This window comes from Osmia lignaria, unplaced genomic scaffold (genome assembly GCF_051020975.1).
Source record: "Osmia lignaria lignaria isolate PbOS001 unplaced genomic scaffold, iyOsmLign1 scaffold0002, whole genome shotgun sequence".
NCBI lineage: Eukaryota > Metazoa > Arthropoda > Insecta > Hymenoptera > Megachilidae > Osmia > Osmia lignaria.
The window spans coordinates 8,162,851-8,234,939 of record NW_027478159.1 but is presented as its reverse complement, the minus strand read 5'-3'; positions in this window follow the sequence as shown (position 1 = coordinate 8,234,939).

Below are 72,089 nucleotides of genomic sequence, written 5' to 3'. Positions count from 1 at the left end.
TCTCGATATATCTCGAAAACTACGCTTCTGATCAAAAAATATCAGAGAACCTAAATTGTAGGAAACATAATTCTCTACAAAAAAGGTCTCTTAACATTTTGCCATAGCTCGCTTCGTTTCCGAGATATTTGCAGATTTATCTCAAGGGAAGGGTCCTGACGGACATATTTCGAGATATTTCTTCTTCTTGTTGTTCTTCTTCTGCACAGCTAAACTGGAAGTGGCATTTCCAGCTCGCAATCGTGCAGAGTTATCTCAAAGAAAGGGGCCACGGTGTTTCTGTATCTCTATTATGTTGGTGCGGCTTCGGAACTTTTAAATATCTTGATATATCTCGAGAACTACGCCTCTGATCGAAAAATATCAGAGAACCTAAATTGTAGGAAACATAATTCTCTACAAAAAAGGTCTCTTAACATTTTGCCATAGCTCGCTTCGTTTCCGAGATATTTGCAGATTTATCTCAAGGGAAGGGTCCTGACGGACATATTTCGAGATATTTCTTCTTCTTGTTGTTCTTCTTCTGCACAGCTAAACTGGAAGTGGCATTTCCAGCTCGCAATCGTGCAGAGTTATCTCAAAGAAAGGGGCCACGGTGTTTCTGTATCTCTATTATGTTGGTGCGGCTTCGGAACTTTTAAATATCTTGATATATCTCGAGAACTACGCCTCTGATCGAAAAATATCATAGAACATAAAAAGTAGGAAACCTAATTTTCTACAAAAAAGGTCTCTTAACATTTTGCCGTAGCTCGCTTCGTTTCCGAGATATATGCAGATTTAGCTCAAGGGAAGGGGCCTGACGGACATATTCCGAGATATTTCTTCTTCTTGTTGTTCCTCTTCTGCACAGCTAAGCTGGAAGTGGCATTTGCAGGTCGCAATAGTGCAGAGTTATCTCAAAGAAAGGGGCCACGGTGTTTCTGTATCTCTATTATGTTGGTGCGGCTTCGGAACTGTTAAATATCTCGATATATCTCGAAAACTACGCTTCTGATCAAAAAATATCAGAGAACCTAAATTGTAGGAAACATAATTCTCTACAAAAAAGGTCTCTTAACATATTGCCATAGCTCGCTTCGTTTCCGAGATATTTGCAGATTTATCTCAAGGGAAGGGTCCTGACGGACATATTTCGAGATATTTCTTCTTCTTGTTGTTCTTCTTCTGCACAGCTAAACTGGAAGTGGCATTTCCAGCTCGCAATCGTGCAGAGTTATCTCAAAGAGAGGGGCCACGGTGTTTCTGTATCTCTATTATGTTGGTGCGGCTTCGGAACTTTTAAATATCTTGATATATCTCGAGAACTACGCCTCTGATCGAAAAATATCATAGAACATAAAAAGTAGGAAACTTAATTCTCTACAAAAAAGGTCTCTTAACATTTTGCCATAGCTCGCTTCGTTTCCGAGATATTTGCAGATTTATCTCAAGGGAAGGGGCCTGACGGACATATTTCGAGATATTTCTTCTTCTTGTTGTTCTTCTTCTGCACAGCTAAGCTGGAAGTGGCATTTGCAGCGCGCAATAGTGCAGAGTTATCTCAAAGAAAGGGGCCACGTTGTTTCTGTATCTCTATTATGTTGGTGCGGCTTCGGAACTTTTAAATATCTTGATATATCTCGAGAACTACGCATCTGATCAAAAAATATCATAGAACATAAAAAGTAGGAAACTTAATTCTCTACAAAAAAGGTCTCTTAACATTTTGCCATAGCTCGCTTCGTTTCCGAGATATTTGCAGATTTATCTCAAGGGAAGGGGCCTGACGGACATATTTCGAGATATTTCTTCTTCTTGTTGTTCTTCTTCTCCACAGCTAAGCTGGAAGTGGCATTTGCAGCGCGCAATAGTGCAGAGTTATCTCAAAGAAAGGGGCCACGGTGTTTCTGTATCTCTATTATGTTGGTGCGGCTTCGGAACTTTTAAATATCTTGATATATCTCGAGAACTACGCATCTGATCAAAAAATATCGTAGAACATAAAAAGTAGGAAACTTAATTCTCTACAAATAAGGTCTCTTAACATTTTGCCATAGCTCGCTTGGTTTCCGAGATATTTGCAGATTTATCTCAAGGGAAGGGGCCTGAGGGACATATTTCGAGATGTTTCTTCTTCTTGTTGTTCTTCTTCTGCACAGCTAAGCTGGAAGTGGCATTTGCAGCTCGCAATAGTGCAGAGTTACCTCAAAGAAAGGGGCCACGGTGTTTCTGTATCTCTATTATGTTGGTGCCGCTTCGGAACTTTTAAATATCTGGATATATCTCGAGAACTACGCATCTGATCAAAAAATATCATAGAACATAAAAAGTAGGAAACTTAATTCTCTACAAAAAAGGTCTCTTAACATTTTGCCATAGCTCGCTTCGTTTCCGAGATATTTGCAGATTTATCTCAAGGGAAGGGGCCTGACGGACATATTTCGAGATATTTCTTCTTCTTGTTGTTCTTCTTCTGCACAGCTAAGCTGGAAGTGGCATTTGCAGCTCGCAGTAGTGCAGAGTTATCTCAAAGAAAGGGGCCACGGTGTTTCTGTATCTCTATTATGTTGGTGCGGCTTCGGAACTTTTAAATATCTTGATATATCTCGAGAACTACGCATCTGATCAAAAAATATCGTAGAACACAAAAAGTAGGAAACTTAATTCTCTACAAATAAGGTCACTTAACATTTTGCCATAGCTCGCTTGGTTTCCGAGATATTTGCAGATTTATCTCAAGGGAAGGGGCCTGACGGACATATTTCGAAATATTTCTTATTCTTGTTGTTCTTCTTCTGCACAGCTAAGCTGGAAGTGGCATTTGCAGGTCGCAATAGTGCAGAGTTATCTCAAAGAAAGGGGCCACGGTGTTTCTGTATCTCTATTATGTTGGTGCGGCTTCGGAACTTTTAAATATCTCGATATATCTCGAAAACTACGCTTCTGATCAAAAAATATCAGAGAACCTAAATTGTAGGAAACATAATTCTCTACAAAAAAGGTCTCTTAACATTTTGCCATAGCTCGCTTCGTTTCCGAGATATTTGCAGATTTATCTCAAGGGAAGGGTCCTGACGGACATATTTCGAGATATTTCTTCTTCTTGTTGTTCTTCTTCTGCACAGCTAAACTGGAAGTGGCATTTCCAGCTCGCAATCGTGCAGAGTTATCTCAAAGAAAGGGGCCACGGTGTTTCTGTATCTCTATTATGTTGGTGCGGCTTCGGAACTTTTAAATATCTTGATATATCTCGAGAACTACGCCTCTGATCGAAAAATATCAGAGAACCTAAATTGTAGGAAACATAATTCTCTACAAAAAAGGTCTCTTAACATTTTGCCATAGCTCGCTTCGTTTCCGAGATATTTGCAGATTTATCTCAAGGGAAGGGTCCTGACGGACATATTTCGAGATATTTCTTCTTCTTGTTGTTCTTCTTCTGCACAGCTAAACTGGAAGTGGCATTTCCAGCTCGCAATCGTGCAGAGTTATCTCAAAGAAAGGGGCCACGGTGTTTCTGTATCTCTATTATGTTGGTGCGGCTTCGGAACTTTTAAATATCTTGATATATCTCGAGAACTACGCCTCTGATCGAAAAATATCATAGAACATAAAAAGTAGGAAACCTAATTTTCTACAAAAAAGGTCTCTTAACATTTTGCCGTAGCTCGCTTCGTTTCCGAGATATATGCAGATTTAGCTCAAGGGAAGGGGCCTGACGGACATATTCCGAGATATTTCTTCTTCTTGTTGTTCCTCTTCTGCACAGCTAAGCTGGAAGTGGCATTTGCAGGTCGCAATAGTGCAGAGTTATCTCAAAGAAAGGGGCCACGGTGTTTCTGTATCTCTATTATGTTGGTGCGGCTTCGGAACTGTTAAATATCTCGATATATCTCGAAAACTACGCTTCTGATCAAAAAATATCAGAGAACCTAAATTGTAGGAAACATAATTCTCTACAAAAAAGGTCTCTTAACATATTGCCATAGCTCGCTTCGTTTCCGAGATATTTGCAGATTTATCTCAAGGGAAGGGTCCTGACGGACATATTTCGAGATATTTCTTCTTCTTGTTGTTCTTCTTCTGCACAGCTAAACTGGAAGTGGCATTTCCAGCTCGCAATCGTGCAGAGTTATCTCAAAGAGAGGGGCCACGGTGTTTCTGTATCTCTATTATGTTGGTGCGGCTTCGGAACTTTTAAATATCTTGATATATCTCGAGAACTACGCCTCTGATCGAAAAATATCATAGAACATAAAAAGTAGGAAACTTAATTCTCTACAAAAAAGGTCTCTTAACATTTTGCCATAGCTCGCTTCGTTTCCGAGATATTTGCAGATTTATCTCAAGGGAAGGGGCCTGACGGACATATTTCGAGATATTTCTTCTTCTTGTTGTTCTTCTTCTGCACAGCTAAGCTGGAAGTGGCATTTGCAGCGCGCAATAGTGCAGAGTTATCTCAAAGAAAGGGGCCACGTTGTTTCTGTATCTCTATTATGTTGGTGCGGCTTCGGAACTTTTAAATATCTTGATATATCTCGAGAACTACGCATCTGATCAAAAAATATCATAGAACATAAAAAGTAGGAAACTTAATTCTCTACAAAAAAGGTCTCTTAACATTTTGCCATAGCTCGCTTCGTTTCCGAGATATTTGCAGATTTATCTCAAGGGAAGGGGCCTGACGGACATATTTCGAGATATTTCTTCTTCTTGTTGTTCTTCTTCTCCACAGCTAAGCTGGAAGTGGCATTTGCAGCGCGCAATAGTGCAGAGTTATCTCAAAGAAAGGGGCCACGGTGTTTCTGTATCTCTATTATGTTGGTGCGGCTTCGGAACTTTTAAATATCTTGATATATCTCGAAAACTACGCTTCTGATCAAAAAATATCAGAGAACGTAAATTGTAGGAAACATAATTCTCTACAAAAAAGGTCTCTTAACATTTTGCCATAGCTCGCTTCGTTTCCGAGATATTTGCAGATTTATCTCAAGGGAAGGGGCCTGACGGACATATTTCGAGATATTTCTTCTTCTTGTTGTTCTTCTTCTGCACAGCTAAGCTGGAAGTGGCATTTGCAGCTCGCAATAGTGCAGAGTTATCTCAAAGAAAGGGGCCACGGTGTTTCTGTATCTCTATTATGTTGGTGCGGCTTCGGAACTTTTAAATATCTTGATATATCTCGAGAACTACGCATCTGATCAAAAAATATCGTAGAACATAAAAAGTAGGAAACTTAATTTTCTACAAATAAGGTCTCTTAACATTTTGCCATAGCTCGCTTGGTTTCCGAGATATTTGCAGATTTATCTCAAGGGAAGGGGCCTGAGGGACATATTTCGAGATGTTTCTTCTTCTTGTTGTTCTTCTTCTGCACAGCTAAGCTGGAAGTGGCATTTGCAGCTCGCAATAGTGCAGAGTTACCTCAAAGAAAGGGGCCACGGTGTTTCTGTATCTCTATTATGTTGGTGCGGCTTCGGAACTTTTAAATATCTTGATATATCTCGAGAACTACGCATCTGATCAAAAAATATCGTAGAACACAAAAAGTAGGAAACTTAATTCTCTACAAATAAGGTCTCTTAACATTTTGCCATAGCTCGCTTGGTTTCCGAGATATTTGCAGATTTATCTCAAGGGAAGGGGCCTGACGGACATATTTCCAGATATTTCTTCTTCTTGTTGTTCTTCTTCTGCACAGCTAAGCTGGAAGTGGCATTTGCGGCTCGCACTAGTGCAGAGTTAGCTCAAAGGAAGGGGCCACGGTGTTTCTATATCTCTATTATGTTGGTGCGGCTTCGGAACTTTTAAATATCTTGATATATCTCGAGAACTACGCATCTGATCAAAAAATATCATAGAACATAAAAAGTAGGAAACCTAATTCTCTACAAAAAAGGTCTCTTAACATTTTGCCATAGCTCGCTTCGTTTCCGAGATATTTGCAGATTTATCTCAAGGGAAGGGGCCTGACGGACATATTTCGAGATATTTCTTCTTCTTGTTGTTCTTCTTCTGCACAGCTAAGCTGGAAGTGGCATTTGCGGCTCGCACTAGTGCAGAGTTATCTCAAAGAAAGGGGCCACGGTGTTTCTGTATCTCTATTATGTTGGTGCGGCTTCGGAACTTTTAAATATCTTGATATATCTCGAGAACTACGCCTCTGATCGAAAAATATCATAGAACATAAAAAGTAGGAAACCTAATTTTCTACAAAAAACGTCTCTTAACATTTTGCCGTAGCTCGCTTCGTTTCCGAGATATATGCAGATTTAGCTCAAGGGAAGGGGCCTGACGGACATATTCCGAGATATTTCTTCTTCTTGTTGTTCCTCTTCTGCACAGCTAAGCTGGAAGTGGCATTTGCAGGTCGCAATAGTGCAGAGTTATCTCAAAGAAAGGGGCCACGGTGTTTCTGTATCTCTATTATGTTGGTGCGGCTTCGGAACTTTTAAATATCTCGATATATCTCGAAAACTACGCTTCTGATCAAAAAATATCAGAGAACCTAAATTGTAGGAAACATAATTCTCTACAAAAAAGGTCTCTTAACATTTTGCCATAGCTCGCTTCGTTTCCGAGATATTTGCAGATTTATCTCAAGGGAAGGGTCCTGACGGACATATTTCGAGATATTTCTTCTTCTTGTTGTTCTTCTTCTGCACAGCTAAACTGGAAGTGGCATTTCCAGCTCGCAATCGTGCAGAGTTATCTCAAAGAGAGGGGCCACGGTGTTTCTGTATCTCTATTATGTTGGTGCGGCTTCGGAACTTTTAAATATCTTGATATATCTCGAGAACTACGCCTCTGATCGAAAAATATCATAGAACATAAAAAGTAGGAAACTTAATTCTCTACAAAAAAAGGTCTCTTAACATTTTGCCATAGCTCGCTTCGTTTCCGAGATATTTGCAGATTTATCTCAAGGGAAGGGGCCTGACGGACATATTTCGAGATATTTCTTCTTCTTGTTGTTCTTCTTCTGCACAGCTAAGCTGGAAGCGGCATTTGCAGCGCGCAATAGTGCAGAGTTATCTCAAAGAAAGGGGCCACGTTGTTTCTGTATCTCTATTATGTTGGTGCGGCTTCGGAACTTTTAAATATCTTGATATATCTCGAGAACTACGCATCTGATCAAAAAATATCATAGAACATAAAAAGTAGGAAACTTAATTCTCTACAAAAAAGGTCTCTTAACATTTTGCCATAGCTCGCTTCGTTTCCGAGATATTTGCAGATTTATCTCAAGGGAAGGGGCCTGACGGACATATTTCGAGATATTTCTTCTTCTTGTTGTTCTTCTTCTGCACAGCTAAGCTGGAAGTGGCATTTGCAGCGCGCAATAGTGCAGAGTTATCTCAAAGAAAGGGGCCACGGTGTTTCTGTATCTCTATTATGTTGGTGCGGCTTCGGAACTTTTAAATATCTTGATATATCTCGAAAACTACGCTTCTGATCAAAAAATATCAGAGAACGTAAATTGTAGGAAACATAATTCTCTACAAAAAAGGTCTCTTAACATTTTGCCATAGCTCGCTTCGTTTCCGAGATATTTGCAGATTTATCTCAAGGGAAGGGGCCTGACGGACATATTTCGAGATATTTCTTCTTCTTGTTGTTCTTCTTCTGCACAGCTAAGCTGGAAGTGGCATTTGCAGCTCGCAATAGTGCAGAGTTATCTCAAAGAAAGGGGCCACGGTGTTTCTGTATCTCTATTATGTTGGTGCGGCTTCGGAACTTTTAAATATCTTGATATATCTCGAGAACTACGCATCTGATCAAAAAATATCGTAGAACATAAAAAGTAGGAAACTTAATTCTCTACAAATAAGGTCTCTTAACATTTTGCCATAGCTCGCTTGGTTTCCGAGATATTTGCAGATTTATCTCAAGGGAAGGGGCCTGAGGGACATATTTCGAGATGTTTCTTCTTCTTGTTGTTCTTCTTCTGCACAGCTAAGCTGGAAGTGGCATTTGCAGCTCGCAATAGTGCAGAGTTACCTCAAAGAAAGGGGCCACGGTGTTTCTGTATCTCTATTATGTTGGTGCCGCTTCGGAACTTTTAAATATCTGGATATATCTCGAGAACTACGCATCTGATCAAAAAATATCATAGAACATAAAAAGTAGGAAACTTAATTCTCTACAAAAAAGGTCTCTTAACATTTTGCCATAGCTCGCTTCGTTTCCGAGATATTTGCAGATTTATCTCAAGGGAAGGGGCCTGACGGACATATTTCGAGATATTTCTTCTTCTTGTTGTTCTTCTTCTGCACAGCTAAGCTGGAAGTGGCATTTGCAGCTCGCAGTAGTGCAGAGTTATCTCAAAGAAAGGGGCCACGGTGTTTCTGTATCTCTATTATGTTGGTGCGGCTTCGGAACTTTTAAATATCTTGATATATCTCGAGAACTACGCATCTGATCAAAAAATATCGTAGAACATAAAAAGTAGGAAACTTAATTCTCTACAAATAAGGTCTCTTAACATTTTGCCATAGCTCGCTTGGTTTCCGAGATATTTGCAGATTTATCTCAAGGGAAGGGGCCTGAGGGACATATTTCGAGATGTTTCTTCTTCTTGTTGTTCTTCTTCTGCACAGCTAAGCTGGAAGTGGCATTTGCAGCTCGCAATAGTGCAGAGTTACCTCAAAGAAAGGGGCCACGGTGTTTCTGTATCTCTATTATGTTGGTGCCGCTTCGGAACTTTTAAATATCTGGATATATCTCGAGAACTACGCATCTGATCAAAAAATATCATAGAACATAAAAAGTAGGAAACTTAATTCTCTACAAAAAAGGTCTCTTAACATTTTGCCATAGCTCGCTTCGTTTCCGAGATATTTGCAGATTTATCTCAAGGGAAGGGGCCTGACGGACATATTTCGAGATATTTCTTCTTCTTGTTGTTCTTCTTCTGCACAGCTAAGCTGGAAGTGGCATTTGCAGCTCGCAGTAGTGCAGAGTTATCTCAAAGAAAGGGGCCACGGTGTTTCTGTATCTCTATTATGTTGGTGCGGCTTCGGAACTTTTAAATATCTTGATATATCTCGAGAACTACGCATCTGATCAAAAAATATCGTAGAACACAAAAAGTAGGAAACTTAATTCTCTACAAATAAGGTCTCTTAACATTTTGCCATAGCTCGCTTGGTTTCCGAGATATTTGCAGATTTATCTCAAGGGAAGGGGCCTGACGGACATATTTCCAGATATTTCTTCTTCTTGTTGTTCTTCTTCTGCACAGCTAAGCTGGAAGTGGCATTTGCAGCTCGCAATAGTGCAGAGTTATCTCAAAGAAAGGGGCCACGGTGTTTCTGTATCTCTATTATGTTGGTGCGGCTTCGGAACTTTTAAATATCTTGATATATCTCGAGAACAACGCATCTGATCAAAAAATATCATAGAACATAAAAAGTAGGAAACCTCATTTTCTACAAAAAAGGTCGCTTAACATTTTGCCGTAGCTCGCTTCGTTTCCGAGATATTTGCAGATTTATCTCAAGGGAAGGGGCCTGACGGACATATTTCGAAATATTTCTTATTCTTGTTGTTCTTCTTCTGCACAGCTAAGCTGGAAATGTCATTTGCAGGTCGCAATAGTGCAGAGTTATCTCAAAGAAAGGGGCCACGGTGTTTCTGTATCTCTATTATGTTGGTGCGGCTTCGGAACTTTTAAATATCTCGATATATCTCGAAAACTACGCTTCTGATCAAAAAATATCAGAGAACCTAAATTGTAGGAAACATAATTCTCTACAAAAAAGGTCTCTTAACATTTTGCCATAGCTCGCTTCGTTTCCGAGATATTTGCAGATTTATCTCAAGGGAAGGGTCCTGACGGACATATTTCGAGATATTTCTTCTTCTTGTTGTTCTTCTTCTGCACAGCTAAACTGGAAGTGGCATTTCCAGCTCGCAATCGTGCAGAGTTATCTCAAAGAGAGGGGCCACGGTGTTTCTGTATCTCTATTATGTTGGTGCGGCTTCGGAACTTTTAAATATCTTGATATATCTCGAGAACTACGCATCTGATCAAAAAATATCATAGAACATAAAAAGTAGGAAACCTAATTTTCTACAAAAAAGGTCTCTTAACATTTTGCCGTAGCTAGCTTCATTTCCGAGATATTTGCAGATTTATCTCGAGGGAACGGGCCTGACGGACATATTTCGAAATATTTCTTATTCTTGTTGTTCTTCTTCTGCACAGCTAAGCTGGAAGTGGCATTTGCAGCTCGCAATAGTGCAGAGTTATCTCAAAGAAAGGGGCCACGGTGTTTCTGTACCTCTATTATGTTGGTGCAGCTTCGGAGCTTTTAAATATCTTGATATATCTCGAGAACTACGCATCTGATCAAAAAATATCATAGAACATAAAAAGTAGGAAACTTAATTCTCCACAAATAAGGTCTCTTAACATTTTGCCATAGCTCGCTTGGTTTCCGAGATATTTGCAGATTTATCTCAAGGGAAGGGGCCTGAGGGACATATTTCGAGATGTTTCTTCTTCTTGTTGTTCTTCTTCTGCACAGCTAAGCTGGAAGTGGCATTTGCAGCTCGCAATAGTGCAGAGTTACCTCAAAGAAAGGGGCCACGGTGTTTCTGTATCTCTATTATGTTGGTGCCGCTTCGGAACTTTTAAATATCTGGATATATCTCGAGAACTACGCATCTGATCAAAAAATATCATAGAACATAAAAAGTAGGAAACTTAATTCTCTACAAAAAAGGTCTCTTAACATTTTGCCATAGCTCGCTTCGTTTCCGAGATATTTGCAGATTTACCTCAAGGGAAGGGGCCTGACGGACATATTTCGAGATATTTCTTCTTCTTGTTGTTCTTCTTCTGCACAGCTAAGCTGGAAGTGGCATTTGCAGCTCGCAGTAGTGCAGAGTTATCTCAAGGAAAGGGGCCACGGTGTTTCTGTATCTCTATTATGTTGGTGCGGCTTCGGAACTTTTAAATATCTTGATATATCTCGAGAACTACGCATCTGATCAAAAAATATCGTAGAACACAAAAAGTAGGAAACTTAATTCTCTACAAATAAGGTCTCTTAACATTTTGCCATAGCTCGCTTGGTTTCCGAGATATTTGCAGATTTATCTCAAGGGAAGGGGCCTGACGGACATATTTCCAGATATTTCTTCTTCTTGTTGTTCTTCATCTGCACAGCTAAGCTGGAAGTGGCATTTGCAGCTCGCAATAGTGCAGAGTTATCTCAAAGAAAGGGGCCACGGTGTTTCTGTATCTCTATTATGTTGGTGCGGCTTCGGAACTTTTAAATATCTTGATATATCTCGAGAACAACGCATCTGATCAAAAAATATCATAGAACATAAAAAGTAGGAAACCTCATTTTCTACAAAAAAGGTCGCTTAACATTTTGCCGTAGCTCGCTTCGTTTCCGAGATATTTGCAGATTTATCTCAAGGGAAGGGGCCTGACGGACATATTTCGAAATATTTCTTATTCTTGTTGTTCTTCTTCTGCACAGCTAAGCTGGAAATGTCATTTGCAGGTCGCAATAGTGCAGAGTTATCTCAAAGAAAGGGGCCACGGTGTTTCTGTATCTCTATTATGTTGGTGCGGCTTCGGAACTTTTAAATATCTCGATATATCTCGAAAACTACGCTTCTGATCAAAAAATATCAGAGAACCTAAATTGTAGGAAACATAATTCTCTACAAAAAAGGTCTCTTAACATTTTGCCATAGCTCGCTTCGTTTCCGAGATATTTGCAGATTTATCTCAAGGGAAGGGTCCTGACGGACATATTTCGAGATATTTCTTCTTCTTGTTGTTCTTCTTCTGCACAGCTAAACTGGAAGTGGCATTTCCAGCTCGCAATCGTGCAGAGTTATCTCAAAGAGAGGGGCCACGGTGTTTCTGTATCTCTATTATGTTGGTGCGGCTTCGGAACTTTTAAATATCTTGATATATCTCGAGAACTACGCATCTGATCAAAAAATATCGTAGAACATAAAAAGTAGGAAACTTAATTCTCTACAAATAAGGTCTCTTAACATTTTGCCATAGCTCGCTTGGTTTCCGAGATATTTGCAGATTTATCTCAAGGGAAGGGGCCTGAGGGACATATTTCGAGATGTTTCTTCTTCTTGTTGTTCTTCTTCTGCACAGCTAAGCTGGAAGTGGCATTTGCAGCTCGCAATAGTGCAGAGTTACCTCAAAGAAAGGGGCCACGGTGTTTCTGTATCTCTATTATGTTGGTGCCGCTTCGGAACTTTTAAATATCTGGATATATCTCGAGAACTACGCATCTGATCAAAAAATATCATAGAACATAAAAAGTAGGAAACCTCATTTTCTACAAAAAAGGTCGCTTAACATTTTGCCGTAGCTCGCTTCGTTTCCGAGATATTTGCAGATTTATCTCAAGGGAAGGGGCCTGACGGACATATTTCGAAATATTTCTTATTCTTGTTGTTCTTCTTCTGCACAGCTAAGCTGGAAATGTCATTTGCAGGTCGCAATAGTGCAGAGTTATCTCAAAGAAAGGGGCCACGGTGTTTCTGTATCTCTATTATGTTGGTGCGGCTTCGGAACTTTTAAATATCTCGATATATCTCGAAAACTACGCTTCTGATCAAAAAATATCAGAGAACCTAAATTGTAGGAAACATAATTCTCTACAAAAAAGGTCTCTTAACATTTTGCCATAGCTCGCTTCGTTTCCGAGATATTTAGAGATTTATCTCAAGGGAAGGGTCCTGACGGACATATTTCGAGATATTTCTTCTTCTTGTTGTTCTTCTTCTGCACAGCTAAACTGGAAGTGGCATTTCCAGCTCGCAATCGTGCAGAGTTATCTCAAAGAGAGGGGCCACGGTGTTTCTGTATCTCTATTATGTTGGTGCGGCTTCGGAACTTTTAAATATCTTGATATATCTCGAGAACTACGCATCTGATCAAAAAATATCATAGAACATAAAAAGTAGGAAACCTAATTTTCTACAAAAAAGGTCTCTTAACATTTTGCCGTAGCTAGCTTCATTTCCGAGATATTTGCAGATTTATCTCAAGGGAACGGGCCTGACGGACATATTTCGAAATATTTCTTATTCTTGTTGTTCTTCTTCTGCACAGCTAAGCTGGAAGTGGCATTTGCAGCTCGCAATAGTGCAGAGTTATCTCAAAGAAAGGGGCCACGGTGTTTCTGTACCTCTATTATGTTGGTGCAGCTTCGGAGCTTTTAAATATCTTGATATATCTCGAGAACTACGCATCTGATCAAAAAATATCATAGAACATAAAAAGTAGGAAACTTAATTCTCTACAAAAAAGGTCTCTTAACATTTTGCCATAGCTCGCATCGTTTCCGAGATATTTGCAGATTTATCTCAAGGGAAGGGGCCTGACGGACATATTTCGAGATATTTCTTCTTCTTGTTGTTCTTCTTCTGCACAGCTAAGCTGGAAGTGGCATTTGCAGCGCGCAATAGTGCAGAGTTATCTCAAAGAAAGGGGCCACGTTGTTTCTGTATCTCTATTATGTTGGTGCGGCTTCGGAACTTTTAAATATCTTGATATATCTCGAGAACTACGCATCTGATCAAAAAATATCATAGAACATAAAAAGTAGGAAACTTAATTCTCTACAAAAAAGGTCTCTTAACATTTTCCCATAGCTGGCATCGTTTCCGAGATATTTGCAGATTTAGCTCAAGGGAAGGGGCCTGACGGACATATTCCGAGATATTTCTTCTTCTTGTTGTTCCTCTTCTGCACAGCTAAGCTGGAAGTGGCATTTGCAGGTCGCAATAGTGCAGAGTTATCTCAAAGAAAGGGGCCACGGTGTTTCTGTATCTCTATTATGTTGGTGCGGCTTCGGAACTTTTAAATATCTCGATATATCTCGAAAACTACGCTTCTGATCAAAAAATATCAGAGAACCTAAATTGTAGGAAACATAATTCTCTACAAAAAAGGTCTCTTAACATTTTGCCATCGCTCGCTTCGTTTCCGAGATATTTGCAGATTTATCTCAAGGGAAGGGGCCTGACGGACATATTTCGAGATATTTCTTCTTCTTGTTGTTCTTCTTCTGCACAGCTAAGCTGGAAGTGGCATTTGCGGCTCGCACTAGTGCAGAGTTATCTCAAAGAAAGGGGCCACGGTGTTTCTGTATCTCTATTATGTTGGTGCGGCTTCGGAACTTTTAAATATCTTGATATATCTCTAGAACTACGCATCTGATCAAAAAATATCATAGAAGATAAAAAGTAGGAAACTTAATTCTCTACAAAAAAGGTCTCTTAACATTTTCCCATAGCTGGCATCGTTTCCGAGATATTTGCAGATTTATCTCAAGGGAAGGGGCCTGATGGACATATTCCGAGATATTTCTTCTTCTTGTTGTTCCTCTTCTGCACAGCTAAGCTGGAAGTGGCATTTGCAGCTCGCAATAGTGCAGAGTTATCTCAAAGAAAGGGGCCACGGTGTTTCTGTATCTCTATTATGTTGGTGCGGCTTCGGAACTTTTAAATATCTTGATATATCTCGAGAACTACGCATCTGATCAAAAAATATCATAGAACATAAAAAGCAGGAAACTTAATTCTCTACAAAAAACGTCTCTTAACATTTTGCCATAGCTCGCTTCGTTTCCGAGATATTTGCAGATTTATCTCAAGGGAAGGGGCCTGACGGACATATTTCGAGATATTTCTTCTTCTTGTTGTTCTTCTTCTGCACAGCTAAGCTGGAAGTGGCATTTGCAGCGCGCAATAGTGCAGAGTTATCTCAAAGAAAGGGGCCACGGTGTTTCTGTATCTCTATTATGTTGGTGCGGCTTCGGAACTTTTAAATATCTTGATATATCTCGAGAACTACGCATCTGATCAAAAAATATCATAGAACATGAAAAGTAGGAAACTTAATTCTCTACAAAAAAGGTCTCTTAACATTTTGCCATAGCACTCTTCGTTTCCGAGATATTTGCAGATTTATCTCAAGGGAAGGGGCCTGACGGACATATTTCGAGATATCTCTTCTTCTTGTTGTTCTTCTTCTGCACAGCTAAGCTGGAAGTGGCATTTGCAGCTCGCAATAGTGCAGAGTTATCTCAAAGAAAGGGGCCACGGTGTTTCTGTATCTCTATTATGTTGGTGCGGCTTCGGAACTTTTAAATATCTTGATATATCTCGAGAACTACGCATCTGATCAAAAAATATCATAGAACATAAAAAGTAGGAAACTTAATTCTCTACAAAAAAGGTCTCTTAACATTTTGCCATAGCTCGCTTCGTTTCCGAGATATTTGCAGATTTATCTCAAGGGAAGGGGCCTAACGGACATATTTCGAGATATTTCTTCTTCTTGTTGTTCTTCTTCTGCACAGCTAAACTGGAAGTGGCATTTCCAGCTCGCAATAGTGCAGAGTCATCTCAAAGAAAGGGGCCACGGTGTTTCTGTATCTCTATTATGTTGGTGCGGCTTCGGAACTTTTAAATATCACGATATATCTCGAAAACTACGCTTCTGATCAAAAAATATCATAGAACATAAATTGTAGGAAACATAATTCTCGACAAAAAAGGTCTCTTAACATTTTGCCATAGCTCGCTTCGTTTCCGAGATATTTGCAGATATATCTCAAGGGAAGGGGCCTGACGGACATATTTCAAGATATTTCTTCTTCTTGTTGTTCTTCTTCTGCACAGCTAAGCTGGAAGTGGCATTTACAGCTCGGAATAGTGCAGAGTTATCTCAAAGAAAGGGGCCACGGTGTTTCTGTATCTCTATTATGTTGGTGCGGCTTCGGAACTTTTAAATATCTTGATATATCTCGAGAACTACGCATCTGATCAAAAAACGTCATAGAACGTAAAAACTAGGAAACTTAATTCTCTACAAAAAAGGTCTCTTAACATTTTGCAATAGCTCTCTTCGTTTCCGAGATATTTCCAGATTTATCTCAAGGGAAGGGGCCTGACGGACATATTTCGAGATATTTCTTCTTCTTGTTGTTCTTCTTCTGCACAGCTAAGCTGGAAGTGGCATTTACAGCTCGCAATAGTGCAGAGTTATCTCAAAGAAAGGGGCCACGGTGTTTCTGTATCTCTATTATGGTGGTGCGGCTTCGGAACTTTTAAATATCTTGATATATCTCGAGAACTACGCATCTGATCAAAAAATATCATAGAACATGAAAAGTAGGAAACTTAATTCTCTACAAAAAAGGTCTCTTAACATTTTGCCATAACTCTCTTCGTTTCCGAGATATTTGCAGATTTATCTCAAGGGAAGGGGCCTAACGGACATATTTCGAGATATTTCTTCTTCTTGTTGTTCTTCTTCTGCACAGCTAAACTGGAAGTGGTATTTCCAGCTCGCAATAGTGCAGAGTTATCTCAAAGAAAGGGGCCACGGTGTTTCTGTATCTCTATTATGTTGGTGCGGCTTCGGAACTTTTAAATATCTTGATATATCTCGAGAACTACGCATCTGATCAAAAAATATCATAGTAAATAAAAAGTAGGAAACTTAATTCTCTACAAAAAAGGTCTCTTAACATTTTGCCATAGCTCGCTTCGTTTCCGAGATATTTGCAGATTTATCTCAAGGGAAGGGGCCTAACGGACATATTTCGAGATATTTCTTCTTCTTGTTGTTCTTCTTCTGCACAGCTAAACTGGAAGTGGCATTTCCAGCTCGCAATAGTGCAGAGTCATCTCAAAGAAAGGGGCCACGGTGTTTCTGTATCTCTATTATGTTGGTGCGGCTTCGGAACTTTTAAATATCTTGATATATCTCGAGAACTACGCGTCTGATCAAAAAATATCATAGAACATAAAAAGTAGGAAACATAATTCTGTACAAAAAAGGTCTCTTAACATTTTGCCATAGCTCGCTTCGTTTCCGAGATATTTGCAGATTTATCTCAAGGGAAGGGGCCTGACGGACATATTTCGAGATATTTCTTCTTCTTGTTGTTCTTCTTCTGCACAGCTAAGCTGGAAGTGGCATTTACAGCTAGCAATAGTGCAGAGTTATCTCAAAGAAAGGGGCCGCGGTGTTTCTGTATCTCTATTATGTTGGTGCGGCTTCGGAACCTTTAAATATCTTGATATATCTCGAGAACTACGCATCTGATCAAAAAATATCATAGAACATAAAAAGTAGGAAACTTAATTCTCTACAAAAAAGGTCTCTTAACATTTTGCCATAGCTCGCTTCGTTTCCGAGATATTTGCAGATTTATCTCAAGGGAAGGGGCCTGACGGACATATTTCGAGATATTTCTTCTTCTTGTTGTTCTTCTTCTGCACAGCTAAGCTGGAAGCGGCATTTGCAGCGCGCAATAGTGCAGAGTTATCTCAAAGAAAGGGGCCACGTTGTTTCTGTATCTCTATTATGTTGGTGCGGCTTCGGAACTTTTAAATATCTTGATATATCTCGAGAACTACGCATCTGATCAAAAAATATCATAGAACATAAAAAGTAGGAAACTTAATTCTCTACAAAAAAGGTCTCTTAACATTTTGCCATAGCTCGCTTCGTTTCCGAGATATTTGCAGATTTATCTCAAGGGAAGGGGCCTGACGGACATATTTCGAGATATTTCTTCTTCTTGTTGTTCTTCTTCTGCACAGCTAAGCTGGAAGTGGCATTTGCAGCGCGCAATAGTGCAGAGTTATCTCAAAGAAAGGGGCCACGGTGTTTCTGTATCTCTATTATGTTGGTGCGGCTTCGGAACTTTTAAATATCTTGATATATCTCGAAAACTACGCTTCTGATCAAAAAATATCAGAGAACGTAAATTGTAGGAAACATAATTCTCTACAAAAAAGGTCTCTTAACATTTTGCCATAGCTCGCTTCGTTTCCGAGATATTTGCAGATTTATCTCAAGGGAAGGGGCCTGACGGACATATTTCGAGATATTTCTTCTTCTTGTTGTTCTTCTTCTGCACAGCTAAGCTGGAAGTGGCATTTGCAGCTCGCAATAGTGCAGAGTTATCTCAAAGAAAGGGGCCACGGTGTTTCTGTATCTCTATTATGTTGGTGCGGCTTCGGAACTTTTAAATATCTTGATATATCTCGAGAACTACGCATCTGATCAAAAAATATCGTAGAACATAAAAAGTAGGAAACTTAATTCTCTACAAATAAGGTCTCTTAACATTTTGCCATGGCTCGCTTGGTTTCCGAGATATTTGCAGATTTATCTCAAGGGAAGGGGCCTGAGGGACATATTTCGAGATGTTTCTTCTTCTTGTTGTTCTTCTTCTGCACAGCTAAGCTGGAAGTGGCATTTGCAGCTCGCAATAGTGCAGAGTTACCTCAAAGAAAGGGGCCACGGTGTTTCTGTATCTCTATTATGTTGGTGCCGCTTCGGAACTTTTAAATATCTGGATATATCTCGAGAACTACGGATCTGATCAAAAAATATCATAGAACATAAAAAGTAGGAAACTTAATTCTCTACAAAAAAGGTCTCTTAACATTTTGCCATAGCTCGCTTCGTTTCCGAGATATTTGCAGATTTATCTCAAGGGAAGGGTCCTGACGGACATATTTCGAGATATTTCTTCTTCTTGTTGTTCTTCTTCTGCACAGCTAAACTGGAAGTGGCATTTCCAGCTCGCAATCGTGCAGAGTTATCTCAAAGAGAGGGGCCACGGTGTTTCTGTATCTCTATTATGTTGGTGCGGCTTCGGAACTTTTAAATATCTTGATATATCTCGAGAACTACGCATCTGATCAAAAAATATCATAGAACATAAAAAGTAGGAAACCTAATTTTCTACAAAAAAGGTCTCTTAACATTTTGCCGTAGCTAGCTTCATTTCCGAGATATTTGCAGATTTATCTCAAGGGAACGGGCCTGACGGACATATTTCGAAATATTTCTTATTCTTGTTGTTCTTCTTCTGCACAGCTAAGCTGGAAGTGGCATTTGCAGCTCGCAATAGTGCAGAGTTATCTCAAAGAAAGGGGCCACGGTGTTTCTGTATCTCTATTATGTTGGTGCGGCTTCGGAACTTTTAAATATCTTGATATATCTCGAGAACTACGCATCTGATCAAAAAATATCATAGAACATAAAAAGCAGGAAACTTAATTCTCTACAAAAAACGTCTCTTAACATTTTGCCATAGCTCGCTTCGTTTCCGAGATATTTGCAGATTTATCTCAAGGGAAGGGGCCTGACGGACATATTTCGAGATATTTCTTCTTCTTGTTGTTCTTCTTCTGCACAGCTAAGCTGGAAGTGGCATTTGCAGCGCGCAATAGTGCAGAGTTATCTCAAAGAAAGGGGCCACGGTGTTTCTGTATCTCTATTATGTTGGTGCGGCTTCGGAACTTTTAAATATCTTGATATATCTCGAGAACTACGCATCTGATCAAAAAATATCATAGAACATGAAAAGTAGGAAACTTAATTCTCTACAAAAAAGGTCTCTTAACATTTTGCCATAGCACTCTTCGTTTCCGAGATATTTGCAGATTTATCTCAAGGGAAGGGGCCTGACGGACATATTTCGAGATATCTCTTCTTCTTGTTGTTCTTCTTCTGCACAGCTAAGCTGGAAGTGGCATTTGCAGCTCGCAATAGTGCAGAGTTATCTCAAAGAAAGGGGCCACGGTGTTTCTGTATCTCTATTATGTTGGTGCGGCTTCGGAACTTTTAAATATCTTGATATATCTCGAGAACTACGCATCTGATCAAAAAATATCATAGAACATAAAAAGTAGGAAACTTAATTCTCTACAAAAAAGGTCTCTTAACATTTTGCCATAGCTCGCTTCGTTTCCGAGATATTTGCAGATTTATCTCAAGGGAAGGGGCCTAACGGACATATTTCGAGATATTTCTTCTTCTTGTTGTTCTTCTTCTGCACAGCTAAACTGGAAGTGGCATTTCCAGCTCGCAATAGTGCAGAGTCATCTCAAAGAAAGGGGCCACGGTGTTTCTGTATCTCTATTATGTTGGTGCGGCTTCGGAACTTTTAAATATCACGATATATCTCGAAAACTACGCTTCTGATCAAAAAATATCATAGAACATAAATTGTAGGAAACATAATTCTCGACAAAAAAGGTCTCTTAACATTTTGCCATAGCTCGCTTCGTTTCCGAGATATTTGCAGATATATCTCAAGGGAAGGGGCCTGACGGACATATTTCAAGATATTTCTTCTTCTTGTTGTTCTTCTTCTGCACAGCTAAGCTGGAAGTGGCATTTACAGCTCGGAATAGTGCAGAGTTATCTCAAAGAAAGGGGCCACGGTGTTTCTGTATCTCTATTATGTTGGTGCGGCTTCGGAACTTTTAAATATCTTGATATATCTCGAGAACTACGCATCTGATCAAAAAACGTCATAGAACGTAAAAACTAGGAAACTTAATTCTCTACAAAAAAGGTCTCTTAACATTTTGCAATAGCTCTCTTCGTTTCCGAGATATTTCCAGATTTATCTCAAGGGAAGGGGCCTGACGGACATATTTCGAGATATTTCTTCTTCTTGTTGTTCTTCTTCTGCACAGCTAAGCTGGAAGTGGCATTTACAGCTCGCAATAGTGCAGAGTTATCTCAAAGAAAGGGGCCACGGTGTTTCTGTATCTCTATTATGGTGGTGCGGCTTCGGAACTTTTAAATATCTTGATATATCTCGAGAACTACGCATCTGATCAAAAAATATCATAGAACATGAAAAGTAGGAAACTTAATTCTCTACAAAAAAGGTCTCTTAACATTTTGCCATAACTCTCTTCGTTTCCGAGATATTTGCAGATTTATCTCAAGGGAAGGGGCCTAACGGACATATTTCGAGATATTTCTTCTTCTTGTTGTTCTTCTTCTGCACAGCTAAACTGGAAGTGGTATTTCCAGCTCGCAATAGTGCAGAGTTATCTCAAAGAAAGGGGCCACGGTGTTTCTGTATCTCTATTATGTTGGTGCGGCTTCGGAACTTTTAAATATCTTGATATATCTCGAGAACTACGCATCTGATCAAAAAATATCATAGTAAATAAAAAGTAGGAAACTTAATTCTCTACAAAAAAGGTCTCTTAACATTTTGCCATAGCTCGCTTCGTTTCCGAGATATTTGCAGATTTATCTCAAGGGAAGGGGCCTAACGGACATATTTCGAGATATTTCTTCTTCTTGTTGTTCTTCTTCTGCACAGCTAAACTGGAAGTGGCATTTCCAGCTCGCAATAGTGCAGAGTCATCTCAAAGAAAGGGGCCACGGTGTTTCTGTATCTCTATTATGTTGGTGCGGCTTCGGAACTTTTAAATATCTTGATATATCTCGAGAACTACGCGTCTGATCAAAAAATATCATAGAACATAAAAAGTAGGAAACATAATTCTGTACAAAAAAGGTCTCTTAACATTTTGCCATAGCTCGCTTCGTTTCCGAGATATTTGCAGATTTATCTCAAGGGAAGGGGCCTGACGGACATATTTCGAGATATTTCTTCTTCTTGTTGTTCTTCTTCTGCACAGCTAAGCTGGAAGTGGCATTTACAGCTAGCAATAGTGCAGAGTTATCTCAAAGAAAGGGGCCGCGGTGTTTCTGTATCTCTATTATGTTGGTGCGGCTTCGGAACCTTTAAATATCTTGATATATCTCGAGAACTACGCATCTGATCAAAAAATATCATAGAACATAAAAAGTAGGAAACTTAATTCTCTACAAAAAAGGTCTCTTAACATTTTGCCATAGCTCGCTTCGTTTCCGAGATATTTGCAGATTTATCTCAAGGGAAGGGGCCTGACGGACATATTTCGAGATATTTCTTCTTCTTGTTGTTCTTCTTCTGCACAGCTAAGCTGGAAGCGGCATTTGCAGCGCGCAATAGTGCAGAGTTATCTCAAAGAAAGGGGCCACGTTGTTTCTGTATCTCTATTATGTTGGTGCGGCTTCGGAACTTTTAAATATCTTGATATATCTCGAGAACTACGCATCTGATCAAAAAATATCATAGAACATAAAAAGTAGGAAACTTAATTCTCTACAAAAAAGGTCTCTTAACATTTTGCCATAGCTCGCTTCGTTTCCGAGATATTTGCAGATTTATCTCAAGGGAAGGGGCCTGACGGACATATTTCGAGATATTTCTTCTTCTTGTTGTTCTTCTTCTGCACAGCTAAGCTGGAAGTGGCATTTGCAGCGCGCAATAGTGCAGAGTTATCTCAAAGAAAGGGGCCACGGTGTTTCTGTATCTCTATTATGTTGGTGCGGCTTCGGAACTTTTAAATATCTTGATATATCTCGAAAACTACGCTTCTGATCAAAAAATATCAGAGAACGTAAATTGTAGGAAACATAATTCTCTACAAAAAAGGTCTCTTAACATTTTGCCATAGCTCGCTTCGTTTCCGAGATATTTGCAGATTTATCTCAAGGGAAGGGGCCTGACGGACATATTTCGAGATATTTCTTCTTCTTGTTGTTCTTCTTCTGCACAGCTAAGCTGGAAGTGGCATTTGCAGCTCGCAATAGTGCAGAGTTATCTCAAAGAAAGGGGCCACGGTGTTTCTGTATCTCTATTATGTTGGTGCGGCTTCGGAACTTTTAAATATCTTGATATATCTCGAGAACTACGCATCTGATCAAAAAATATCGTAGAACATAAAAAGTAGGAAACTTAATTCTCTACAAATAAGGTCTCTTAACATTTTGCCATGGCTCGCTTGGTTTCCGAGATATTTGCAGATTTATCTCAAGGGAAGGGGCCTGAGGGACATATTTCGAGATGTTTCTTCTTCTTGTTGTTCTTCTTCTGCACAGCTAAGCTGGAAGTGGCATTTGCAGCTCGCAATAGTGCAGAGTTACCTCAAAGAAAGGGGCCACGGTGTTTCTGTATCTCTATTATGTTGGTGCCGCTTCGGAACTTTTAAATATCTGGATATATCTCGAGAACTACGCATCTGATCAAAAAATATCATAGAACATAAAAAGTAGGAAACTTAATTCTCTACAAAAAAGGTCTCTTAACATTTTGCCATAGCTCGCTTCGTTTCCGAGATATTTGCAGATTTATCTCAAGGGAAGGGTCCTGACGGACATATTTCGAGATATTTCTTCTTCTTGTTGTTCTTCTTCTGCACAGCTAAACTGGAAGTGGCATTTCCAGCTCGCAATCGTGCAGAGTTATCTCAAAGAGAGGGGCCACGGTGTTTCTGTATCTCTATTATGTTGGTGCGGCTTCGGAACTTTTAAATATCTTGATATATCTCGAGAACTACGCATCTGATCAAAAAATATCATAGAACATAAAAAGTAGGAAACCTAATTTTCTACAAAAAAGGTCTCTTAACATTTTGCCGTAGCTAGCTTCATTTCCGAGATATTTGCAGATTTATCTCAAGGGAACGGGCCTGACGGACATATTTCGAAATATTTCTTATTCTTGTTGTTCTTCTTCTGCACAGCTAAGCTGGAAGTGGCATTTGCAGCTCGCAATAGTGCAGAGTTATCTCAAAGAAAGGGGCCACGGTGTTTCTGTACCTCTATTATGTTGGTGCAGCTTCGGAGCTTTTAAATATCTTGATATATCTCGAGAACTACGCATCTGATCAAAAAATATCATAGAACATAAAAAGTAGGAAACTTAATTCTCCACAAAAAAGGTCTATTAACATTTTGCCATAGCTCGCTTGGTTTCCGAGATATTTGCAGATTTATCTCAAGGGAAGGGGCCTGAGGGACATATTTCGAGATGTTTCTTCTTCTTGTTGTTCTTCTTCTGCACAGCTAAGCTGGAAGTGGCATTTGCAGCTCGCAATAGTGCAGAGTTACCTCAAAGAAAGGGGCCACGGTGTTTCTGTATCTCTATTATGTTGGTGCCGCTTCGGAACTTTTAAATATCTGGATATATCTCGAGAACTACGCATCTGATCAAAAAATATCATAGAACATAAAAAGTAGGAAACTTAATTCTCTACAAAAAAGGTCTCTTAACATTTTGCCATAGCTCGCTTCGTTTCCGAGATATTTGCAGATTTACCTCAAGGGAAGGGGCCTGACGGACATATTTCGAGATATTTCTTCTTCTTGTTGTTCTTCTTCTGCACAGCTAAGCTGGAAGTGGCATTTGCAGCTCGCAGTAGTGCAGAGTTATCTCAAAGAAAGGGGCCACGGTGTTTCTGTATCTCTATTATGTTGGTGCGGCTTCGGAACTTTTAAATATCTTGATATATCTCGAGAACTACGCATCTGATCAAAAAATATCGTAGAACACAAAAAGTAGGAAACTTAATTCTCTACAAATAAGGTCTCTTAACATTTTGCCATAGCTCGCTTGGTTTCCGAGATATTTGCAGATTTATCTCAAGGGAAGGGGCCTGACGGACATATTTCCAGATATTTCTTCTTCTTGTTGTTCTTCTTCTGCACAGCTAAGCTGGAAGTGGCATTTGCAGCTCGCAATAGTGCAGAGTTATCTCAAAGAAAGGGGCCACGGTGTTTCTGTATCTCTATTATGTTGGTGCGGCTTCGGAACTTTTAAATATCTTGATATATCTCGAGAACAACGCATCTGATCAAAAAATATCATAGAACATAAAAAGTAGGAAACCTCATTTTCTACAAAAAAGGTCGCTTAACATTTTGCCGTAGCTCGCTTCGTTTCCGAGATATTTGCAGATTTATCTCAAGGGAAGGGGCCTGACGGACATATTTCGAAATATTTCTTATTCTTGTTGTTCTTCTTCTGCACAGCTAAGCTGGAAATGTCATTTGCAGGTCGCAATAGTGCAGAGTTATCTCAAAGAAAGGGGCCACGGTGTTTCTGTATCTCTATTATGTTGGTGCGGCTTCGGAACTTTTAAATATCTCGATATATCTCGAAAACTACGCTTCTGATCAAAAAATATCAGAGAACCTAAATTGTAGGAAACATAATTCTCTACAAAAAAGGTCTCTTAACATTTTGCCATAGCTCGCTTCGTTTCCGAGATATTTGCAGATTTATCTCAAGGGAAGGGTCCTGACGGACATATTTCGAGATATTTCTTCTTCTTGTTGTTCTTCTTCTGCACAGCTAAACTGGAAGTGGCATTTCCAGCTCGCAATCGTGCAGAGTTATCTCAAAGAGAGGGGCCACGGTGTTTCTGTATCTCTATTATGTTGGTGCGGCTTCGGAACTTTTAAATATCTTGATATATCTCGAGAACTACGCATCTGATCAAAAAATATCATAGAACATAAAAAGTAGGAAACCTAATTTTCTACAAAAAAGGTCTCTTAACATTTTGCCGTAGCTCGCTTCATTTCCGAGATATTTGCAGATTTATCTCAAGGGAACGGGCCTGACGGACATATTTCGAAATATTTCTTATTCTTGTTGTTCTTCTTCTGCACAGCTAAGCTGGAAGTGGCATTTGCAGCTCGCAATAGTGCAGAGTTATCTCAAAGAAAGGGGCCACGGTGTTTCTGTACCTCTATTATGTTGGTGCAGCTTCGGAGCTTTTAAATATCTTGATATATCTCGAGAACTACGCATCTGATCAAAAAATATCATAGAACATAAAAAGTAAGAAACTTAATTCTCCACAAATAAGGTCTCTTAACATTTTGCCATAGCTCGCTTGGTTTCCGAGATATTTGCAGATTTATCTCAAGGGAAGGGGCCTGAGGGACATATTTCGAGATGTTTCTTCTTCTTGTTGTTCTTCTTCTGCACAGCTAAACTGGAAGTGGCATTTCCAGCTCGCAATCGTGCAGAGTTATCTCAAAGAGAGGGGCCACGGTGTTTCTGTATCTCTATTATGTTGGTGCGGCTTCGGAACTTTTAAATATCTTGATATATCTCGAAAACTACGCTTCTGATCAAAAAATATCAGAGAACGTAAATTGTAGGAAACATAATTCTCTACAAAAAAGGTCTCTTAACATTTTGCCATAGCTCGCTTCGTTTCCGAGATATTTGCAGATTTATCTCAAGGGAAGGGGCCTGACGGACATATTTCGAGATATTTCTTCTTCTTGTTGTTCTTCTTCTGCACAGCTAAGCTGGAAGTGGCATTTGCAGCTCGCAGTAGTGCAGAGTTATCTCAAAGAAAGGGGCCACGGTGTTTCTGTACCTCTATTATGTTGGTGCAGCTTCGGAGCTTTTAAATATCTTGATATATCTCGAGAACTACGCATCTGATCAAAAAATATCATAGAACATAAAAAGTAGGAAACTTAATTCTCTACAAAAAAGGTCTCTTAACATTTTGCCATAGCTCGCATCGTTTCCGAGATATTTGCAGATTTATCTCAAGGGAAGGGGCCTGACGGACATATTTCGAGATATTTCTTCTTCTTGTTGTTCTTCTTCTGCACAGCTAAGCTGGAAGTGGCATTTGCAGCGCGCAATAGTGCAGAGTTATCTCAAAGAAAGGGGCCACGTTGTTTCTGTATCTCTATTATGTTGGTGCGGCTTCGGAACTTTTAAATATCTTGATATATCTCGAGAACTACGCATCTGATCAAAAAATATCATAGAACATAAAAAGTAGGAAACTTAATTCTCTACAAAAAAGGTCTCTTAACATTTTCCCATAGCTGGCATCGTTTCCGAGATATTTGCAGATTTAGCTCAAGGGAAGGGGCCTGACGGACATATTCCGAGATATTTCTTCTTCTTGTTGTTCCTCTTCTGCACAGCTAAGCTGGAAGTGGCATTTGCAGGTCGCAATAGTGCAGAGTTATCTCAAAGAAAGGGGCCACGGTGTTTCTGTATCTCTATTATGTTGGTGCGGCTTCGGAACTTTTAAATATCTCGATATATCTCGAAAACTACGCTTCTGATCAAAAAATATCAGAGAACCTAAATTGTAGGAAACATAATTCTCTACAGAAAAGGTCTCTTAACATTTTGCCATAGCTCGCTTCGTTTCCGAGATATTTGCAGATTTATCTCAAGGGAAGGGGCCTGACGGACATATTTCGAGATATTTCTTCTTCTTGTTGTTCTTCTTCTGCACAGCTAAGCTGGAAGTGGCATTTGCGGCTCGCACTAGTGCAGAGTTATCTCAAAGAAAGGGGCCACGGTGTTTCTGTATCTCTATTATGTTGGTGCGGCTTCGGAACTTTTAAATATCTTGATATATCTCTAGAACTACGCATCTGATCAAAAAATATCATAGAAGATAAAAAGTAGGAAACTTAATTCTCTACAAAAAAGGTCTCTTAACATTTTCCCATAGCTGGCATCGTTTCCGAGATATTTGCAGATTTATCTCAAGGGAAGGGGCCTGATGGACATATTCCGAGATATTTCTTCTTCTTGTTGTTCCTCTTCTGCACAGCTAAGCTGGAAGTGGCATTTGCAGCTCGCAATAGTGCAGAGTTATCTCAAAGAAAGGGGCCACGGTGTTTCTGTATCTCTATTATGTTGGTGCGGCTTCGGAACTTTTAAATATCTTGATATATCTCGAGAACTACGCATCTGATCAAAAAATATCATAGAACATAAAAAGCAGGAAACTTAATTCTCTACAAAAAACGTCTCTTAACATTTTGCCATAGCTCGCTTCGTTTCCGAGATATTTGCAGATTTATCTCAAGGGAAGGGGCCTGACGGACATATTTCGAGATATTTCTTCTTCTTGTTGTTCTTCTTCTGCACAGCTAAGCTGGAAGTGGCATTTGCAGCGCGCAATAGTGCAGAGTTATCTCAAAGAAAGGGGCCACGGTGTTTCTGTATCTCTATTATGTTGGTGCGGCTTCGGAACTTTTAAATATCTTGATATATCTCGAGAACTACGCATCTGATCAAAAAATATCATAGAACATGAAAAGTAGGAAACTTAATTCTCTACAAAAAAGGTCTCTTAACATTTTGCCATAGCACTCTTCGTTTCCGAGATATTTGCAGATTTATCTCAAGGGAAGGGGCCTGACGGACATATTTCGAGATATCTCTTCTTCTTGTTGTTCTTCTTCTGCACAGCTAAGCTGGAAGTGGCATTTGCAGCTCGCAATAGTGCAGAGTTATCTCAAAGAAAGGGGCCACGGTGTTTCTGTATCTCTATTATGTTGGTGCGGCTTCGGAACTTTTAAATATCTTGATATATCTCGAGAACTACGCATCTGATCAAAAAATATCGTAGAACATAAAAAGTAGGAAACTTAATTCTCTACAAAAAAGGTCTCTTAACATTTTGCCATAGCTCGCTTCGTTTCCGAGATATTTGCAGATTTATCTCAAGGGAAGGGGCCTAACGGACATATTTCGAGATATTTCTTCTTCTTGTTGTTCTTCTTCTGCACAGCTAAACTGGAAGTGGCATTTCCAGCTCGCAATAGTGCAGAGTCATCTCAAAGAAAGGGGCCACGGTGTTTCTGTATCTCTATTATGTTGGTGCGGCTTCGGAACTTTTAAATATCACGATATATCTCGAAAACTACGCTTCTGATCAAAAAATATCATAGAACATAAATTGTAGGAAACATAATTCTCGACAAAAAAGGTCTCTTAACATTTTGCCATAGCTCGCTTCGTTTCCGAGATATTTGCAGATATATCTCAAGGGAAGGGGCCTGACGGACATATTTCAAGATATTTCTTCTTCTTGTTGTTCTTCTTCTGCACAGCTAAGCTGGAAGTGGCATTTACAGCTCGGAATAGTGCAGAGTTATCTCAAAGAAAGGGGCCACGGTGTTTCTGTATCTCTATTATGTTGGTGCGGCTTCGGAACTTTTAAATATCTTGATATATCTCGAGAACTACGCATCTGATCAAAAAACGTCATAGAACGTAAAAACTAGGAAACTTAATTCTCTACAAAAAAGGTCTCTTAACATTTTGCAATAGCTCTCTTCGTTTCCGAGATATTTCCAGATTTATCTCAAGGGAAGGGGCCTGACGGACATATTTCGAGATATTTCTTCTTCTTGTTGTTCTTCTTCTGCACAGCTAAGCTGGAAGTGGCATTTACAGCTCGCAATAGTGCAGAGTTATCTCAAAGAAAGGGGCCACGGTGTTTCTGTATCTCTATTATGGTGGTGCGGCTTCGGAACTTTTAAATATCTTGATATATCTCGAGAACTACGCATCTGATCAAAAAATATCATAGAACATGAAAAGTAGGAAACTTAATTCTCTACAAAAAAGGTCTCTTAACATTTTGCCATAACTCTCTTCGTTTCCGAGATATTTGCAGATTTATCTCAAGGGAAGGGGCCTAACGGACATATTTCGAGATATTTCTTCTTCTTGTTGTTCTTCTTCTGCACAGCTAAACTGGAAGTGGTATTTCCAGCTCGCAATAGTGCAGAGTTATCTCAAAGAAAGGGGCCACGGTGTTTCTGTATCTCTATTATGTTGGTGCGGCTTCGGAACTTTTAAATATCTTGATATATCTCGAGAACTACGCATCTGATCAAAAAATATCATAGTACATAAAAAGTAGGAAACTTAATTCTCTACAAAAAAGGTCTCTTAACATTTTGCCATAGCTCGCTTCGTTTCCGAGATATTTGCAGATTTATCTCAAGGGAAGGGGCCTAACGGACATATTTCGAGATATTTCTTCTTCTTGTTGTTCTTCTTCTGCACAGCTAAACTGGAAGTGGCATTTCCAGCTCGCAATAGTGCAGAGTCATCTCAAAGAAAGGGGCCACGGTGTTTCTGTATCTCTATTATGTTGGTGCGGCTTCGGAACTTTTAAATATCTTGATATATCTCGAGAACTACGCGTCTGATCAAAAAATATCATAGAACATAAAAAGTAGGAAACATAATTCTGTACAAAAAAGGTCTCTTAACATTTTGCCATAGCTCGCTTCGTTTCCGAGATATTTGCAGATTTATCTCAAGGGAAGGGGCCTGACGGACATATTTCGAGATATTTCTTCTTCTTGTTGTTCTTCTTCTGCACAGCTAAGCTGGAAGTGGCATTTACAGCTAGCAATAGTGCAGAGTTATCTCAAAGAAAGGGGCCGCGGTGTTTCTGTATCTCTATTATGTTGGTGCGGCTTCGGAACCTTTAAATATCTTGATATATCTCGAGAACTACGCATCTGATCAAAAAATATCATAGAACATAAAAAGTAGGAAACTTAATTCTCTACAAAAAAGGTCTCTTAACATTTTGCCATAGCTCGCTTCGTTTCCGAGATATTTGCAGATTTATCTCAAGGGAAGGGGCCTGACGGACATATTTCGAGATATTTCTTCTTCTTGTTGTTCTTCTTCTGCACAGCTAAACTGGAAGTGGCATTTCCAGCTCGCAATAGTGCAGAGTCATCTCAAAGAAAGGGGCCACGGTGTTTCTGTATCTCTATTATGTTGTTGCGGCTTCGGAACTTTTAAATATCTCGATATATCTCGAAAACTACGCTTCTGATCAAAAAATATCATAGAACATAAATTGTAGGAAACATAATTCCCGACAAAAAAGGTCTCTTAACATTTTGCCATAGCTCGCTTCGTTTCCGAGATATTTGCAGATATATCTCAAGGGAAGGGGCCTGACGGACATATTTCGAGATATTTCTTCTTCTTGTTGTTCTTCTTCTGCACAGCTAAGCTGGAAGTGGCATTTACAGCTCGCAATAGTGCAGAGTTATCTCAAAGAAAGGGACCACGGTGTTTCTGTATCTCTATTATGTTGGTGCGGCTTCGGAACTTTTAAATATCTTGATATATCTCGAGAACTACGCATCTGATCAAAAAATGTCATAGAACGTAAAAAGTAGGAAACTTAATTCTCTACAAAAAAGGTCTCTTAACATTTTGCCATAGCTCGCTTCGTTTCCGAGATATTTGCAGATTTATCTCAAGGGAAGGGGCCTGACGGACATATTTCGAGATACTTCTTCTTCTTGTTGTTCTTCTTCTGCACAGCTAAGCTAGAAGTGGCATTTGCAGCTCGCAATAGTGCAGAGTTATCTCAAAGAAAGGGGCCACGGTGTTTCTGTATCTCTATTATGTTGGTGCGGCTTCGGAACTTTTAAATATCTTAATATATCTCGAGAACTACGCATCTGATCAAAAAATATCATACAACATAAAATGTAGGAAACTTAATTCTCTACAAAAAAGGTCTCTTAACATTTTGCCATAGCTCGCTTCGTTTCCGAGATATTTGCAGATTTATCTCAAGGGAAGGGGCCTGACGGACATATTTCGAGATATTTCTTCTTCTCGTTGTTCTTCTTCTGCACAGCTAAGCTGTAAGTGGCATTTGCGGCTCGCACTAGTGCAGAGTTATCTCAAAGAAAGGGGCCACGGTGTTTCTGTATCTCTATTATCTTGGTGCGGCTTCGGAACCTTTAAATATCTCGATATATCTCGAAAACTACGCTTCTGATCAAAAAATATCATAGAACATAAATTGTAGGAAACATAATTCTCTACAAAAAAGGTCTCTTAACATTTTGCCATAGCTCGCTTCGTTTCCGAGATATTTGCAGATATATCTCAAGGGCAGGGGCCTGACGGACATATTTCGAGATATTTCTTCTTCTTGTTGTTCTTCTTCTGCACAGCTAAGCTGGAAGTGGCATTTACAGCTCGCAATAGTGCAGAGTTATCTCAAAGAAAGGGGCCACGGTGTTTCTGTATCTCTATTATGTTGGTGCGGCTTCGGAACTTTTAAATATCTTGATATATCTCGAGAACTACGCATCTGATCAAAAAATATCATAGAACATAGAAAGTAGGAAACTTAATTCTCTACAAAAAAGGTCTCTTAACATTTTGCCATAGCTCGCTTCGTTTCCGAGATATTTGCAGATTTATCTCAAGGGAAGGGGCCTGACGGACATATTTCGAGATATTTCTTCTTCTTGTTGTTCTTCTTCTGCACAGCTAAGCTGGAAGTGGCATTTGCAGCTCGCAATAGTGCAGAGTTATCTCAAAGAGAGGGGCCACGGTGTTTCTGTATCTCTAATATGTTGGTGCGGCTTCGGAACTTTTAAGTATCTTGATCTATCTCGAGAACTACGCATCTGATTAAAAAATATCATAGAAGATAAAAAGTAGGAAACTTAATTCTCTACAAAAAACGTCTCTTAACATTTTGCCATAGCTCGCTTCGTTTCCGAGATATTTGCAGATTCAGCTCAAAGGAACTGGCCTGACGGACATATTTCGAGATATTTCTTCTTCTTGTTGTTCTTCTTCTGCACAGCTAAGCTGGAAGTGGCATTTGCAGCTCGCACTAGTGCAGAGTTATCTCAAAGAAAGGGGCCACGGTGTTTCTGTATCTCGATTATGTTGGTGCGGCTTCGGAACTTTTAAATATCTCGATATATCTCGAAAACTACGCTTCTGATCAAAAAATATCATAGAACATAAAAAGTAGGAAACTTAATTCTCTACAAAAAAGGTCTCTCAACATTTTGCCATAGCTCGCTTCGTTTCCGAGATATTTGCAGATTTATCTCAAGGGAAGGGGCCTAACGGACATATTTCGAGATATTTCTTCTTCTTGTTGTTCTTCTTCTGCACAGCTAAACTGGAAGTGGCATTTCCAGCTCGCAATAGTGCAGAGTTATCTCAAAGAAAGGGGCCACGGTGTTTCTGTATCTCTATTATGTTGGTGCGGCTTCGGAACTTTTAAATATCTCGATATATCTCGAAAACTACGCATCTGATCAAAAAATATCATCGAACATAAAAAGTAGGAAACTTAATTCTCTACATAAAAGGTGTCTTAACATTTTGCCATAGTTCGCTTCGTTTCCGAGATATTTGCAGATTCATCTCAAGGGAAGGGGTCTGACGGACATATTTCGAGATATTTCTTCTTCTTGTTGTTCTTCTTCTGCACAGCTAAGCTCGAAGTGGCATTTGCAGCTCGCAATAGTGCAGAGTTACCTCAAAGAAAGAGGCCACGGTGTTTCTGTACCTCTATTATGTTGGTGCAGCTTCGGAACTTTTAAATATCTTGATATATCTCGAGAACTACGCATCTGATCAAAAAATATCATAGAACATAAATTGTAGGAAACATAATTCTCTACAAAAAACGTCTCTTAACATTTTGCCATAGCTCGCTTCGTTTCCGAGATATTTGCAGATTCAGCTCAAAGGAACTGGCCTGACGGACATATTTCGAGATATTTCTTCTTCTTGTTGTTCTTCTTCTGCACAGCTAAGCTGGAAGTGGCATTTGCAGCTCGCACTAGTGCAGAGTTATCTCAAAGAAAGGGGCCACGGTGTTTCTGTATCTCTATTATGTTGGTGCGGCTTCGGAACTTTTAAATATCTCGATATATCTCGAAAACTACGCTTCTGATCAAAAAATATCATAGAACATAAAAAGTAGGAAACTTAATTCTCTACAAAAAAGGTCTCTCAACATTTTGCCATAGCTCGCTTCGTTTCCGAGATATTTGCAGATTTATCTCAAGGGAAGGGGCCTAACGGACATATTTCGAGATATTTCTTCTTCTTGTTGTTCTTCTTCTGCACAGCTAAACTGGAAGTGGCATTTCCAGCTCGCAATAGTGCAGAGTTATCCCAAAGAAAGGGGCCACGGTGTTTCTGTATCTCTATTATGTTGGTGCGGCTTCGGAACTTTTAAATATCTTGATATATCTCGAGAACTACGCATCTGATCAAAAAATATCATAGAACATAAAAAGTAGGAAACTTAATTCTCTACAAAAAAGGTCTCTTAACATTTTGCCATAGCTCGCTTCGTTTCCGAGATATTTGCAGATTTATCTCAAGGGAAGGGGCCTGACGGACATATTTCGAGATATTTCTTCTTCTTGTTGTTCTTCTTGTGCACAGCTAAGCTGGAAGTGGCATTTGCGGCTCGCACTAGTGCAGAGTTATCTCAAAGAAAGGGGCCACGGTGTTTCTGTATCCCTATTATGTTGGTGCGGCTTCGGAACTTTTAAATATCTCGATATATCTCGAAAACTACGCTTCTGATCAAAAAATATCATACAACATAAATTGTAGGAAACATAATTCTCTACAAAAAAGGTCTCTTATCGTTTTGCCATAGCTCGCTTCGTTTCCGAGATATTTGCAGATTCATCTCAAGGGAAGGGGCCTGACGGACATATTTCGAGATATTTCTTCTTCTTGTTGTTCTTCTTCTGCACAGCTAAGCTGGAAGTGGCATTTGCAGCGCGCAATAGTGCAGAGTTATCTCAAAGAAAGGGGCCACGGTGTTTCTGTATCTCTATTATGTTGGTGCGGCTTCGGAACTTTTAAATATCTTGATATATCTCGAGAACTACGCATCTGATCAAAAAATATCATACTACATAAAAAGTAGGAAACTTAATTCTCTACAAAAAAGGTCTCTTTACATTTTCCCATAGCTCGCTTCGTTTCCGAGATATTTGCAGATTTATCTCAAGGGAAGGGGCCTGACGGACATATTTCGAGATATTTCTTCTTCTTGTTGTTCTTCTTCTGCACAGCTAAGCTGGAAGTGGCATTTGCAGCGCGCAATAGTGCAGAGTTATCTCAAAGAAAGGGGCCACGGTGTTTCTGTATCTCTATTATGTTGGTGCGGCTTCGGAACTTTTAAATATCTTGATATATCTCGAGAACTACGCATCTGATCAAAAAATATCATACTACATAAAAAGTAGGAAACTTAATTCTCTACAAAAAAGGTCTCTTTACATTTTCCCATAGCTCGCTTCGTTTCCGAGATATTTGCAGATTTATCTCAAGGGAAGGGGCCTGACGGACATATTTCGAGATATTTCTTCTTCTTGTTGTTCTTCTTCTGCACAGCTAAGCTGGAAGTGGCATTTGCAGCGCGCAATAGTGCAGAGTTATCTCAAAGAAAGGGGCCGCGGTGTTTCTGTATCTCTATTATGTTGGTGCGGCTTCGGAACCTTTAAATATCTTGATATATCTCGAGAACTACGCATCTGATCAAAAAATATCATAGAACATAAAAAGTAGGAAACTTAATTCTCTACAAAAAAGGTCTCTTAACATTTTGCCATAGCTCGCTTCGTTTCCGAGATATTTGCAGATTTATCTCAAGGGAAGGGGCCTGACGGACATATTTCGAGATATTTCTTCTTCTTGTTGTTCTTCTTCTGCACAGCTAAACTGGAAGTGGCATTTCCAGCTCGCAATAGTGCAGAGTCATCTCAAAGAAAGGGGCCACGGTGTTTCTGTATCTCTATTATGTTGTTGCGGCTTCGGAACTTTTAAATATCTCGATATATCTCGAAAACTACGCTTCTGATCAAAAAATATCATAGAACATAAATTGTAGGAAACATAATTCCCGACAAAAAAGGTCTCTTAACATTTTGCCATAGCTCGCTTCGTTTCCGAGATATTTGCAGATATATCTCAAGGGAAGGGGCCTGACGGACATATTTCGAGATATTTCTTCTTCTTGTTGTTCTTCTTCTGCACAGCTAAGCTGGAAGTGGCATTTACAGCTCGCAATAGTGCAGAGTTATCTCAAAGAAAGGGACCACGGTGTTTCTGTATCTCTATTATGTTGGTGCGGCTTCGGAACTTTTAAATATCTTGATATATCTCGAGAACTACGCATCTGATCAAAAAATGTCATAGAACGTAAAAAGTAGGAAACTTAATTCTCTACAAAAAAGGTCTCTTAACATTTTGCCATAGCTCGCTTCGTTTCCGAGATATTTGCAGATTTATCTCAAGGGAAGGGGCCTGACGGACATATTTCGAGATACTTCTTCTTCTTGTTGTTCTTCTTCTGCACAGCTAAGCTAGAAGTGGCATTTGCAGCTCGCAATAGTGCAGAGTTATCTCAAAGAAAGGGGCCACGGTGTTTCTGTATCTCTATTATGTTGGTGCGGCTTCGGAACTTTTAAATATCTTAATATATCTCGAGAACTACGCATCTGATCAAAAAATATCATACAACATAAAATGTAGGAAACTTAATTCTCTACAAAAAAGGTCTCTTAACATTTTGCCATAGCTCGCTTCGTTTCCGAGATATTTGCAGATTTATCTCAAGGGAAGGGGCCTGACGGACATATTTCGAGATATTTCTTCTTCTCGTTGTTCTTCTTCTGCACAGCTAAGCTGTAAGTGGCATTTGCGGCTCGCACTAGTGCAGAGTTATCTCAAAGAAAGGGGCCACGGTGTTTCTGTATCTCTATTATCTTGGTGCGGCTTCGGAACCTTTAAATATCTCGATATATCTCGAAAACTACGCTTCTGATCAAAAAATATCATAGAACATAAATTGTAGGAAACATAATTCTCTACAAAAAAGGTCTCTTAACATTTTGCCATAGCTCGCTTCGTTTCCGAGATATTTGCAGATATATCTCAAGGGCAGGGGCCTGACGGACATATTTCGAGATATTTCTTCTTCTTGTTGTTCTTCTTCTGCACAGCTAAGCTGGAAGTGGCATTTACAGCTCGCAATAGTGCAGAGTTATCTCAAAGAAAGGGGCCACGGTGTTTCTGTATCTCTATTATGTTGGTGCGGCTTCGGAACTTTTAAATATCTTGATATATCTCGAGAACTACGCATCTGATCAAAAAATATCATAGAACATAGAAAGTAGGAAACTTAATTCTCTACAAAAAAGGTCTCTTAACATTTTGCCATAGCTCGCTTCGTTTCCGAGATATTTGCAGATTTATCTCAAGGGAAGGGGCCTGACGGACATATTTCGAGATATTTCTTCTTCTTGTTGTTCTTCTTCTGCACAGCTAAGCTGGAAGTGGCATTTGCAGCTCGCAATAGTGCAGAGTTATCTCAAAGAGAGGGGCCACGGTGTTTCTGTATCTCTAATATGTTGGTGCGGCTTCGGAACTTTTAAGTATCTTGATCTATCTCGAGAACTACGCATCTGATTAAAAAATATCATAGAAGATAAAAAGTAGGAAACTTAATTCTCTACAAAAAACGTCTCTTAACATTTTGCCATAGCTCGCTTCGTTTCCGAGATATTTGCAGATTCAGCTCAAAGGAACTGGCCTGACGGACATATTTCGAGATATTTCTTCTTCTTGTTGTTCTTCTTCTGCACAGCTAAGCTGGAAGTGGCATTTGCAGCTCGCACTAGTGCAGAGTTATCTCAAAGAAAGGGGCCACGGTGTTTCTGTATCTCGATTATGTTGGTGCGGCTTCGGAACTTTTAAATATCTCGATATATCTCGAAAACTACGCTTCTGATCAAAAAATATCATAGAACATAAAAAGTAGGAAACTTAATTCTCTACAAAAAAGGTCTCTCAACATTTTGCCATAGCTCGCTTCGTTTCCGAGATATTTGCAGATTTATCTCAAGGGAAGGGGCCTAACGGACATATTTCGAGATATTTCTTCTTCTTGTTGTTCTTCTTCTGCACAGCTAAACTGGAAGTGGCATTTCCAGCTCGCAATAGTGCAGAGTTATCTCAAAGAAAGGGGCCACGGTGTTTCTGTATCTCTATTATGTTGGTGCGGCTTCGGAACTTTTAAATATCTCGATATATCTCGAAAACTACGCATCTGATCAAAAAATATCATCGAACATAAAAAGTAGGAAACTTAATTCTCTACATAAAAGGTGTCTTAACATTTTGCCATAGTTCGCTTCGTTTCCGAGATATTTGCAGATTCATCTCAAGGGAAGGGGTCTGACGGACATATTTCGAGATATTTCTTCTTCTTGTTGTTCTTCTTCTGCACAGCTAAGCTCGAAGTGGCATTTGCAGCTCGCAATAGTGCAGAGTTACCTCAAAGAAAGAGGCCACGGTGTTTCTGTACCTCTATTATGTTGGTGCAGCTTCGGAACTTTTAAATATCTTGATATATCTCGAGAACTACGCATCTGATCAAAAAATATCATAGAACATAAATTGTAGGAAACATAATTCTCTACAAAAAACGTCTCTTAACATTTTGCCATAGCTCGCTTCGTTTCCGAGATATTTGCAGATTCAGCTCAAAGGAACTGGCCTGACGGACATATTTCGAGATATTTCTTCTTCTTGTTGTTCTTCTTCTGCACAGCTAAGCTGGAAGTGGCATTTGCAGCTCGCACTAGTGCAGAGTTATCTCAAAGAAAGGGGCCACGGTGTTTCTGTATCTCTATTATGTTGGTGCGGCTTCGGAACTTTTAAATATCTCGATATATCTCGAAAACTACGCTTCTGATCAAAAAATATCATAGAACATAAAAAGTAGGAAACTTAATTCTCTACAAAAAAGGTCTCTCAACATTTTGCCATAGCTCGCTTCGTTTCCGAGATATTTGCAGATTTATCTCAAGGGAAGGGGCCTAACGGACATATTTCGAGATATTTCTTCTTCTTGTTGTTCTTCTTCTGCACAGCTAAACTGGAAGTGGCATTTCCAGCTCGCAATAGTGCAGAGTTATCCCAAAGAAAGGGGCCACGGTGTTTCTGTATCTCTATTATGTTGGTGCGGCTTCGGAACTTTTAAATATCTTGATATATCTCGAGAACTACGCATCTGATCAAAAAATATCATAGAACATAAAAAGTAGGAAACTTAATTCTCTACAAAAAAGGTCTCTTAACATTTTGCCATAGCTCGCTTCGTTTCCGAGATATTTGCAGATTTATCTCAAGGGAAGGGGCCTGACGGACATATTTCGAGATATTTCTTCTTCTTGTTGTTCTTCTTGTGCACAGCTAAGCTGGAAGTGGCATTTGCGGCTCGCACTAGTGCAGAGTTATCTCAAAGAAAGGGGCCACGGTGTTTCTGTATCCCTATTATGTTGGTGCGGCTTCGGAACTTTTAAATATCTCGATATATCTCGAAAACTACGCTTCTGATCAAAAAATATCATACAACATAAATTGTAGGAAACATAATTCTCTACAAAAAAGGTCTCTTATCGTTTTGCCATAGCTCGCTTCGTTTCCGAGATATTTGCAGATTCATCTCAAGGGAAGGGGCCTGACGGACATATTTCGAGATATTTCTTCTTCTTGTTGTTCTTCTTCTGCACAGCTAAGCTGGAAGTGGCATTTGCAGCGCGCAATAGTGCAGAGTTATCTCAAAGAAAGGGGCCACGGTGTTTCTGTATCTCTATTATGTTGGTGCGGCTTCGGAACTTTTAAATATCTTGATATATCTCGAGAACTACGCATCTGATCACAAAATATCATACTACATAAAAAGTAGGAAACTTAATTCTCTACAAAAAAGGTCTCTTTACATTTTCCCATAGCTCGCTTCGTTTCCGAGATATTTGCAGATTTATCTCAAGGGAAGGGGCCTGACGGACATATTTCGAGATATTTCTTCTTCTTGTTGTTCTTCTTCTGCACAGCTAAGCTGGAAGTGGCATTTGCAGCGCGCAATAGTGCAGAGTTATCTCAAAGAAAGGGGCCACGGTGTTTCTGTATCTCTATTATGTTGGTGCGGCTTCGGAACTTTTAAATATCTTGATATATCTCGAGAACTACGCATCTGATCAAAAAATATCATACTACATAAAAAGTAGGAAACTTAATTCTCTACAAAAAAGGTCTCTTTACATTTTCCCATAGCTCGCTTCGTTTCCGAGATATTTGCAGATTTATCTCAAGGGAAGGGGCCTGACGGACATATTTCGAGATATTTCTTCTTCTTGTTGTTCTTCTTCTGCACAGCTAAGCTGGAAGTGGCATTTGCAGCGCGCAATAGTGCAGAGTTATCTCAAAGAAAGGGGCCACGGTGTTTCTGTATCTCTATTATATTGGTGCGGCTTCGGAACTTTTAAATATCTTGATATATCTCGAGAACTATGCATCTGATCAAAAAATATCATAGAACATAAAAAGTAGGAAACCTAATTCCCTACAAAAAAGGTCTCTTAACATTTTGCCATAGCTTGCTTCGTTTCCGAGATATTTGCAGATTCATCTCAAGGGAAGGGGTCTGACGGACATATTTCGAGATATTTCTTCTTCTTGTTGTTCTTCTTCTGCACAGCTAAGCTCGAAGTGGCATTTGCAGCTCGCAATAGTGCAGAGTTATCTCAAAGAAAGAGGCCACGGTGTTTCTGTACCTCTATTATGTTGGTGCAGCTTCGGAACTTTTAAATATCTTGATATATCTCGAGAACTACGCATCTGATCAAAAAATATCATCGAACATAAAAAGTAGGAAACTTGATTCTCTACAAAAAAGGTCTCTTAACGTTTTGCAATAGCTCGCTTCGTTTCCGAGATATTTGCAGATTTATCTCAAGGGAAGGGTCCTGACGGACATATTTCGAGATATTTCTTCTTCTTGTTGTTCTTCTTCTGCACAGCTAAACTGGAAGTGGCATTTCCAGCTCGCAATAGTGCAGAGTTATCCCAAAGAAAGGGGCCACGATGTTTCTGTATCTCTATTATGTTGGTGCTGCTTCGGAACTTTTAAATATCTTGATATATCTCGAGAACTAGGCATCTGATCAAAAAATATCATAGAACATAAAAAGTAGGAAACTTAATTCTCTACAAAAAAGGTCTCTTAACATTTTGCCATAGCTCGCTTCGTTTCCGAGATATTTGCAGATTCATCTCAAGGGAAGGGGCCTGACGGACATATTTCGAGATATTTCTTCTTCTTGTTGTTCTTCTTCTGCACAGCTGAGCTGGAAGTGGCATTTGCAGGTCGCCATAGTGCAGAGTTATCTCAAAGAAAGAGGCCACGGTGTTTCTGTACCTCTATTATGTTGGTGCGGCTTCGGAACTTTTAAATATCTTGATATATCTCGAGAACTACGCATCTGATCAAAAAATATCATAGAACATAAAAAGTAGGAAACTTAAGTCTCTACAAAAAAGGTCTCTTAACATTTTGCCATAGCTCGCTTCGTTTCCGAGATATTTGCAGATTCATCTCAAGGGAAGGGGTCTGACGGACATATTTCGAGATATTTCTTCTTCTTGTTGTTCTTCTTCTGCACAGCTAAGCTCGAAGTGGCATTTGCAGCTCGCAATAGTGCAGAGTTATCTCAAAGAAAGAGGCCACGGTGTTTCTGTACCTCTATTATGTTGGTGCAGCTTCGGAACTTTTAAATATCTTGATATATCTCGAGAACTACGCATCTGATCAAAAAATATCATCGAACATAAAAAGTAGGAAACTTAATTCTCTACAAAAAAGGTCTCTTAACGTTTTGCAATAGCTCGCTTCGTTTCCGAGATATTTGCAGATTTATCTCAAGGGAAGGGGCCTGACGGACATATTTCGAGATATTTCTTCTTCTTGTTGTTCTTCTTCTGCACAGCTAAACTGGAAGTGGCATTTCCAGCTCGCAATAGTGCAGAGTTATCCCAACGAAAGGGGCCACGATGTTTCTGTATCTCTATTATGTTGGTGCGGCTTCGGAACTTTTAAATATCTTGATATATCTCGAGAACTACGCATCTGATCAAAAAATATCATACTACATAAAAAGTAGGAAACTTAATTCTCTACAAGAAAGGTCTCTAAACATTTTGCCATAGCTCGCTTCGTTTCCGAGATATTTGCAGATTTATCTCAAGGGAAGGGGCCTGACGGACATATTTCGAGATATTTCTTCTTCTTGTTGTCCTTCTTCTGCACAGCTAAGCTGGAAGTGACATTTGCGGCTCGCACTAGTGCAGAGTTATCTCAAAGAAAGGGGCCACGGTGTTTCTGTATCTCTATTATGTTGGTGCGGCTTCGGAACTTTTAAATATCTTGATATATCTCGAGAACTACGCGTCTGATCAAAAAATATCATAGAACATAAAAAGTAGGAAACATAATTCTCTACAAAAATGGTCTCTTAACATTTTGCCATAGCTCGCTTCGTTTCCGAGATATTTGCAGATATATCTCAAGGGAAGGGGCCTGACGGACATATTTCGAGATATTTCTTCTTCTTGTTGTTCTTCTTCTGCACAGCTAAGCTGGAAGTGGCATTTGCGGCTCGCACTGGTGCACAGTTATCTCAAAGAAAGGGGCCACGGTGTTTCTGTATCTCTATTATGTTGGTGCGTCTTCGGAACTTTTAAATATCTCGATATATCTCGAAAACTACGCTTCTGATCAAAAAATATCATAGAACATAAATTGTAGGAAACATAATTCTCTACAAAAAAGGTCTCTTAACATTTTGCCATAGCTCGCTTCGTTTCCGAGATATTTGCAGATTTATCTCAAGGGAAGTGGCCTGACGGACATATTTCGAGATATTTCTTCTTCTTGTTGTTCTTCTTCTGCACAGCTAAGCTGGAAGTGGCATTTGCAGCTCGCAATAGTGCAGAGTTATCCCAAAGAAAGGGGCCACGGTGTTTCTGTATCTCTATTATGTTGGTGCGGCTTCGGAACTTTTAAATATCTCGATATATCTCGAAAACTACGCATCTGATCAAAAAATATCATCGAACATAAAAAGTAGGAAACTTAATTCTCTACATAAAAGGTGTCTTAACATTTTGCCATAGTTCGCTTCGTTTCCGAGATATTTGCAGATTCATCTCAAGGGAAGGGGTCTGACGGACATATTTCGAGATATTTCTTCTTCTTGTTGTTCTTCTTCTGCACAGCTAAGCTCGAAGTGGCATTTGCAGCTCGCAATAGTGCAGAGTTACCTCAAAGAAAGAGGCCACGGTGTTTCTGTACCTCTATTATGTTGGTGCAGCTTCGGAACTTTTAAATATCTTGATATATCTCGAGAACTACGCATCTGATCAAAAAATATCATAGAACATAAATTGTAGGAAACATAATTCTCTACAAAAAACGTCTCTTAACATTTTGCCATAGCTCGCTTCGTTTCCGAGATATTTGCAGATTCAGCTCAAAGGAACTGGCCTGACGGACATATTTCGAGATATTTCTTCTTCTTGTTGTTCTTCTTCTGCACAGCTAAGCTGGAAGTGGCATTTGCAGCTCGCACTAGTGCAGAGTTATCTCAAAGAAAGGGGCCACGGTGTTTCTGTATCTCTATTATGTTGGTGCGGCTTCGGAACTTTTAAATATCTCGATATATCTCGAAAACTACGCTTCTGATCAAAAAATATCATAGAACATAAAAAGTAGGAAACTTAATTCTCTACAAAAAAGGTCTCTCAACATTTTGCCATAGCTCGCTTCGTTTCCGAGATATTTGCAGATTTATCTCAAGGGAAGGGGCCTAACGGACATATTTCGAGATATTTCTTCTTCTTGTTGTTCTTCTTCTGCACAGCTAAACTGGAAGTGGCATTTCCAGCTCGCAATAGTGCAGAGTTATCCCAAAGAAAGGGGCCACGGTGTTTCTGTATCTCTATTATGTTGGTGCGGCTTCGGAACTTTTAAATATCTTGATATATCTCGAGAACTACGCATCTGATCAAAAAATATCATAGAACATAAAAAGTAGGAAACTTAATTCTCTACAAAAAAGGTCTCTTAACATTTTGCCATAGCTCGCTTCGTTTCCGAGATATTTGCAGATTTATCTCAAGGGAAGGGGCCTGACGGACATATTTCGAGATATTTCTTCTTCTTGTTGTTCTTCTTGTGCACAGCTAAGCTGGAAGTGGCATTTGCGGCTCGCACTAGTGCAGAGTTATCTCAAAGAAAGGGGCCACGGTGTTTCTGTATCCCTATTATGTTGGTGCGGCTTCGGAACTTTTAAATATCTCGATATATCTCGAAAACTACGCTTCTGATCAAAAAATATCATACAACATAAATTGTAGGAAACATAATTCTCTACAAAAAAGGTCTCTTATCGTTTTGCCATAGCTCGCTTCGTTTCCGAGATATTTGCAGATTCATCTCAAGGGAAGGGGCCTGACGGACATATTTCGAGATATTTCTTCTTCTTGTTGTTCTTCTTCTGCACAGCTAAGCTGGAAGTGGCATTTGCAGCGCGCAATAGTGCAGAGTTATCTCAAAGAAAGGGGCCACGGTGTTTCTGTATCTCTATTATGTTGGTGCGGCTTCGGAACTTTTAAATATCTTGATATATCTCGAGAACTACGCATCTGATCAAAAAATATCATACTACATAAAAAGTAGGAAACTTAATTCTCTACAAAAAAGGTCTCTTTACATTTTCCCATAGCTCGCTTCGTTTCCGAGATATTTGCAGATTTATCTCAAGGGAAGGGGCCTGACGGACATATTTCGAGATATTTCTTCTTCTTGTTGTTCTTCTTCTGCACAGCTAAGCTGGAAGTGGCATTTGCAGCGCGCAATAGTGCAGAGTTATCTCAAAGAAAGGGGCCACGGTGTTTCTGTATCTCTATTATGTTGGTGCGGCTTCGGAACTTTTAAATATCTTGATATATCTCGAGAACTACGCATCTGATCAAAAAATATCATACTACATAAAAAGTAGGAAACTTAATTCTCTACAAAAAAGGTCTCTTTACATTTTCCCATAGCTCGCTTCGTTTCCGAGATATTTGCAGATTTATCTCAAGGGAAGGGGCCTGACGGACATATTTCGAGATATTTCTTCTTCTTGTTGTTCTTCTTCTGCACAGCTAAGCTGGAAGTGGCATTTGCAGCGCGCAATAGTGCAGAGTTATCTCAAAGAAAGGGGCCACGGTGTTTCTGTATCTCTATTATATTGGTGCGGCTTCGGAACTTTTAAATATCTTGATATATCTCGAGAACTATGCATCTGATCAAAAAATATCATAGAACATAAAAAGTAGGAAACCTAATTCCCTACAAAAAAGGTCTCTTAACATTTTGCCATAGCTTGCTTCGTTTCCGAGATATTTGCAGATTCATCTCAAGGGAAGGGGTCTGACGGACATATTTCGAGATATTTCTTCTTCTTGTTGTTCTTCTTCTGCACAGCTAAGCTCGAAGTGGCATTTGCAGCTCGCAATAGTGCAGAGTTATCTCAAAGAAAGAGGCCACGGTGTTTCTGTACCTCTATTATGTTGGTGCAGCTTCGGAACTTTTAAATATCTTGATATATATCGAGAACTACGCATCTGATCAAAAAATATCATCGAACATAAAAAGTAGGAAACTTGATTCTCTACAAAAAAGGTCTCTTAACGTTTTGCAATAGCTCGCTTCGTTTCCGAGATATTTGCAGATTTATCTCAAGGGAAGGGTCCTGACGGACATATTTCGAGATATTTCTTCTTCTTGTTGTTCTTCTTCTGCACAGCTAAACTGGAAGTGGCATTTCCAGCTCGCAATAGTGCAGAGTTATCCCAAAGAAAGGGGCCACGATGTTTCTGTATCTCTATTATGTTGGTGCTGCTTCGGAACTTTTAAATATCTTGATATATCTCGAGAACTAGGCATCTGATCAAAAAATATCATAGAACATAAAAAGTAGGAAACTTAATTCTCTACAAAAAAGGTCTCTTAACATTTTGCCATAGCTCGCTTCGTTTCCGAGATATTTGCAGATTCATCTCAAGGGAAGGGGCCTGACGGACATATTTCGAGATATTTCTTCTTCTTGTTGTTCTTCTTCTGCACAGCTGAGCTGGAAGTGGCATTTGCAGGTCGCCATAGTGCAGAGTTATCTCAAAGAAAGAGGCCACGGTGTTTCTGTACCTCTATTATGTTGGTGCGGCTTCGGAACTTTTAAATATCTTGATATATCTCGAGAACTACGCATCTGATCAAAAAATATCATAGAACATAAAAAGTAGGAAACTTAAGTCTCTACAAAAAAGGTCTCTTAACATTTTGCCATAGCTCGCTTCGTTTCCGAGATATTTGCAGATTCATCTCAAGGGAAGGGGTCTGACGGACATATTTCGAGATATTTCTTCTTCTTGTTGTTCTTCTTCTGCACAGCTAAGCTCGAAGTGGCATTTGCAGCTCGCAATAGTGCAGAGTTATCTCAAAGAAAGAGGCCACGGTGTTTCTGTACCTCTATTATGTTGGTGCAGCTTCGGAACTTTTAAATATCTTGATATATCTCGAGAACTACGCATCTGATCAAAAAATATCATCGAACATAAAAAGTAGGAAACTTAATTCTCTACAAAAAAGGTCTCTTAACGTTTTGCAATAGCTCGCTTCGTTTCCGAGATATTTGCAGATTTATCTCAAGGGAAGGGGCCTGACGGACATATTTCGAGATATTTCTTCTTCTTGTTGTTCTTCTTCTGCACAGCTAAACTGGAAGTGGCATTTCCAGCTCGCAATAGTGCAGAGTTATCCCAACGAAAGGGGCCACGATGTTTCTGTATCTCTATTATGTTGGTGCGGCTTCGGAACTTTTAAATATCTTGATATATCTCGAGAACTACGCATCTGATCAAAAAATATCATACTACATAAAAAGTAGGAAACTTAATTCTCTACAAGAAAGGTCTCTAAACATTTTGCCATAGCTCGCTTCGTTTCCGAGATATTTGCAGATTTATCTCAAGGGAAGGGGCCTGACGGACATATTTCGAGATATTTCTTCTTCTTGTTGTCCTTCTTCTGCACAGCTAAGCTGGAAGTGACATTTGCGGCTCGCACTAGTGCAGAGTTATCTCAAAGAAAGGGGCCACGGTGTTTCTGTATCTCTATTATGTTGGTGCGGCTTCGGAACTTTTAAATATCTTGATATATCTCGAGAACTACGCGTCTGATCAAAAAATATCATAGAACATAAAAAGTAGGAAACATAATTCTCTACAAAAATGGTCTCTTAACATTTTGCCATAGCTCGCTTCGTTTCCGAGATATTTGCAGATATATCTCAAGGGAAGGGGCCTGACGGACATATTTCGAGATATTTCTTCTTCTTGTTGTTCTTCTTCTGCACAGCTAAGCTGGAAGTGGCATTTGCGGCTCGCACTGGTGCACAGTTATCTCAAAGAAAGGGGCCACGGTGTTTCTGTATCTCTATTATGTTGGTGCGTCTTCGGAACTTTTAAATATCTCGATATATCTCGAAAACTACGCTTCTGATCAAAAAATATCATAGAACATAAATTGTAGGAAACATAATTCTCTACAAAAAAGGTCTCTTAACATTTTGCCATAGCTCGCTTCGTTTCCGAGATATTTGCAGATTTATCTCAAGGGAAGTGGCCTGACGGACATATTTCGAGATATTTCTTCTTCTTGTTGTTCTTCTTCTGCACAGCTAAGCTGGAAGTGGCATTTGCAGCTCGCAATAGTGCAGAGTTATCCCAAAGAAAGGGGCCACGGTGTTTCTGTATCTCTATTATGTTGGTGCGGCTTCGGAACTTTTAAATATCTCGATATATCTCGAAAACTACGCTTCTGATCAAAAAATATCATAGAACATAAATTGTAGGAAACATAATTCTCTACAAAAAAGGTCTCTTAACATTTTGCCATAGCTCGCTTCGTTTCCGAGATATTTGCAGATTTATCTCAAGGGAAGGGGCCTGACGGACATATTTCGAGATATTTCTTCTTCTTGTTGTTCTTCTTCTGCACAGCTAAGCTGGAAGTGGCATTTGCAGCGCGCAATAGTGCAGAGTTATCTCAAAGAAAGGGGCCACGGTGTTTCTGTATCTCTATTATGTTGGTGCGGCTTCGGAACTTTTAAATATCTTGATATATCTCGAGAACTACGCATCTGATCAAAAAATATCATACTACATAAAAAGTAGGAAACTTAATTCTCTACAAAAAAGGTCTCTTAACATTTTGCCATAGCTCGCTTCGTTTCCGAGATATTTGCATATTTATCTCAAGGGAAGGGGCCTGACGGACATATTTCGAGATATTTCTTCTTCTTGTTGTTCTTCTTCTGCACAGCTAAGCTGGAAGTGGCATTTGCGGCTCGCACTAGTGCAGAGTAATCTCAAAGAAAGGGGCCACGGTGTTTCTGTATCTCTATTATGTTGGTGCGGCTTCGGAACTTTTAAATATCTCGATATATCTCGAAAACTACGCTTCTGATCAAAAAATATCATAGAACGTAAATTGTAGGAAATATTATTCTCTACAAAAAAGGTCTCTTAACGTTTTGCCATAGATCGCTTCGTTTCCGAGATATTTGCAGATTCATCTCAAGGGAAGGGGTCTGACGGACATATTTCGAGATATTTCTTCTTCTTGTTGTTCTTCTTCTGCACAGCTAAGCTCGAAGTGGCATTTGCAGCTCGCAATAGTGCAGAGTTATCTCAAAGAAAGAGGCCACGGTGTTTCTGTACCTCTATTATGTTGGTGCAGCTTCGGAACTTTTAAATATCTTGATATATCTCGAGAACTACGCATCTGATCAAAAAATATCATCGAACATAAAAAGTAGGAAACTTAATTCTCTACAAAAAAGGTCTCTTAACATTTTGCCATAGCTCGCTTCGTTTCCGAGATATTTGCAGATTTATCTCAAGGGAAGTGGCCTGACGGACATATTTCGAGATATTTCTTCTTCTTGTTGTTCTTCTTCTGCACAGCTAAGCTGGAAGTGGCATTTGCAGCTCGCAATAGTGCAGAGTTATCCCAAAGAAAGGGGCCACGGTGTTTCTGTATCTCTATTATGTTGGTGCGGCTTCGGAACTTTTAAATATCTCGATATATCTCGAAAACTACGCTTCTGATCAAAAAATATCATAGAACATAAATTGTAGGAAACGTAATTCTCTACAAAAAAGGTCTCTTAACATTTTGCCATAGCTCGCTTCGTTTCCGAGATATTTGCAGATTTATCTCAAGGGAAGGGGCCTGACGGACATATTTCGAGATATTTCTTCTTCTTGTTGTTCTTCTTCTGCACAGCTAAGCTGGAAGTGGCATTTGCAGCGCGCAATAGTGCAGAGTTTTCTCAAAGAAAGGGGCCACGGTGTTTCTGTATCTCTATTATGTTGGTGCGGCTTCGGAACTTTTAAATATCTTGATATATCTCGAGAACTACGCATCTGATCAAAAAATATCATACTACATAAAAAGTAGGAAACTTAATTCTCTACAAAAAAGGTCTCTTTACATTTTCCCATAGCTCGCTTCGTTTCCGAGATATTTGCAGATTTATCTCAAGGGAAGGGGCCTGACGGACATATTTCGAGATATTTCTTCTTCTTGTTGTTCTTCTTCTGCACAGCTAAGCTGGAAGTGGCATTTGCAGCGCGCAATAGTGCAGAGTTATCTCAAAGAAAGGGGCCACGGTGTTTCTGTATCTCTATTATATTGATGCGGCTTCGGAACTTTTAAATATCTTGATATATCTCGAGAACTACGCATCTGATCAAAAAATATCATACTACATAAAAAGTAGGAAACTTAATTCTCTACAAGAAAGGTCTCTAAACATTTTGCCATAGCTCGCTTCGTTTCCGAGATATTTGCAGATTTATCTCAAGGGAAGGGGCCTGACGGACATATTTCGAGATATTTCTTCTTCTTGTTGTTCTTCTTCTGCACAGCTGAGCTGGAAGTGGCATTTGCAGGTCGCAATAGTGCAGAGTTATCTCAAAGAAAGGGGCCACGGTGTTTCTGTATCTCTATTATGTTGGTGCGGCTTCGGAACTTTTAAATATCTCGATATATCTCGAGAACTACGCTTCTGATCAAAAAATATCGTAGAACGTAAATTGTAGGAAACATTATTCTCTACAAAAAAGGTCTCTTAACATTTTGCCATAGCTCGCTTCGTTTCCGAGATATTTGCAGATTTATCTCAAGGGAAGGGGCCTGACGGACATATTTCGAGATATTTCTTCTTCTTGTTGTTCTTCTTCTGCACAGCTGAGCTGGAAGTGGCATTTGCAGGTCGCAATAGTGCAGAGTTATCTCAAAGAAAGGGGCCACGGTGTTTCTGTATCTCTATTATGTTGGTGCGGCTTCGGAACTTTTAAATATGTCGATATATCTCGAAAACTACGCTTCTGATCAAAAAATATCATACAACATAAATTGTAGGAAACATAATTCTCTACAAAAAAGGTCGCTTAACGTTTTGCCATAGCTCGCTTCGTTTCCGAGATATTTGCAGATATATCTCAAGGGAAGGGGCCTGACGGACATATTTCGAGATATTTCTTCTTCTTGTTGTTCTTCTTCTGCACAGCTGAGCTGGAAGTGGCATTTGCAGCTCGCAATAGTGCAGAGTTATCTCAAAGAGAGGGGCCACGGTGTTTCTGTATCTCTATTATGTTGGTGCGGCTTCGGAACTTTTAAATATCTTGATATATCTCGAGAACTACGCATCTGATCAAAAAATATCATAGAAGATAAAAAGTAGGAAACTTAATTCTCTACAAAAAAGGTCTCTTAACATTTTGCCACAGCTCGCTTCGTTTCCGAGATATTTGCAGATTTATCTCAAGGGAAGGGGCCTGACGGACATATTTCGAGATATTACTTCTTCTTGTTGTTCTTCTTCTGCACAGCTAAGCTGGAAGTGGCATTTGCGGCTCGCACTAGTGCAGAGTTATCTCAAAGAAAGGGGCCACGGTGTTTCTGTATCCCTATTATGTTGGTGCGGCTTCGGAACTTTTAAATATCTCGATATATCTCGAAAACTACGCTTCGGATCAAAAAATATCATAGAACATAAATTGTAGGAAACATAATTCTCTACAAAAAACGTCTCTTAACATTTTGCCATAGCTCGCTTCGTTTCCGAGATATTTGCAGATTCAGCTCAAAGGAACTGGCCTGACGGACATATTTCGAGATATTTCTTCTTCTTGTTGTTCTTCCTCTGCACAGCTAAGCTGGAAGTGGCATTTGCAGCTCGCAATAGTGCAGAGTTATCTCAAAGAAAGGGGCCACGGTGTTTCTGTATCTCTATTATGTTGGTGCGGCTTCGGAACTTTTAAATATCTTGATATATCTCGAGAACTGCGCATCTGATCAAAAAATATCATAGAACATAAAAAGTAGGAAACTTAATTCTCTACAAAAAAGGTCTCTTAACATTTTGCCATAGCTCGCTTCGTTTCCGAGATATTTGCAGATTTATCTCAAGGGAAGGGGCCTGACGGACATATTTCGAGATATTTCTTCTTCTTGTTGTTCTTCTTGTGCACAGCTAAGCTGGAAGTGGCATTTGCGGCTCGCACTAGTGCAGAGTTATCTCAAAGAAAGGGGCCACGGTGTTTCTGTATCCCTATTATGTTGGTGCGGCTTCGGAACTTTTAAATATCTCGATATATCTCGAAAACTACGCTTCTGATCAAAAAATATCATACAACATAAATTGTAGGAAACATAATTCTCTACAAAAAAGGTCTCTTAACGTTTTGCCATAGCTCGCTTCGTTTCCGAGATATTTGCAGATATATCTCAAGGGAAGGGGCCTGACGGACATATTTCGAGATATTTCTTCTTCTTGTTGTTCTTCTTCTGCACAGCTAAGCTGGAAGTGGCATTTGCGGCTCGCACTAGTGCAGAGTTATCTCAAAGAAAGGGGCCACGGTGTTTCTGTATCCCTATTATGTTGGTGCGGCTTCGGAACTTTTAAATATCTCGATATATCTCGAAAACTACGCTTCTGATCAAAAAATATCATAGAACATAAATTGTAGGAAACTTAATTCTCTACAAAAAAGGTCTCTTAAGATTTTGCCATAGCTCGCTTCGTTTCCGAGATATTTGCAGATTCAGCTCAAAGGAACTGGCCTGACGGACATATTTCGAGATATTTCTTCTTCTTGTTGTTCTTCCTCTGCACAGCTAAGCTGGAAGTGGCATTTGCAGCTCGCAATAGTGCAGAGTTATCTCAAAGAAAGGGGCCACGGTGTTTCTGTATCTCTATTATGTTGGTGCGGCTTCGGAACTTTTAAATATCTTGATATATCTCGAGAACTACGCATCTGATCAAAAAATATCATAGAACATAAAAAGTAGGAAACTTAATTCTCTACAAAAAAGGTCTCTTAACATTTTGCCATAGCTCGCTTCGTTTCCGAGATATTTGCAGATTTATCTCAAGGGAAGGGGCCTGACGGACATATTTCGAGATATTTCTTCTTCTTGTTGTTCTTCTTCTGCACAGCTAAGCTGGAAGTGGCATTTGCGGCTCGCACTAGTGCAGAGTTATCTCAAAGAAAGGGGCCACGGTGTTTCTGTATCCCTATTATGTTGGTGCGGCTTCGGAACTTTTAAATATCTCGATATATCTCGAAAACTACGCTTCGGATCAAAAAATATCATAGAACATAAATTATAGGAAACATAATTCTCTACAAAAAACGTCTCTTAACATTTTGCCATAGCTCGCTTTGTTTCCGAGATATTTGCAGATTCAGCTCAAAGGAACTGGCCTGACGGACATATTTCGAGATATTTCTTCTTCTTGTTGTTCTTCCTCTGCACAGCTAAGCTGGAAGTGGCATTTGAAGCTCGCAATAGTGCAGAGTTATCTCAAAGAAAGGGGCCACGGTGTTTCTGTATCTCTATTATGTTGGTGCGGCTTCGGAACTTTTAAATATCTTGATATATCTCGAGAACTACGCATCTGATCAAAAAATATCATAGAACATAAAAAGTAGGAAACTTAATTCTCTACAAAAAAGGTCTCTTAACATTTTGCCATAGCTCGCTTCGTTTCCGAGATATTTGCAGATTTATCTCAAGGGAAGGGGCCTGACGGACATATTTCGAGATATTTCTTCTTCTTGTTGTTCTTCTTCTGCACAGCTAAGCTGGAAGAGGCATTTGCGGCTCGCACTAGTGCAGAGTTATCTCAAAGAAAGGGGTCACGGTGTTTCTGTATCTCTATTATGTTGGTGCGGCTTCGGAACTTTTAAATATCTCGATATATCTCGAAAACTACGCTTCTGATCAAAAAATATCATAGAACATAAATTGTAGGAAACATAATTCTCCACAAAAAAGGTCTCTTAACATTTTGCCATAGCTCGCTTCGTTTCCGAGATATTTGCAGATATATCTCAAGGGAAGGGGCCTGACGGACATATTTCGAGATATTTCTTCTTCTTGTTGTTCTTCTTCTGCACAGCTAAACTGGAAGTGGCATTTGCGGCTCGCACTAGTGCAGAGTTATCTCAAAGAAAGGGGCCACGGTGTTTCTGTATCCCTATTATGTTGGTGCGGCTTCGGAACTTTTAAATATCTCGATATATCTCGAAAACTACGCTTCTGATCAAAAAATATCATAGAACATAAATTGTAGGAAACTTAATTCTCTACAAAAAAGGTCTCTTAACATTTTGCCATAGCTCTCTTCGTTTCCGAGATATTTGCAGATTTATCTCAAGGGAAGGGGCCTGACGGACATATTTCGAGATATTTCTCCTTCTTGTTGTTCTTCTTCTGCACAGCTAAGCTGGAAGTGGCATTTGCAGCTCGCCATAGTGCAGAGTTGTCTCAAAGAAAGGGGCCACGGTGTTTCTGTATCTCTATTATGTTGGTGCGGCTTCGGAACTTTTAAATATCTCGATGTATCTCGAAAACTACGCTTCTGATCAAAAAATATCATAGAACATAAATTGTAGGAAACATAATTCTCTACAAAAAAGGTCTCTTAACATTTTGCCATAGCTCGCTTCGTTTCCGAGATATTTGCTGATATATCTGAAGGGAAGGGGCCTGACGGACATATTTCGAGATATTTCTTCTTCTTGTTGTTCTTCTTCTGCACAGCTAAGCTGGAAGTGGCATTTCCAGCTCGCAATAGTGCAGAGTTATCTCAAAGAAAGGGGCCACGGTGTTTCTGTATCTCTATTATGTTGGTGCGGCTTCGGAACTTTTAAATATCTTGATATATCTCGAGAACTACGCATCAGATCAAAAAATATCATAGAACATAAAAAGTAGGAAACTTAATTCTCTACAAAAAAAGTCTCTTAACATTTTGCCATAGCTCTCTTCGGTTCCGAGATATTTGCAGATTTATCTCAAGGGAAGGGGCCTGACGGACATGTTTCGAGATATTTCTTCTTCTTGTTGTTCTTCTGCACAGCTAAGCTGGAAGTGGCATTTGCAGCTCGCAATAGTGCATAGTTATCTGAAAGAAAGGGGCCACGGTGTTTCTGTATCTCTATTATGTTGGTGCGGCTTCGGAACTTTTAAATATCTTGATATATCTCGAGAACTACGCATCTGATCAAAAAATATCATAGAACATAAAAAGTAGGAAACTTAATTCTCTACAAAAAAGGTCTCTTAACATTTTGCCATAGCTCGCTTCGTTTCCGAGATATTTGCAGATTTATCTCAAGGGAAGGGGCCTGACGGACATATTTCGAGATATTTCTTCTTCTTGTTGTTCTTCCTCTGCACAGCTAAGCTGGAAGTGGCATTTGCAGCTCGCAATAGTGCAGAGTTATCTCAAAGAAAGGGGCCACGGTGTTTCTGTATCTCTATTATGTTGGTGCGGCTTCGGAACTTTTAAATATCTTGATATATCTCGAGCACTACGCATCTGATCAAAAAATATCATAGAACATAAAAAGTAGGAAACTTAATTCTCTACAAAAAAGGTCTCTTAACATTTTGCCATAGCTCGCTTCGTTTCCGAGATATTTGCAGATTTATCTCAAGGGAAGGGGCCTGACGGACATATTTCGAGATATTTCTTCTTCTTGTTGTTCTTCTTCTGCACAGCTAAGCTGGAAGTGGCATTTGCGGCTCGCACTAGTGCAGAGTTATCTCAAAGAAAGGGGCCACGGTGTTTCTGTATCTCTATTATGTTGGTGCGGCTTCGGAACTTTTAAATATCTCGATATATCTCGAAAACTACGCTTCTGATCAAAAAATATCATAGAACATAAATTGTAGGAAACAGAATTCTCTACAAAAAAGGTTTCTTAACATTTTGCCATAGCTCGCTTCGTTTCCGAGATATTTGCAGATATATCTCAAGGGAAGGGGCCTGACGGACATATTTCGAGATATTTCTTCTTCTTGTTGTTCTTCTTCTGCACAGCTAAGCTGGAAGTGGCATTTGCGGCTCGCACTAGTGCAGAGTTATCTCAAAGAAAGGGGTCACGGTGTTTATGTATCTCTATTATGTTGGTGCGGTTTCGGAACTTTTAAATATCTTGATATATCTCGAGAACTACGCATCTGATCAAAAAATATCATAGAACGTAAAAGGTACGAAACTTAATTCTCTACAAAAAAGGTCGCTTAAGATTTTGCCATAGCTCGCTTCGTTTCCGAGATATTTGCAGATTTATCTCAAGGGAAGGGGCCTAACGGACATATTTCGAGATATTTCTTCTTCTTGTTGTTCTTCTTCTGCACAGCTAAACTGGAAGTGGCATTTCCAGCTCGCAATAGTGCAGAGTTATCTCAAAGAAAGGGGCCACGGTGTTTCTGTATCTCTATTATGTTGGTGCGGCTTCGGAACTTTTAAATATCTTGATATATCTCGAGAACTACGCATCTGATCGAAAAATATCATAGAACATAAAAAGTAGGAAACTTAATTCTCTACAAGAAAGGTCTCTTAACATTTTGCCATAGCTCGCTTCGTTTCCGAGATATTTGCAGATTTATCTCAAGGGAAGGGGCCTAACGGACATATTTCGAGATATTTCTTCTTCTTGTTGTTCTTCTTCTGCACAGCTAAGCTGGAAGTGGCATTTGCGGCTCGCACTAGTGCAGAGTTATCTCAAAGAAAGGGGTCACGGTGTTTATGTATCTCTATTATGTTGGTGCGGTTTCGGAACTTTTAAATATCTTGATATATCTCGAGAACTACGCATCTGATCAAAAAATATCATAGAACGTAAAAGGTAGGAAACTTAATTCTCTACAAATAAGGTCTCTTAACATTTTGCCATAGCTCGCTTCGTTTCCGAGATATTTGCAGATTTATCTCAAGGGAAGGGGCCTAACGGACATATTTCGAGATATTTTTGCTTCTTGTTGTTCTTCTTCTGCACAGCTAAACTGGAAGTGGCATTTCCAGCTCGCAATAGTGCAGAGTTATCTCAAAGAGAGGGGCCACGGTGTTTCTGTATCTCTATTATGGTGGTGCGGCTTCGGAACTTTTAAATATCTTGATATATCTCGAGAACTACGCATCTGATCAAAAAATATCATAGAACATAAAAAGTAGGAAACTTAATTCTCTACAAAAAAGGTCTCTTAACATTTTGCCATAGCTCGCTTCGTTTCCGAGATATTTGCAGATTTATCTCAAGAGAAGGGGCCTAACGGACATATTTCGAGATATTTCTTCTTCTTGTTGTTCTTCTTCTGCACAGCTAAGCTGGAAGTGGCATTTGCGGCTCGCACTAGTGCAGAGTTATCTCAAAGAAAGGGGTCACGGTGCTTCTGTATCTCTATTATGTTGGTGTGGTTTCGGAACTTTGAAATATCTTGATATATCTCGAGAAGTACGCATCTGATCAAAAAATATCATAGAACGTAAAAAGTAGGAAACTTAATTCTCTACAAATAAGGTCTCTTCACATTTTGCCATAGCTCGCTTCGTTTCCGAGATATTTGCAGATTTATCTCAAGGGAAGGGGCCTGACGGACATATTTCGAGATATTTCTTCTTCTTGTTGTTCTTCTTCTGCACAGCTAAGCTGGAAGTGGCATTTGCAGCTCGCAATAGTGCAGAGATATCTCAAAGAAAGGGGCCACGGTGTTTCTGTATCTCTATTATGTTGGTGCGGTTTCGGAACTTTTAAATATCTTGATATATCTCGAGAACTACGCATCTGATCAAAAAATATCATAGAACGTAAAAAGTAGGAAACTTGATTCTCTACAAATAAGGTCTCTTAACATTTTGCCATAGCTCGCTTCGTTTCCGAGATGTTTGCAGATTTATGTCAAGGGAAGGGGCCTGACGGACATATTTCGAGATATTTCTTCTTCTTGTTGTTCTTCTTCTGCACAGCTAAGCTGGAAGTGGCATTTGCAGCTCGCAATAGTGCAGAGATATCTCAAAGAAAGGGGCCACGGTGTTTCTGTATCTCTATTATGTTGGTGCGGCTTCGGAACTTTTAAATATCTTGATATATCTCGAGAACTACGGGTCTGATCAAAAAATATCATAGAACATAAAAAGTAGGAAACATAATTCTCTACAAAAAAGGTCTCTTAACATTTTGCCATAGCTCGCTTCGTTTCCGAGATATTTGCAGATATATCTCAAGGGAAGGGGCCTGACGGACATATTTCGGGATATTTCTTCTTCTTGTTGTTCTTCTTCTGCACAGCTAAGCTGGAAGTGGCATTTGCGGCTCGCACTAGTGCAGAGTTATCTCAAAGAAAGGGGCCACGGTGTTTCTGTATCTCTATTATGTTGGTGCGGCTTCGGAACTTTTAAATATCTTGATATATCTCGAGAACTACGCATCTGATCAAAAAATATCATAGAACATAAAAAGTAGGAAACTTAATTCTCTACAAAAAAGGTCTCTTAACATTTTGCCATAGCTCGCTTCGTTTCCGAGATATTTGCAGATTTATCTCAAGAGAAGGGGCCTAACGGACATATTTCGAGATATTTCTTCTTCTTGTTGTTCTTCTTCTGCACAGCTAAGCTGGAAGTGGCATTTGCGGCTCGCACTAGTGCAGAGTTATCTCAAAGAAAGGGGTCACGGTGCTTCTGTATCTCTATTATGTTGGTGTGGTTTCGGAACTTTGAAATATCTTGATATCTCTCGAGAACTACGCATCTGATCAAAAAATATCATAGAACGTAAAAAGTAGGAAACTTAATTCTCTACAAATAAGGTCTCTTCACATTTTGCCATAGCTCGCTTCGTTTCCGAGATATTTGCAGATTTATCTCAAGGGAAGGGGCCTGACGGACATATTTCGAGATATTTCTTCTTCTTGTTGTTCTTCTTCTGCACAGCTAAGCTGGAAGTGGCATTTACAGCTCGCAATAGTGCAGAGTTATCTCAAAGAAAGGGGCCACGGTGTTTCTGTATCTCTATTATGTTGGTGCGGCTTCGGAACTTTTAAATATCTTGATATATCTCGAGAACTACGCATCTGATCAAAAAATGTCATAGAACATAAAAAGTAGGAAACTTAATTCTCTACAAAAAAGGTCTCTTAACATTTTGCCATAGCTCTCTTCGTTTCCGAGATATTTCCAGATTTATCTCAAGGGAAGGGGCCTGACGGACATATTTCGAGATATTTCTTCTTCTTGTTGTTCTTCTTCTGCACAGCTAAGCTGGAAGTGGCATTTGCAGCGCGCTATAGTGCAGAGTTATCTCAAAGAAAGGGGCCACGGTGTTTCTGTATCTCTATTATGTTGGTGCGGCTTCGGAACTTTTAAATATCTTGATATATCTCGAGAACTGCGCATCTGATCAAAAAATATCATAGAACATAAAAAGTAGGAAACTTAATTCTCTACAAAAAAGGTCTCTTAACATTTTGCCATAGCTCGCTTCGTTTCCGAGATATTTGCAGATTTATCTCAAGGGAAGGGGCCTAACGGACATATTTCGAGATATTTCTTCTTGTTGTTCTTCTGCACAGCTAAACTGGAAGTGGCATTTCCAGCTCGCAATAGTGCAGAGTTATCTCAAAGAAAGGGGCCACGGTGTTTCTGTATCTCTATTATGTTGGTGCGGCTTCGGAACTTTTAAATATCTTGATATATCTCGAGAACTACGCATCTGATCAAAAAATATCATAGAACATAAAAAGTAGGAAACTTAATTCTCTACAAAAAAGGTCTCTTAACATTTTGCCATAGCTCGCTTCGTTTCCAAGATATTTGCATATTTATCTCAAGGGAAGGGGCCTGACGGACATATTTCGAGATATTTCTTCTTCTTGTTGTTCTTCTTCTGCACAGCTAAGCTGGAAGTGGCATTTGCGGCTCGCACTAGTGCAGAGTTATCTCAAAGAAAGGGGCCACGGTGTTTCTGTATCTCTATTATGTTGGTGCGGCTTCGGAACTTTTAAATATCTTGATATATCTCGAGAACTACGCATCTGATCAAAAAATATCATAGAACATAAAAAGTAGGAAACTTAATTCTCTACAAAAAAGGTCTCTTAACATTTTGCCATAGCTCGCTTCGTTTCCGAGGTATTTGCATATTTATCTCAAGGGAAGGGGCCTGACGGACATATTTCGAGATAGTTCTTCTTCTTGTTGTTCTTCTTCTGCACAGCTAAGCTGGAAGTGGCATTTGCGGCTCGCACTAGTGCAGAGTTATCTCAAAGAAAGGGGCCACGGTGTTTCTGTATCTCTATTATGTTGGTGCGGCTTCGGAACTTTTAAATATCTTGATATATCTCGAGAACTACGCATCTGATCAAAAAATATCATAGAACATAAAAAGTAGGAAACTTAATTCTCTACAAAAAAGGTCTCTTAACATTTTGCCATAGCTCGCTTCGTTTCCGAGATATTTGCATATTTATCTCAAGGGAAGGGGCCTGACGGACATATTTCGAGATATTTCTTCTTCTTGTTGTTCTTCTTCTGCACAGCTAAGCTGGAAGTGGCATTTGCGGCTCGCACTAGTGCAGAGTTATCTCAAAGAAAGGGGCCACGGTGTTTCTGTATCTCTATTATGTTGGTGCGGCTTCGGAACTTTTAAATATCTCGATATATCTCGAAAACTACGCTTCTGATCCAAAAATATCATAGAACATAAAAAGTAGGAAACTTAATTCTCTACAAAAAAGGTCTCTTAACATTTTGCCATAGCTCGCTTCGTTTCCGAGATATTTGCAGATATATCTCAAGGGAAGGGGCCTGACGGACATATTTCGAGATATTTCTTTTTCTTGTTGTTCTTCCTCTGCACAGCTAAGCTGGAAGTGGCATTTGCGGCTCGCACTAGTGCAGAGTTATCTCAAAGAAAGGGGCCACGGTGTTTCTGTATCTCTATTATGTTGGTGCGGCTTCGGAACTTTTAAATATCTTGATATATCTCGAGAACTACGCATCTGATCAAAAAATATCATAGAACATAAAAAGTAGGAAACTTAATTCTCTACAAAAAAGGTCTCTTAACATTTTGCCATAGCTCGCTTCGTTTCCGAGATATTTGCATATTTATCTCAAGGGGAGGGGCCTGACGGACATATTTCGAGATATTTCTTCTTCTTGTTGTTCTTCTTCTGCACAGCTAAGCTGGAAGTGGCATTTGCGGCTCGCACTAGTGCAGAGTTATCTCAAAGAAAGGAGCCACGGTGTTTCTGTATCTCTATTATGTTGGTGCGGCTTCGGAACTTTTAAATATCTTGATATATCTCGAGAACTACGCATCAGATCAAAAAATATCATAGAACATAAAAAGTAGGAAACTTAATTCTCTACAAAAAAAGTCTCTTAACATTTTGCCATAGCTCTCTTCGTTTCCGAGATATTTGCAGATTTATCTCAAGGGAAGGGGCCTGACGGACATATTTCGAGATATTTCTTCTTCTTGTTGTTCTTCTTCTGCACAGCTAAGCTGGAAGTGGCATTTGCGGCTCGAACTAGTGCAGAGTTATCTCAAAGACAGGGGCCACGGTGTTTCTGTATCTCTATTATGTTGGTGCGGCTTCGGAACTTTTATATATCTCGATATATCTCGAAAACTACGCTTCTGATCAAAAAATATCATAGAACATAAATTGTAGGAAACATAATTCTCTACAAAAAAGGTCTCTTAACATTTTGCCATAGCTCGCTTCGTTTCCGAGATATTTGCAGATTTATCTCAAGGGAAGGGGCCTGACGGACATATTTCGAGATATTTCTTCTTCTTGTTGTTCTTCCTCTGCACAGCTGAGCTGGAAGTGGCATTTGCAGGTCGCAATAGTGCAGAGTTATCTCAAAGAAAGGGGCCACGGTGTTTCTGTATCTCTATTATGTTGGTGCGGCTTCGGAACTTTTAAATATCTCGATATATCTCGAAAACTACGATTCTGATCAAAAAATATCATAGAACATAAATTGTAGGAAACATAATTCTCTACAAAAAAGGTCTCTTAACATTTTGCCATAGCTCGCTTCGTTTCCGAGATATTTGCAGATTTATCTCAAGGGAAGGGGCCTAACGGACATATTTCGAGACATTTCTTCTTCTTGTTGTTCTTCTTCTGCACAGCTAAACTGGAAGTGGCATTTCCAGCTCGCAATAGTGCAGAGTTATCTCAAAGAAAGGGGCCACGGTGTTTCTGTATCTCTATTATGTTGGTGCGGCTTCGGAACTTTTAAATATCTTGATATATCTCGAGAACTACGCATCTGATCAAAAAATATCATAGAACATAAAAAGTAGGAAACTTAATTCTCTACAAAAAAGGTCTCTTAACATCTTGCCATAGCTCGCTTCGTTTCCGAGATATTTGCAGATTCATCTCAAGGGAAGGGGTCTGACGGACATATTTCGAGATATTTCTTCTTCTTGTTGTTCTTCTTCTGCACAGCTAAGCTCGAAGCGGCATTTGCAGCTCGCAATAGTGCAGAGTTATCTCAAAGAAAGAGGCCACGCTGTTTCTGTACCTCTATTATGTTGGTGCAGCTTCGGAACTTTTAAATATCTTGATATATCTCGAGAACTACGCATCTGATCAAAAAATATCATCGAACATAAAAAGTAGGAAACTTAATTCTCTACAAAAAAGGTCTCTCAACATTTTGCCATAGCTCGCTTCGTTTCCGAGATATTTGCAGATTTATCTCAAGGGAAGTGGCCTGACGGACATATTTCGAGATATTTCTTCTTCTTGTTGTTCTTGTTCTGCACAGCTAAGCTGGAAGTGGCATTTGCAGCTCGCAATAGTGCAGAGTTATCCCAAAGAAAGGGGCCACGGTGTTTCTGTATCTCTATTATGTTGGTGCGGCTTCGGAACTTTTAAATATCTTGATATATCTCGAGAACTACGCATCTGATCAAAAAATATCATAGAAGATAAAAAGTAGGAAACTTAATTCTCTACAAAAAAGGTCTCTTAACATTTTGCCATAGCTCGCTTCGTTTCCGAGATATTTGCAGATTTATCTCAAGGGAAGGGGCCTAACGGACATATTTCGAGACATTTCTTCTTCTTGTTGTTCTTCTTCTGCACAGCTAAACTGGAAGTGGCATTTCCAGCTCGCAATAGTGCAGAGTTATCTCAAAGAAAGGGGCCACGGTGTTTCTGTATCTCTATTATGTTGGTGCGGCTTCGGAACTTTTAAATATCTTGATATATCTCGAGAACTACGCATCTGATCAAAAAATATCATAGAACATAAAAAGTAGGAAACTTAATTCTCTACAAAAAAGGTCTCTTAACATCTTGCCATAGCTCGCTTCGTTTCCGAGATATTTGCAGATTCATCTCAAGGGAAGGGGTCTGACGGACATATTTCGAGATATTTCTTCTTCTTGTTGTTCTTCTTCTGCACAGCTAAGCTCGAAGCGGCATTTGCAGCTCGCAATAGTGCAGAGTTATCTCAAAGAAAGAGGCCACGCTGTTTCTGTACCTCTATTATGTTGGTGCAGCTTCGGAACTTTTAAATATCTTGATATATCTCGAGAACTACGCATCTGATCAAAAAATATCATCGAACATAAAAAGTAGGAAACTTAATTCTCTACAAAAAAGGTCTCTCAACATTTTGCCATAGCTCGCTTCGTTTCCGAGATATTTGCAGATTTATCTCAAGGGAAGTGGCCTGACGGACATATTTCGAGATATTTCTTCTTCTTGTTGTTCTTGTTCTGCACAGCTAAGCTGGAAGTGGCATTTGCAGCTCGCAATAGTGCAGAGTTATCCCAAAGAAAGGGGCCACGGTGTTTCTGTATCTCTATTATGTTGGTGCGGCTTCGGAACTTTTAAATATCTTGATATATCTCGAGAACTACGCATCTGATCAAAAAATATCATAGAAGATAAAAAGTAGGAAACTTAATTCTCTACAAAAAAGGTCTCTTAACATTTTGCCATAGCTCGCTTCGTTTCCGAGATATTTGCAGATTTATCTCAAAGGAAGGGGCCTAACGGACATATTTCGAGATATTTCTTCTTCTTGTTGTTCTTCTTCTGCACAGCTAAACTGGAAGTGGCATTTCCAGCTCGCAATAGTGCAGAGTTATCTCAAAGAAAGTGGCCACGGTGTTTCTGTACCTCTATTATGTTGGTGCGGCTTCGGAACTTTTAAATATCTTGATATATCTCGAGAACTACGCATCTGATCAAAAAATATCATAGAACATAAAAAGTAGGAAACTTAATTCTCTACAAAAAAGGTCTCTTAACATTTTGCCATAGCTCGCTTCGTTTCCGAGATATTTGCAGATTTATCTCAAGGGAAGGGGCCTGACGGACATATTTCGAGATATTTCTTCTTCTTGTTGTTCTTCTTCTGCACAGCTGAGCTGGAACTGGCATTTGCAGGTCGCAATAGTGCAGAGTTATCTCAAAGAAAGGGGCCACGGTGTTTCTGTATCTCTATTATGTTGGTGCGGCTTCGGAACTTTTAAATATCTCGATATATCTCGAAAACTACGCTTCTGATCAAAAAATATCATAGAACGTAAATTGTAGGAAGCATTATTCTCTACAAAAAAGGTCTCTTAACATTTTGCCATAGCTCGCTTCGTTTCCGAGATATTTGCAGATTTATCTCAAGGGAAGGGGCCTGACGGACATATTTCGAGATATTTCTTCTTCTTGTTGTTCTTCTTCTGCACAGCTAAGCTGGAAGTGGCATTTGCAGCTCGCAATAGTGCAGAGTTATCTCAAAGAAAGGGGCCACGGTGTTTCTGTATCTCTATTATGTTGGTGCGGCTTCGGGACTTTTAAATATCTCGATATATCTCGAAAACTACGCTTCTGATCAAAAAATATCATAGAACATAAAAAGTAGGAAACTTAATTCTCTACAAAAAAGGTCTCTTAACATTTTGCCATAGCTCGTTTCGTTTCCGAGATATTTGCAGATTTATCTGAAGGGAAGGGGCCTAACGGACATATTTCGAGATATTTCTTCTTCTTGTTGTTCTTCTTCTGCACAGCTAAACTGGAAGTGGCATTTCCAGCTCGCAATAGTGCAGAGTTATCTCAAAGAAAGGGGCCACGGTGTTTCTGTATCTCTATTATGTTGGTGCGGCTTCGGAACTTTTAAATATCTTGATATATCTCGAGAACTACGCATCTGATCAAAAAATATGATAGAACATAAAAAGTAGGAAACTTAATTCTCTACAAAAAAGGTCTCTTAACATTTTGCCATAGCTCGCTTCGTTTCCGAGATATTTGCAGATTTATCTCAAGGGAAGGGGCCTGACGGACATATTTCGAGATATTTCTTCTTCTTGTTGTTCTTCTTCTGCACAGCTGAGCTGGAAGTGGCATTTGCAGGTCGCAATAGTGCAGAGTTATCTCAAAGAAAGGGGCCACGGTGTTTCTGTATCTCTATTATGTTGGTGCGGCTTCGGAACTTTTAAATATCTCGATATATCTCGAAAACTACGCTTCTGATCAAAAAATATCATAGAACATAAATTGTAGGAAACATAATTCTCTACAAAAAAGGTCTCTTAACATTTTGCCATAGCTCGCTTCGTTTCCGAGATATTTGCAGATATATCTCAAGGGAAGGGGCCTGACGGACATATTTCGAGATATTTCTTCTTCTTGTTGTTCTTCTTCTGCACAGCTAAACTGGAAGTGGCATTTCCAGCTCGCAATAGTGCAGAGTTATCTCAAAGAAAGGGGCCACGGTGTTTCCGTATCTCTATTATGTTGGTGCGGCTTCGGAACTTTTAAATATCTTGATATATCTCGAGAACTACGCATCTGATCAAAAAATATCATAGAACATAAAAAGTAGGAAACTTAATTCTCTACAAAAAAGGTCTCTTAACATTTTGCCATAGCTCGATTCGTTTCCGAGATATTTGCAGATTTATCTCAAGGGAAGGGGCCTGACGGACATATTTCGAGATATTTCTTCTTCTTGTTGTTCTTCTTCTGCACAGCTGAGCTGGAAGTGGCATTTGCAGGTCGCAATAGTGCAGAGTTATCTCAAAGAAAGGGGCCACGGTGTTTCTGTATCTCTATTATGTTGGTGCGGCTTCGGAACTTTTAAATATCTCGATATATCTCGAAAACTACGCTTCTGATCAAAAAATATCATAGAACATAAATTGTAGGAAACATAATTCTCTACAAAAAAGGTCTCTTAACATTTTGCCATAGCTCGCTTCGTTTCCGAGATATTTGCAGATTTATCTCAAGGGAAGGGGCCTGACGGACATATTTCGAGATATTTCTTCTTCTTGTTGTTCTTCTTCTGCACAGCTAAGCTGGAAGTGGCATTTGCAGCTCGCACTAGTGCAGAGTTATCTCAAAGAAAGGGGCCACGGTGTTTCTGTATCTCTATTATGTTGGTGCGGCTTCGGAACTTTTAAATATCTCGATATATCTCGAAAACTACGCTTCTGATCAAAAAATATCATAGAACATAAAAAGTAGGAAACTTAATTCTCTACAAAAAAGGTCTCTTAACATTTTGCCATAGCTCGCTTCGTTTCCGAGATATTTGCAGATTTATCTCAAGGGAAGGGGCCTGACGGACATATTTCGAGATATTTCTTCTTCTTGTTGTTCTTCTTCTGCACAGCTAAGCTGGAAGTGGCATTTACAGCTCGCAATAGTGCAGAGTTATCTCAAAGAAAGGGGCCACGGTGTTTCTGTATCTCTATTATGTTGGTGCGGCTTCGGAACTTTTAAATATCTCGATATATCTCGAAAACTACGCTTCTGATCAAAAAATATCATAGAACGTAAATTGTAGGAAACATTATTCTCTACAAAAAAGGTCTCTTAACATCTTGCCATAGCTCGCTTCGTTTCCGAGATATTTGCAGATTCATCTCAAGGGAAGGGGTCTGACGGACATATTTCGAGATATTTCTTCTTCTTGTTGTTCTTCTTCTGCACAGCTAAGCTCGAAGCGGCATTTGCAGCTCGCAATAGTGCAGAGTTATCTCAAAGAAAGAGGCCACGCTGTTTCTGTACCCCTATTATGTTGGTGCAGCTTCGGAACTTTTAAATATCTTGATATATCTCGAGAACTACGCATCTGATCAAAAAATATCATCGAACATAAAAAGTAGGAAACTTAATTCTCTACAAAAAAGGTCTCTCAACATTTTGCCATAGCTCGCTTCGTTTCCGAGATATTTGCAGATTTATCTCAAGGGAAGTGGCCTGACGGACATATTTCGAGATATTTCTTCTTCTTGTTGTTCTTGTTCTGCACAGCTAAGCTGGAAGTGGCATTTGCAGCTCGCAATAGTGCAGAGTTATCCCAAAGAAAGGGGCCACGGTGTTTCTGTATCTCTATTATGTTGGTGCGGCTTCGGAACTTTTAAATATCTTGATATATCTCGAGAACTACGCATCTGATCAAAAAATATCATCGAACATAAAAAGTAGGAAACTTAATTCTCTACAAAAAAGGTCTCTTAACATTTTGCCATAGCTCGCTTCGTTTCCGAGATATTTGCAGATTTATCTCAAGGGAAGTGGCCCGACGGACATATTTCGAGATATTTCTTCTTCTTGTTGTTCTTGTTCTGCACAGCTAAGCTGGAAGTGGCATTTGCAGCTCGCAATAGTGCAGAGTTATCTCAAAGAAAGGGGCCACGGTGTTTCTGTATCTCTATTATGTTGGTGCGGCTTCGGGACTTTTAAATATCTCGATATATCTCGAAAACTACGCTTCTAATCAAAAAATATCATAGAACATAAATTGTAGGAAACATAATTCTCTACAAAAAAGGTCTCTTAACATTTTGCCATAGCTCGCTTCGTTTCCGAGATATTTGCAGATTCATCTCATGGGAAGGGGTCTGACGGACATATTTCGAGATATTTCTTCTTCTTGTTGTTCTTCTTCTGCACAGCTAAGCTCGAAGCGGCATTTGCAGCTCGCAATAGTGCAGAGTTATCTCAAAGAAAGGGGCCACGGTGTTTCTGTATCTCTATTATGTTGGTGCGGCTTCGGGACTTTTAAATATCTCGATATATCTCGAAAACTACGCTTCTGATCAAAAAATATCATAGAACATAAATTGTAGGAAACATAATTCTCTACAAAAAAGGTCTCTTAACATTTTGCCATAGCTCGCTTCGTTTCCGAGATATTTGCAGATATATCTCAAGGGAAGGGGCCTGACGGACATATTTCGAGATATTTCTTCTTCTTGTTGTTCTTCTTCTGCACAGCTAAGCTGGAAGTGGCATTTACAGCTCGCAATAGTGCAGAGTTATCTCAAAGAAAGGGGCCACGGTGTTTCAGTATCTCTATTATGTTGGTGCGGCTTCGGGACTTTTAAATATCTCGATATATCTCGAAAACTACGCTTCTGATCAAAAAATATCATAGAACATAAATTGTAGGAAACATAATTCTCTACAAAAAAGGTCTCTTAACATTTTGCCATAGCTCGCTTCGTTTCCGAGATATTTGCAGATATATCTCAAGGGAAGGGGCCTGACGGACATATTTCGAGATATTTCTTCTTCTTGTTGTTCTTCTTCTGCACAGCTGAGCTGGAAGTGGCATTTGCAGGTCGCAATAGTGCAGAGTTATCTCAAAGAAAGGGGCCACGGTGTTTCTGTATCTCTATTATGTTGGTGCGGCTTCGGAACTTTTAAATATCTCGATATATCTCGAAAACTACGCTTCTGATCAAAAAATATCATAGAGCATAAATTGTAGGAAACATAATTCTCTACAAAAAAGGTCTCTTAACATTTTGCCATAGCTCGCTTCGTTTCCGAGATATTTGCAGATATATCTCAAGGGAAGGGGCCTGACGGACATATTTCGAGATATTTCTTCTTCTTGTTGTTCTTCTTCTGCACAGCTGAGCTGGAAGTGGCATTTGCAGGTCGCAATAGTGCAGAGTTATCTCAAAGAAAGGGGCCACGGTGTTTCTGTATCTCTATTATGTTGGTGCGGCTTCGGAACTTTTAAATATCTCGATATATCTCGAAAACTACGCTTCTCATCAAAAAATATCATAGAACATAAATTGTAGGAAACATAATTCTCTACAAAAAAGGTCTCTTAATATTTTGCCATAGCTCGCTTCGTTTCCGAGATATTTGCAGATTTATCTCAAGGGAAGGGGCCTGACGGACATATTTCGAGATATTTCTTCTTCTTGTTGTTCTTCTTCTGCACAGCTAAGCTGGAAGTGGCATTTGCAGGTCGCACTAGTGCAGAGTTATCTCAAAGAAAGGGGCCACGGTGTTTCTGTATCTCTATTATGTTGGTGCGGCTTCGGAACTTTTAAATATCTCGATATATCTCGAAAACTACGCTTCTGATCAAAAAATATCATAGAACATAAAAAGTAGGAAACTTAATTCTCTACAAAAAAGGTCTCTTAACATTTTGCCATAGCTCGCTTCGTTTCCGAGATATTTGCAGATTTATCTCAAGGGAAGGGGCCTGACGGACATATTTCGAGATATTTCTTCTTCTTGTTGTTCTTGTTCTGCACAGCTAAGCTGGAAGTGGCATTTGCAGCTCGCAATAGTGCAGAGTTATCTCAAAGAAAGGGGCCACGGTGTTTCTGTATCTCTATTATGTTGGTGCGGCTTCGGAACTTTTAAATATCTTGATATATCTCGAGAACTACGCATCTGATCAAAAAATATCATAGAACATAAAAAGTAGGAAACTTAATTCTCTACAAAAAAGGTCTCTTAACATTTTGCCATAGCTCGCTTCGTTTCCGAGATATTTGCAGATTTATCTCAAGGGAAGGGGCCTGACGGACATATTTCGAGATATTTCTTCTTCTTGTTGTTCTTCTTCTGCACAGCTAAGCTGGAAGTGGCATTTGCAGCTCGCACTAGTGCAGAGTTATCTCAAAGAAAGGGGCCACGGTGTTTCTGTATCTCTATTATGTTGGTGCGGCTTCGGAACTTTTAAATATCTCGATATATCTCGAAAACTACGCTTCTGATCAAAAAATATCATAGAACATAAAAAGTAGGAAACTTAATTCTCTACAAAAAAGGTCTCTTAACATTTTGCCATAGCTCGCTTCGTTTCCGAGATATTTGCAGATTTATCTCAAGGGAAGGGGCCTGACGGACATATTTCGAGATATTTCTTCTTCTTGTTGTTCTTCTTCTGCACAGCTAAGCTGGAAGTGGCATTTACAGCTCGCAATAGTGCAGAGTTATCTCAAAGAAAGGGGCCACGGTGTTTCTGTATCTCTATTATGTTGGTGCGGCTTCGGAACTTTTAAATATCTCGATATATCTCGAAAACTACGCTTCTGATCAAAAAATATCATAGAACGTAAATTGTAGGAAACATTATTCTCTACAAAAAAGGTCTCTTAACATCTTGCCATAGCTCGCTTCGTTTCCGAGATATTTGCAGATTCATCTCAAGGGAAGGGGTCTGACGGACATATTTCGAGATATTTCTTCTTCTTGTTGTTCTTCTTCTGCACAGCTAAGCTCGAAGCGGCATTTGCAGCTCGCAATAGTGCAGAGTTATCTCAAAGAAAGAGGCCACGCTGTTTCTGTACCTCTATTATGTTGGTGCAGCTTCGGAACTTTTAAATATCTTGATATATCTCGAGAACTACGCATCTGATCAAAAAATATCATCGAACATAAAAAGTAGGAAACTTAATTCTCTACAAAAAAGGTCTCTCAACATTTTGCCATAGCTCGCTTCGTTTCCGAGATATTTGCAGATTTATCTCAAGGGAAGTGGCCTGACGGACATATTTCGAGATATTTCTTCTTCTTGTTGTTCTTGTTCTGCACAGCTAAGCTGGAAGTGGCATTTGCAGCTCGCAATAGTGCAGAGTTATCCCAAAGAAAGGGGCCACGGTGTTTCTGTATCTCTATTATGTTGGTGCGGCTTCGGAACTTTTAAATATCTTGATATATCTCGAGAACTACGCATCTGATCAAAAAATATCATCGAACATAAAAAGTAGGAAACTTAATTCTCTACAAAAAAGGTCTCTTAACATTTTGCCATAGCTCGCTTCGTTTCCGAGATATTTGCAGATTTATCTCAAGGGAAGTGGCCTGACGGACATATTTCGAGATATTTCTTCTTCTTGTTGTTCTTGTTCTGCACAGCTAAGCTGGAAGTGGCATTTGCAGCTCGCAATAGTGCAGAGTTATCTCAAAGAAAGGGGCCACGGTGTTTCTGTATCTCTATTATGTTGGTGCGGCTTCGGGACTTTTAAATATCTCGATATATCTCGAAAACTACGCTTCTGATCAAAAAATATCATAGAACATAAATTGTAGGAAACATAATTCTCTACAAAAAAGGTCTCTTAACATTTTGCCATAGCTCGCTTCGTTTCCGAGATATTTGCAGATTCATCTCATGGGAAGGGGTCTGACGGACATATTTCGAGATATTTCTTCTTCTTGTTGTCCTTCTTCTGCACAGCTAAGCTCGAAGCGGCATTTGCAGCTCGCAATAGTGCAGAGTTATCTCAAAGAAAGGGGCCACGGTGTTTCTGTATCTCTATTATGTTGGTGCGGCTTCGGGACTTTTAAATATCTCGATATATCTCGAAAACTACGCTTCTGATCAAAAAATATCATAGAACATAAATTGTAGGAAACATAATTCTCTACAAAAAAGGTCTCTTAACATTTTGCCATAGCTCGCTTCGTTTCCGAGATATTTGCAGATATATCTCAAGGGAAGGGGCCTGACGGACATATTTCGAGATATTTCTTCTTCTTGTTGTTCTTCTTCTGCACAGCTAAGCTGGAAGTGGCATTTGCAGCTCGCAATAGTGCAGAGTTATCTCAAAGAAAGGGGCCACGGTGTTTCTGTATCTCTATTATGTTGGTGCGGCTTCGGGACTTTTAAATATCTCGATATATCTCGAAAACTACGCTTCTGATCAAAAAATATCATAGAACATAAATTGTAGGAAACATAATTCTCTACAAAAAAGGTCTCTTAACATTTTGCCATAGCTCGCTTCGTTTCCGAGATATTTGCAGATTCATCTCATGGGAAGGGGTCTGACGGACATATTTCGAGATATTTCTTCTTCTTGTTGTTCTTCTTCTGCACAGCTAAGCTCGAAGCGGCATTTGCAGCTCGCAATAGTGCAGAGTTATCTCAAAGAAAGGGGCCACGGTGTTTCTGTATCTCTATTATGTTGGTGCGGCTTCGGAACTTTTAAATATCTTGATATATCTCGAGAACTACGCATCTGATCAAAAAATATCATAGAACATAAAAAGTAGGAAACTTAATTCTCTACAAAAAAGGTCTCTTAACATTTTGCCATAGCTCGCTTCGTTTCCGAGATATTTGCAGATTTATCTCAAGGGAAGGGGCCTGACGGACATATTTCGAGATATTTCTTCTTCTTGTTGTTCTTCTTCTGCACAGCTGAGCTGGAAGTGGCATTTGCAGGTCGCAATAGTGCAGAGTTATCTCAAAGAAAGGGGCCACGGTGTTTCTGTATCTCTATTATGTTGGTGCGGCTTCGGAACTTTTAAATATCTCGATATATCTCGAAAACTACGCTTCTCATCAAAAAATATCATAGAACATAAATTGTAGGAAACATAATTCTCTACAAAAAAGGTCTCTTAACATTTTGCCATAGCTCGCTTCGTTTCCGAGATATTTGCAGATTTATCTCAAGGGAAGGGGCCTGACGGACATATTTCGATATATTTCTTCTTCTTGTTGTTCTTCTTCTGCACAGCTAAGCTGGAAGTGGCATTTGCAGCTCGCACTAGTGCAGAGTTATCTCAAAGAAAGGGGCCACGGTGTTTCTGTATCTCTATTATGTTGGTGCGGCTTCGGAACTTTTAAATATCTCGATATATCTCGAAAACTACGCTTCTGATCAAAAAATATCATAGAACATAAAAAGTAGGAAACTTAATTCTCTACAAAAAAGGTCTCTTAACATTTTGCCATAGCTCGCTTCGTTTCCGAGATATTTGCAGATTTATCTCAAGGGAAGGGGCCTGACGGACATATTTCGAGATATTTCTTCTTCTTGTTGTTCTTGTTCTGCACAGCTAAGCTGGAAGTGGCATTTGCAGCTCGCAATAGTGCAGAGTTATCTCAAAGAAAGGGGCCACGGTGTTTCTGTATCTCTATTATGTTGGTGCGGCTTCGGAACTTTTAAATATCTTGATATATCTCGAGAACTACGCATCTGATCAAAAAATATCATAGAACATAAAAAGTAGGAAACTTAATTCTCTACAAAAAAGGTCTCTTAACATTTTGCCATAGCTCGCTTCGTTTCCGAGATATTTGCAGATTTATCTCAAGGGAAGGGGCCTGACGGACATATTTCGAGATATTTCTTCTTCTTGTTGTTCTTCTTCTGCACAGCTAAGCTGGAAGTGGCATTTGCAGCTCGCACTAGTGCAGAGTTATCTCACCGAAATGGGCCACGGTGTTTCTGTATCTCTAT